Source organism: Siphateles boraxobius, unplaced genomic scaffold (assembly GCF_051911475.1).
Source record: "Siphateles boraxobius isolate OS27281-9 unplaced genomic scaffold, OSU_SipBor_1 61, whole genome shotgun sequence".
NCBI lineage: Eukaryota > Metazoa > Chordata > Actinopteri > Cypriniformes > Leuciscidae > Siphateles > Siphateles boraxobius.
The window spans coordinates 14,011,765-14,083,853 of NW_027509188.1; the positions used below are offsets into that span (position 1 = coordinate 14,011,765).

At 39.9% G+C, this 72,089-nt stretch overlaps 1 protein-coding gene and 3 long non-coding RNA genes across 5 annotated transcripts; all 4 read left to right on the forward strand.

Moving 5' to 3' along the window:
• The first annotated feature begins 20,378 nt into the window (after positions 1-20,378).
• Positions 20,379-29,555, forward strand: LOC143718536 (serine/threonine-protein kinase pim-3-like). Its single transcript, XM_077209559.1, has 9 exons — positions 20,379-20,577; positions 21,218-21,312; positions 21,502-21,543; positions 21,769-22,120; positions 22,225-22,371; positions 22,656-22,772; positions 22,853-22,942; positions 29,188-29,286; positions 29,366-29,555. The coding sequence occupies exons 1-9, from the start codon at positions 20,478-20,480 to the stop codon at positions 29,536-29,538; spliced, it is 1,215 nt and encodes a 404-aa protein (XP_077065674.1). The 5' UTR covers positions 20,379-20,477; the 3' UTR covers positions 29,539-29,555.
• Positions 29,556-31,866: 2,311 nt separating this feature from the next.
• Positions 31,867-34,407, forward strand: LOC143718537 (uncharacterized). Its single transcript, XR_013196437.1, has 3 exons — positions 31,867-31,945; positions 32,221-32,335; positions 34,092-34,407. It is a non-coding gene; the product is annotated as an uncharacterized LOC143718537 (long non-coding RNA).
• A 22,660-nt stretch (positions 34,408-57,067) lies between these two features.
• Positions 57,068-58,699, forward strand: LOC143718667 (uncharacterized). 2 transcript variants are annotated; one of them, XR_013196479.1, is made up of 3 exons: positions 57,068-57,131; positions 57,218-57,344; positions 57,962-58,699. It is a non-coding gene; the product is annotated as an uncharacterized LOC143718667 (long non-coding RNA). The 2 variants fall into 2 exon arrangements; XR_013196480.1 differs by having other exon boundaries at positions 57,074-57,131; positions 57,198-57,344.
• An 18-nt stretch (positions 58,700-58,717) lies between these two features.
• LOC143718668 (uncharacterized) lies at positions 58,718-60,001 on the forward strand. Its single transcript, XR_013196481.1, has 3 exons — positions 58,718-58,975; positions 59,115-59,232; positions 59,366-60,001. It is a non-coding gene; the product is annotated as an uncharacterized LOC143718668 (long non-coding RNA).
• Positions 60,002-72,089: the final 12,088 nt, after the last annotated feature.

A 72,089-nucleotide genomic window follows, 5' to 3' on the forward strand; every position in this document is an offset into this window, starting at 1 on the left:
ATCCAGTGTCACTGCCTCAGCAGAGTCAGCCTCAGCATCAATTAACTCTTGCTTACTCTGTTCACCATACACTCTAAAGGCTTTGATAAAATTTGATCCACTATCAGTTGTCGTTCTGACAATTTTTTCTGAGATGCCATATTCCGAGTGGATGTCAACCAAGGTCCCTGCGAGCAAATCAAATGTATGTGAACCTTTCAAGCGTCTGAAGGCAATGGAAGCAGACCTTCTTTCCAGAGTAGGTTCATCAATCCAGTGTGCTGTTACACCAATGTGCGTTGTCGTGCTGTCCAACAGTCAGTAGTGGTACCTATATAGTTGACTTTTGCCATCTCAGCAATGATGTTTTTCTTTATCTTTGCAGCTGCTTCCTCAATTCTCAGCTTCACAGTTGGTCTGGACATAACTGTACAGCTAGGTTGCATTGTACAGATTAGATTTTTGAATGTAGGAAGTTCAACTATGGTAAAGGGCTGAAGGCTTTCACAGACAAAATCAACTACAAGCCTGTCAACTGTGGACTGAGTAACCTGCCTGCAGGACACAGAGAAGTCTTTAATCTTCATCTGTTTCACAGCTGAATCACACCTCTGTTATTCTGAGTTCTTTCTTTTCAAGATGCATTCATTGTACTGCTTTAATTTCATTGGATGTTTTCTCTGTAAAAAGAATACAGAATTGAGTAACTCACAATTTTCACCACTGATCATTTTTGCGTGCAATTAAAAAAATAAACTTGATTTAAACATAAATCTAATGTTTTATGAAAGTGAGAAAATCGCCATTTGAGAACATGTTACATTAAAATAATATCTACTTCAATAAGTCAACAGAAAGGAGGGTAATGCGTTTAAATGCAATTAAACGAAATTGATGTAAGGGACAAAAATCTAGCAGTGATGATGATGATGGGTTAATGCCTAATGCACTTTGAAGCCCGGTAAACAAACTAAATTAAGTTTTTCTAGTAGATGGCATCGCAAGCTCGTGCAGTGCTAACAGAATACATACCATTTGTGCGTGTATTAGAAAATGTAACATTCTGCAGTTTATTTTTAGTAATTGTTTAGGCAAGTTCATGATTTCTGTCATCATACAGTAACCAGCAACAATTATAAAGCGTGCGTGCCTTTACTCTAGGCTGGTTGCTATCATGGTTGCTATGATCGCGTCATCAAAAACACCATGCATTGTCAGGTAAAATTTATTCGATCTGTGTCTATCACAGTGCTATTTTTGGCAGAATAATTTTGGTTGTCAAACATTCACACTCATAATAAACCCATACATGAACAAACATGCGCATTATATGATGATTTTTATAAAAAAAAATATACTTAACAGATATTCGAAACTTACCTCAATGTGTTTTTTCAAATTGGATGTAGAACTCTTGAATGCCGAGATTTCAACTGGCTTAGGCAAGCAAAGTTGGCATGACATAATCATACAATTGCCCTTCTTCGTCTTCACTTCAAACAGCTCTTTCAGGTATGGCCAAGGATGCTGAAGTGCTGAATTTGAGCTGTCGCAGGCTGACGCATCCACCACCACTCTTCCTCCCTCCGGCTCTTCCTCCATGATTAAAATAAATTGGCGCCAGGTGTCTTGAAGTCTGTTGATGCTGGTTTGATGCAAAGTTTTCCGCGCGAAATTTGATTTGACGGGAATCACGCATGGAGTCACATGACTTATTATAAAAATAAATAAATATTAATATAAATGTAGCGACGGCAGGTTCAGGGAAAATAGCGCAGTAAAAGTACCGATACAGCACTTAAAATGTACTCAAGTAAAAGTAAAAGTACACTGTTTTTAAACTACTTAAAAAAGTACAATTCCTAAAAAAAAACTACTCAATTACAGTAACGAGAGTATTTGTAATTCGTTACTTTACACCACTGCAGCTTATCCACTGTTGTCAAAGAATCCTCGTACACAGTCAGTGGCCACAGCAACCTTGGCAGTAGACCAAACTGAAAGCACCAGAGTTTTAGTTTGCCTGGTAGAGCACAGCTGTTTATGCTCTTCAACCCTTCCACTGCTTGTCGTCTAACTTCTCCCACTCGAACTGTGTCCTTTAGATCCCCTTCATACCATCTCCCTAGACTCTTCACTGGCTTCTGAGAAACTGTTGGTATTGCCTCACCATTAATGAAGAATGTTTTATCTACTACCTTGCCTTTAATTATTGAGATGCTCCTTGATTTAGAGGGCTTAAATTGCATTTGTGCCCATTCAATATTATCTGTTAACTTCCCCAATAACCGATTAGTGCAGGCTACCGTTGTAGTCATGGTTGTCATGTCATCCATGTATGCTCTGATTGGTGGTATTCGCATCCCAGAAGCCAAGTGCTCTCCTCCTCCTACCCATTTTGATGCCCTAATGATTACTTCCATTGCCATAGTAAAAGCCAGTGGAGAAATGGTGCATCCTGCCATTATTCCAACCTCTAAGCATTGCCATGTATTGCTGAATTCTGGAGTTGAGAAACTAAATTGCAAATCTCCAAAATAGGCTTTCACTAAATTTGTTATCGACATCGGTGGTTAGTAACTTTTTGACTCCGACTTCGTCTACTCCGTGCGTTTCTCTGCCCAGGAGGACGCGATCATCTCTGCCTTCACTCACTCCGGCACCGAGGCAACACCATGGACCCTGAGTGATCCCACAGCGGAAGACACGAGCCAGGACCAGACCAAGGACCTCCCCGCCCCTCCCGGTCTTCGAGATCTCCACCAGGAACCGCTTCTCCCCTCTTCGCGAGTCGGAACGTGACGCCGCCGTGATCATCGGCACTTCCATGGTCCGTCATGTCCGTGCTACCTCAGGGAAGCGTAAGGTGCGCACTCACTGCTTTCCTGGTGCTCGTGTTCTTGATGTCGCTGCACAGATTCCCGAGATCCTGAACGGTGACGAGCGCGTCGGAGCTGTCGTGCTACACGCGGGGACGAACGACATCAGGCTGCGGCAGACGGAGGTTCTGAAGAAGGACTACAGAAGCCTGATCGAGACGGTTCGCAGCACAACGCCTGAAGCAACGATCATCGTGTCTGGACCGCTTCCCACGTACCGACTAGGACAAGAAAGGTTCAGTAGATTATTATTATTTATTCATTAACTCTAAATGAATGGTTAATGTCATGGTGTAATGAACAGAAACTGCTCTTTGTAAATAATTGGAATCTGTTCTGGGAGCGACCTAGGCTCTACCGTGCTGATGGCCTGCACCCCAGCAGAATCGGAGCGGCTGTTCTGTCCGACAACATCTCCAAGACGTTACACACCATATGACTAGAAAATCAAAGTCCAAATCACAGTCTTTGCTGTCCCAACTTAATTGATATAAGTAGTGTAGAACATTATATAGAAACTGTGTCTATTCCTCGTTTAGTGAGGCCAAACAATAAATCTAGTGTAGGATCTGGCAAAAATCTTATTGTAATTAAACCAGAAAATCTAAATATCAGTGAACAAAAACAATTTCTAAAGCTAGGTCTTCTAAACATTAGATCGCTCACACCTAAGGCGGTTATTGTAAATGAAATGGTCACAGATAATAGTTTCGATGTACTTTGCCTTACTGAAACCTGGCTTAAACCAAATGAGTATTTCGGTCTAAATGAGTCTACTCCACCAGGATACTTTTATAAGCATGAACCCCGTCTGATCGGTCGTGGCGGCGGTGTTGCAACAATCTATAGAGATATTCTTAACCTGTTAACCTTCAAGGCCACTTTTGAAAAATCCCCAGAAATGGCATACCCAAACTTAAACAGATACAGTTCATGAACCCTTTGCACTAAAAGCACAAGTATGATCTCATTTGAAAGCTGACACCTAGTAGTTTATTGTAAATGTAGAATTAATTATTGTCATAATGAAAAAAAAATGTTTAAATAGCTTCAAAGTTTTGTAAAGTTATTAGAAATTTACTTTTATGAAACATCTTCATAAAAATAAAATTGAAGTTGGCCCTGGAGGAATCTAGAAATGCACTGCAGCTAAAGCCATATGTGTGACCATTTTATATTTAAAATCTGAAAATGATAAGTCTAAAACTCTGTATTTAGTTAAATGTTTTTCAAGATCATGTCAAATTACTTTATTTTGATTAGACTCTAAAATGCAAACTGATGTTTAGTCATCTTCTGAGTCATCTAATCAGTCTATTGTCTATATTGTTTTGTGGTGCAAACGAGCCCCATTCAGAGTCAGTCTCTCCCTGCACACATTTACACCTCTCCAGACTGGTTATGGCTCTAAATATGCATTTATTTTGTCTGCATTATAGCTACTAACGACTGGCTATTCACAGGCTATTCATAGGGTTTCAAACCCTAATTTCTTTTATCAAAGTTCTCACTAAATATTTGAAACTGGTATCAAATGCACTGAAACATTTCAGTAAGCATTCCTATTTAGAAAAAAATCATAAAACAATAACTGCTGGTGGCAGGTGCACCTGGGCTAGCTAGCATGTTAGCTTAGCACACCATCAATACACGACCATTTATGAGATTAAAACCATGTTTGTGCTCCAAACTTACTTTATAACGCAAGTCGAGTGTTTTAAATAATCTTCTGTGATCTAATTTGGCTTCAGATAAAAAAAAATCAGACAGAAAATTTATTATTTATAGTCGTCTGCACGATGATGAAATCTATATCGATTAGCATTGCATTATAAATATAATCTATTATTATGAAATACCTGGCATGGCTTGAAGAACACAGGTAACTCAAATATCATTGCAATCATGTTTATTGTCTTTAAAACATCTTTATCTGCATGTTACAGCGATCTCTGTCAGCTACTTTCTGTATCAGTGACGTCCTGGAATGTCACATGACTATGGGTCTTCTTCGTGATCCATATATGGACTGTTATTGTGCATATAGCGCCCTCAGGCTATTGGTATGAATTGAAAACACAGCACATCTCAGTAAGAAGCGATCATAATGATTACATCGACGCATTTGGGTATAAATTCAACAAATATTATTCCTGTCTATAGAAATATGATGTGAATCTATGAGAATATATCAATATTTCTCCAAGTCTGCACATTTTTGAGCTAAAGCCCTGAGGGACGATGTTTTGTGAATCGCCGTCATGACGACAGCACGGAGTGTTTTTTATGAATGGACCAGCTGACGCTCATAATTCATATTAAAGGTATCGACTCATTTTTCCATTTCATAACTCCTGACACAAATTAAGACATAACTGTCACTATAAGTTTCTCAGAATACAATAGTGGTCAAATACTGAATCTTGAGTATTATATCTTTTTAATGATGTATAGTTTGTCAAGGTATAACATTAAATCTGATAGTAAATTTGAACTAAATAAAAAAAAAAACGCTTCAGTGCGCCGACGCTCTGGAAACGGTTAACAGGTTAATGTTACTCAGAAAACAGGTCACAGGTTTAATTCGTTTGAAGTACTTGTGCTAAATGTTACGCTCTTAGATGTAAGAAACAAATCCATATTATCTCTAGCCTTGGCTACTGTATATAGACCTCCAGGGCCCTATGCTGATTTCCTAAAAGAGTTTGCAGACTTTCTCTCAGATCTATTGGTCAATGTCGATAAAGCAATAATTGTTGGAGACTTTAACATACATGTAGATAACACAAATGATGCGTTAGGGGCTGCGTTTACAGATTTATTAAACTCCTTTGGGGTCACGCAAAACGTCAGTGGTCCCACTCATCGTCTAAATCATACACTAGATTTAATTAAATCATATGGAACCAATCCAACTGATATAAATATTATACCGCAAAGTGACGATCTCACTGATCATTACATGGTATCTTGTATAATACGTACTGCTGAAATTTGTCATGTTGCGCCACGTTATCGACCAGGCAGAACAATCCTTCCAACCACTATAGATAGATTCTCAAATAGCTTACCTGATCTATCTCAGCTGCTCAGTGAACCCAAACAAACAGATGAACTAGAGGAAATGACTAGCAGTTTGAGCACCATGTTCTCTAGTACAGGGGTTCCCAAACTTGTCCATTCCAGGACCCACGTAGACAAGAATAATCTATCTCAAGACCCACCTAAATAATTTTAAAGCATGAATGTGGGGTGGGAGGCGTTAGTTCTCTTTAGAGCAGTTTTTCTTGTCATAGTATGACATATAAGTTTAATTGCAATAAACTTATGGTACATACATTAGAAAAAGTTTGAGAATTAAAATAGTAGCCTTATGGCTGTTGAAATAATGTGAAGAATACTGAGTAGTTTTTGTCTGCTGCCTCAACTGATTTACCCAAACATGGCAAAACAAATTTAAATAAATGAAAAAGATTAAGTTAGCTTAATCTTAACCAAAGGTTTGATATGACAAAAAAATCAGAATATAAAATATATATATATATATATATATATATATATATATATATATATATATATTATATACTAATAATTTTATTTGACAGTAGGCTATGCCCAGGACCTAGAATTTCAATACTAATAGCCTATTTATGCTGCGAGTGTTGTTAAACTCATTGCGTTGTTCAGCGCAGAAAACGCTTTCGTGCTCGTGTGTATAAATTTTAATTACCTTTTAAATATGTATTTTCCTTATGCGTTGGTAGGTATCAAAATGCATGCGAGGGAACACAAAACAACGCACTCTTACGACGACCATATCTCTGAAAGACAACAGCGCTGTGTTGAACAGACGACAGAGATTAATGCGTTTCCCAAAAGCATCGTATGCCTGAGTAGATCGCAGAACCATTGCCACCAATGGTCTCTACAAACAACTTAGCTCACGATGCTTCTGGGAAACGCAGCCCAGACCTGAATCAACCTTTCGTGACATTTGAATTCTCCGGTGTAATGCGATCTCATGCAGAATGCAGTGCAGTGATTGGAGTAAACGAGTTTCTTCTCGTTAATAATGCGCACCAAACATTTTTTGAACGCTTAATGAACCGAAGCCGCTCTGAGACGGTGAAAATTGTTATCACAACAAGTCGCAAGCGCGCGCTTCATGAAACACAATACTGACATTTATCTAACTTTAAATCGCTCTAAGCAATATAGCGATTTCTATTTAACGTTGGTTCAACGTGCAACCTGTTTGTATGTGTCACTCATGAAACGTAAATTCAGCTGCAGCTGCAAAAGTGATTGCGCGACCCACCTCTTCCCAATCTGCGACCCACAAATGGGTCGCGACCCACAGTTTGAAAACCTCTGCTCTAGTACACTAGATATTGTTGCACCAATTAGATTAAAAAAGGTTAGAGAGAAAACTAAAGCACCATGGTACAACAGTGCTACGCATGCAATCAAGAGAGAAACTCGTAACTTAGAGCGTAAATGGAAACAAACTAATTTAGAGGTCTTTAGAATCGCGTGGAAAGACAGTATGTCACGTTATAAAAAGGCTCTAAAAGCAGCCAGGGCTGAGCATCTCCGCAAACTAATAGAAAATAACCAAAATAATCCAAGGTTTTTATTCAACACCATGGCTAGACTAACAAATAAACAAACATCACCAGAGCAAAATATTCCGTTACAGTATAGTAGTAATGATTTTACGAATTACTTCAATGAGAAATAGAAAGCATCCGAAATACAATTGTAAATATACAATCCTCTATGATGTCTTATGATTCAGCCTCAATTATGGCCCCTCTAGAACAACTACACCGCTTTACAACTATAGGACAGGAAGAGCTAAATAAACTTATCATTGCATCGAAACCAACAACATGTTTATTAGATCCAATACCCACTAAACTACTGAAAGAAGTGTTACCTGTAGTGGAAGAGCCTCTTCTTAATATTATTAACTCGTCTTTATTTTTAGGTCATGTTCCAAAAATATTCAAGCTGGCAGTAATACAACCTCTCATTAAGAAACCGCAATTAGATCCAAATAACTTAGCAAATTACAGACCCATCTCAAATCTTCCATTTATGTCTAAAATACTAGAAAAAGTTGTGTCCGCTCAATTGTGCTCTTTCTTGCAAGAAAATAATTTCTATGAAAAATTCCAGTCAGGATTCAGACCGCATCATAGCACAGAAACTGCGCTAGTTAAAATTACAAATGATTTACTTTTATCTTCTGACCAAGGCTGTATCTCAATACTAGTTCTACTCGATCTTAGCGCTGCGTTCGACACTATCGATCATAAAATCGACTACAAAACTACACTGGTGTTCAGGGACAGGCATTAAGCTGGTTTAGATCGTACTTATCAGACCGTTACCATTTTGTCTGTTTAAATGGGGAAAAATCAAAGATAACGTCAGTAGACTATGGAGTGCCACAAGGATCGGTGTTAGACCCTCTGCTATTCTCAATATATATGCTCCCACTTGGTAATATTATAAGAAAACATGGAATTAATTTCCACTGTTATGCTGATGACACTCAATTATATATCTCATCACGACCAGATGAAAACACTAACTCCTCTAAATTGACAGAGTGTCTAAATGATATAAAATGCTGGATGACGTGTAATTTCCTGCTATTAAATTCAGATAAAACGGAGGTATTACTTATTGGTCCAAAAAACTACCCACAAAATCCCTTACAATACAACTTTAATTTAGAAGGATGTCCTGTTACTTTATCCACTACAGTAAAAGACCTGGGTGTTATACTAGACCGCAACTTGACTTTCGAAAATCATATTTCATATGTTACAAGAACAGCCTTTTTCCACCTTAGAAACATTGCTAAGCTACGTAACATGCTATCTGTTTCTGATGCAGAAAAGTTAGTTCATGCATTCATGACCTCGAGACTAGATTACTGTAATGCTTTATTAGCTGGTTGTCCTGCATCCTCAATAAACAAGCTACAGTTAGTGCAAAATGCAGCTGCTAGAGTTCTTACTAGATCAAGAAAATATGATCATATAACACCAATTTTATCATCTCTACACTGGTTACCTATCAAGTTACGTATCAATTACAAAGTATTCCTACTGACCTATAAAGCCCTAAATGGTTTAGCTCCTGTGTATTTAACAGACCTTCTATCGCCCTACAATCCATCGCGCTCTTTAAGATCACTAAATTCGAGGCTTCTGGTCATTCCTAGGATATCTAAGTCCACTAAAGGAGGGAGGGCGTTCGGAGGATGCAGCCTTCACATTGGGACACAGCTACAGTGTTCTGTTGTGACTCGTCACGCGCGCTTCAATCCGTTGTGGAGACTCTCCATTCGTTCCGGTGAAATCACAAAACATAATGCAGAAAAAAACGTGACCCTGCTTGATATACAACCACTAATGTTCTGCCACTGAACCATTAAACTACATGTGGACATTAGTCGGATCTATGTATTTATTCATTTTCAGAACATTTCAGTTCATTGAAAGGAGGGTTTCATTTGTCTGTCCAAAATAATAATTTGTCCACTGCATACATCACAGGCAAGTTAAGAAACAATTGTATTGTTTGCTTTGTTCATTCATTATTTTATTGCATTAACAGTTAAGCTGACCGAATTCCAACTAAATAAATAAATAAGTGGGACCGTACTTTCAATTAAACGAAATGTTCTCATTCATTTATAATTTATTCATTGATTATATTGTTTAATTTATGAATTGATGTCTTCAGTTTTCTGTACTCGTGACTTGGAAACACCTTACATGGTTAAATAATTGGGAAAAATTCTAAATGTATTGGCTGTGTGTGTGTAAAAAGTGTGTGTAACACTAAATAAATGCTGATTAATAAACAAATGCAGTGCGTTCTTGGCCATAAAAACAATACAATTTACTTTAACCATTTGAATTTAGAGGGTTTATTTGTTTTGTAACATAGAATAAAAATAAAAAAAAGAGTAAAAGCCCAAATTCAATCTGTTCAATTCTGTGTGAATGAGTTTCAATGGACGGACAGACATCTCTCAGATTTCGTTTAAAATATCTTTATTTGTGTCCCGAAGATGATTGAAAGTCTTACAGGTTTGGAACGACATGAGGGTGAGTAAATTATAACATTATTTTTTTCTCTACATTTTTGGGTGAACTATTCCTTTAATTATGCGTGCTCGAGCGCTAGCAGAGCAGCAGCTGTGACGTCACGGGCAGCGCGAGTTCATGTGACGTCACAGACCGAGTTCAACAGCCGTTTTCAGACTCAAGATTCACTAACGGACAAAGTGTTACAAACGCAGTTTAGCGCTTTAAACAACAGGCACACAGTGTCTACACCGCTCGTTGAGATTCAGAATCTGACAGAATACGGTGTCATTCAATATATATTACACAATATAAATTGAGTTACTTTGACGGAATCTTCTGATCATAACAGTAGTTCAGTCACTAACGGACGAAGTTTGCAAACGCAGTTCACGGCTATAAACAACAGGCAGAGACAGTGTCAATCCGACATCATGTTGTATACAAACTTCCCACTGGATCTGGAGATCGTGTCCGAGGTGTTCGGTGGGAGACAGCTGAACACAACTGTGGCTTGTGTGGACAACACAACAGGTACTGAGTTATACACATCAGAACTGACACACACATAGACAGAAATGGCAGGACTTGTGTGTGGCACAGCATTAGTGCTGCCACCCGTCCCGGTTTGTCCAGGATTGTCCTGGGAAATGTGACTCTCCTGGGACACTGAATGTCCCGGTTTCCGAAAGTCTACGTGAATATGTCCCGGTTTTCGAAAGTCTACGTGAATATGTCCCGGTTTTCGAAAGTCTCCGTGAATATGTATGTTCAAACAGCGCGCGCGCACGGCAGAGAGGGAGGGAGCGAGAGACCTTGACAACTCTCCCTTTTTATAACTCTATTTTTACTTAAATAATACAAGCAAAATTATACTTGCAAGGATATGTACACAGAGGACATGTTTAGCAGAGTGTGTTATTGTGCTGTAGCTGGCATGTTTAGGACTGCTGACTCCTGAAGTGTGTGATATTCTTCATACTCTGTGTGTTGGTCAGTTCACAGCAGTGACAGAAACTAATTTTTCCCAACACGTTTCAATTGATTGTTTACATTTTATGGGCAGTTTTACCTTTTATACATTTATTTTAAACCTAATTTTAAGCATGTGCCACCTTTTGTATGAATTCCACACATTTAATCAAATTAAATTAGAATAATAAGACACATTAGGGCTTCTACCAATAAAATTGTATCAACAAAATCTTTGCAATGGAGAGGAAACACAGAATCTGCATCTGAAGTGGCATTTAAATGCATTTACACAGACTGTTTGATGACAAATGAAGAACCTGCAGTTATGCATAAATAATGTTTTGATGTTTTAAACACAAAACGTTGAATATTGATGTTTGAAATGATGTAAAACATGAAAAGGTACTTTAAATGTAAGATTAAAACCGCCAGTATGAGGCAGCAAGTCACTGTTAATGAGTGATTCATTGAGATTTAAACTGATTCTTCAAAAAGCTGATTCATTCAGTGAGGAAACGCCTCGCTGTGTTTCTCAGAGACTAATACAGCGCTGTGGCTTCGGTTTCAGCTGCTTTAGTTGGCGAAATAGAGCTAAAACTGGCAATATGGTGTCTTAAATGTACTTCACTTAATATTAACTTCTTGTTTATTAAACTTGTATAAAATCAAAATCACATTTTGTTATCATGCTATATCCGGGGAAAACTGCACTCTTTGTGTGATATTATATTAGATGAACTAGCCTATATTAAATGATATAAACCGACTAAGTCACACAATACACGACTACATCACGTATTGTACACTCTATGGGTGTGTGAGGGATATACTTTGGTATTAAACAAGCTGGGTACATTTTTTGGTCAGAAACTGCCGGCAGGACTTACAGAAAACCGCATCACTGGATGCACTGTATCCCAACATGCCGAATCTCTCATACCTGCGATAGTAACGACACAACAATATTACTGTGAATGGAAATCGTTGCACATTATATGACCTTGAAAGGTTTAACAAAAAAAGAAATACTAGTCTCATGCATTCTTCATTTCAGGACAAAGCGATGGAGAAAGTATTGGTTTGAGTCTGGAACCAACAAAGGGATATAACTCTAATATAATGAGCTCAACGTGATCATATTCTCTGATGATTTCTCCTGTGTTTTCAGGCTCTTCTCGGATCATCCCTCTGGTTCTGGTTCCTCTGGGTCTGATCTCCACTGGATTCTTATTACGGTTTCTCTGGAAGGAGCTTCAATCTCATGGTAAAACTCCTTAAATACTTTACATGGAGAAACTCTCCATTTATACCGAGTTTAAAACCGATAGATTTCTTTGACCTGTTTCCCACTTTCTGGCACCACCTATAGGCTGCAATGAGACATGAGCAAAATAGATACTTGATGTGTATTTATTTATGCATTTATTTATTTATTATATCGGCAGCTTTGACATTCCATAGTGGAAAACGTGTTGATTTAAGTGAAGAATATGTCGTTTTACATACTTGCTGTTATATACGGTTCAAAAAGGACAAACTAGTTGTACATTCAGTCCTATTTAGGGATGCACGATCCGATACTCAGCATCGGTATCGGCTCCGATACTGACATTTTTGCCGGATCGGGTATCGGTCAGACGAGGCCGATCCAAATCCGATATTGTGCGTCTACTATTCTGTGTTATAGTTAACCCACAAAGGATACAAATATTTGCCCCACAAAAGGCACAAAAACATTATAAAGCACCATAAAGTTTTCGTGCACTATCTTATAAGTGTTCTGAAGCCATTATATAGTATAATGTGAGATATAAATTAATATTTAAGTCATTAAATTCAAGATCACGTAAACTTTTTCCCTCTGCTGCGGCTGTCAATCATTCTCCATTCAGCATCAAACAGCGCGTCACGTTCGGGTACGACAGTCAACATGATGAAACTCTCTCCAAGATGATTCAATGTTAATATTATTATACTTGATCTGTAGATAAAGGTCTATGGTTTCGCATAAAACAACTTTATATTGCTGGACTTTATTGCTGTAACTAAATCATGTTACTTTCTACCGGGTGTCTGTTAGATCACAACACTGGAGTCAGAGAACTATCATTGTTCTTCACGCGCACAGTAACTGATATTTAAAACTGTTAAAAGAAAAGGCTGAATAAAGTATTGCATAGATCGATACTGTGTAATACACTACGCATCAATATGTATTTCCTTTGTGCTTTGAACTTTTCAATGCGGACTCGACGTGCTGCGCGCTGTGACTCTGTGTTGCTTCAAGCGCATCATTCTGCGCTCGGGATGCGCATAAGCGCTTTGTGCCGCACTGTGTTGGAGCCTTTCATAATCATAATACTTTTGCGCAATGAAGGATTATTAATAGCCTTTCTTGTTCTGTTCTATCTATCGTATGTTGCTGCCTCATTAAACAGCTGTGCTATACATTTACAACATGTCTCAAATTACATAGCCTAGGCTACTATAAAAAATTATCTTTTTGATTTTTGTTATCTTGCTTTTCATGAATGTATTTGACAACAATATAAAGAGCAATGTGTAACGTTTTACAAGATTTAGTGTTACACTTATTGTCTCTTATTTGTTCCCCACTAAATGTTTTTTTTTCACTAAATGTTCAGATTTTATACAATTATTGTGCACTCGTGATATTTCTAGACTAGATTTTACTGCTGAACTATCCACTAATCTAGTTTATAATAGCATTTTTGTCATATATTATGATCATATATTTTTTGGATTTGTTTTTCTTTATAATGAAGTTGTCTGTATTAAGTAGATGGTGTTTAACACACAAAAGAGTGATTATCAGTTCAACACACAGTTATTGAAATTCTTCTTGATTTTAAAAAAAAAACTGTGCTGGTATCGGATTGGTATCGGTATCGGCCGATACTCAGAATTTTGGGATCGGATCGGAACGGTTTTGAAAAAGCGGTATCGTTGCATCCCTAGTCCTATTCAAACGCAACTGATGCGCACACTCAAGACTAGATCGTTTTTAAATGGTTAGCATAAATGTACAAAGTGAAACCTAGAAACCGGTTTGATTTTGTAGTGGCAAACATTTTTAAATCACTGAATAAGAGACAGACATGTGCCAATTGTCTTTAGAGATTATTTATTCCCTTGCAAGGAAAGGTCAGCGGCGATCATACAGTCACACAGAGGAGGAGGTAGGGATGCGCGGTATAAAAATACCGGTATATATTATATTTCAAACGGTACAATATCATCATTTTGTTCAATTCGGTATTTGATGCGCTGCTGTTTCGAAGTTCACCGCTAGGCGGCAGTGCGCTACCTAAACTGACGCGGGTCATGCGAAACCGGCAAACGGTGACAACAGAGGAACACGATGGATCAAACCGGATCAAACGAAGCTCATTCAAATTTTTACACGCCCGAAATTAATAAATAGAGAGAGCAGTATGAGTGAAATAAGGCATTACTTTGCCTACAAAAGTAATGAGAAAAGTAAAGAAACAGTTCTCATGCACCACTCTGCAAACGGGGAGGCAACACATCAAATCTGCCCAAGCATTTGACTCGTCAGTTGCTCATCCTGACTTGTTCAAAGAGTTCAGAGATCGACAGGTTAGTCCATCAGTCAACTGATTTAATTTAGACTTTTATTGAACACTGAACAGCGCACATACGTAAGAGCTTATCAATTATATATGATACGGTAAACACGAAAGCTCAAATCTGCTTGCATGGCAGGCTAGAACCAATTCAGTTTAGGTCTCATCATTGTTATACTTTCAAACAAAATTAATTGAATTTGAATGAATACAGAATAAAAATTTGAATAATATTTTAGTATTAGTGATAGTAAAATGAATGGCATATTAGTGCCGCTGCGGCGACCAAAGCAGAGAGCGAAAGAGAATATTACTAATGTTACAATTAAGCTGCATTTGTCAACATTTATTAGGTAACCTGACCTAACAGTATTATAGCATTTATTCACCTATATCAATCAGTAATTAAATGACCTAAAAAATTAAATATACTAATACATGTTTAGCATGTTAACATTACTTTATGCATTACTTTTTTAGCATGTTAACATTACCTTCTTTCGAGCCAGGAAAAACTAACCCTACATCATATACATAATTCACCAATTTTTCATATCAACATAAAAATAGTTTTGACTGCAAATGTCACGTCCATAATGCTTTGGGCTCAGTTTAGCTCCTCCTAAATGGCACAAGGCAGGCCCAGCTCAAAGGAGGAAGCTGGTAGTCAACGAGGTGCGAAAGCAGGAGGAGAGGATGAGATGTATAAAGGCCATTTCCCAGGCCAAGCAGGGAGAGTGGATGAGATGGGAGAGTGTGGAACAACGCAAAATGGGCTGGCAAGACCTTTGGTCAATGGAAGAGAGTAGGATCAGTTTCCTTATTAGGTCAACATATGATGTTCTCCCATCACCGCAGAACCTAAACCTCTGGGTAGGAGAGGATCCATCTTGTCCTTTGTGTTCATCACCTGCCACATTAAGGCACATTTTGACAGGATGTAAGGTGGCTCTTAGCCAGGGTCGGTTTACTTGGCGCCATGACCAAGTATTGCGATGTTTGGCTTTAGCATTGGAAGGCAAGCGTAGTATGACCAATAAGTTGCCGCCTGTTCTAGCAAAACATTACACGCAGAAGACAATATTCCTCCGCCCAGGCGAGCAACCACCAAGAGAAGGTGCTAACACCAATTCTCGCCCAGGACAACTGGAAGCTGCTAGGGACTGGAAGATGCTGGCTGATCTTGATCAACGGCTTATTTTTCCACCTGAGATTGCCACCACTAACCTACGGCCAGATATTGTTTTGTGGTCTGGATCAGCACGCATTGTTCAACTGATAGAGTTAACAGTGCCATGGGAGGATGCGGTAGATGAGGCATATGAGAGGAAGAAACTGCGGTATGCTCATCTGGCCACTGAACCAGAACAGCGAGGATGGAGAGTCCAGGTTTATCCAGTGGAAGTGGGTTGTCGAGGTTCAGAGACGTCGGATTCAGTGGCCAAGAGTTGCGTCGCACAGTAAAGAACTTATCTGAAGCAGCAGAAAGGAGCAGCAACTGGCTGTGGTTGAGACGGAAAGATTCTAGCTGGCTGTGTACTGGCCGCCATGCTACGGTTTCGTAGAATTCTTGAAAACTTGAAGGGTGTTGGTTTATTTGTATAGGTTGTATAGTATTTACAGTCATTACGTTCCTGTATATATTGCGTGAATGACGGGTGGTTGGGCAGATATTGTGTTTTGCGGTAGGTGGTATGCCATACGGAACCGTTGCCACTGAAACTGCATATTAACGCACCAGTGGGGCTCCACAGCATTAGTCAAACGGGTTGGATTGAGATTGTGAGATTGTGGTTAGGTCTCAGCAGCAAGAGGGAAGTAGAGGTCAGTAAGCTGGGCTGAGTTAAATGGGGGACGGAGGGGGGGGGACTCTGGGACGCCAGAGTCACTGTCGAGCCCTCTTGAGGTGTCGTGGGCTAGTCGACGAAACACTGAGGACGGAAGGTGCCCACTTGAAGACCCTAGAGATGTTCCCTACTCCGCTCAATCCAGAGGGTTGTCGCGCTGGTCCACTAGGGAGACCACACTGTAGTTGCAGCCGTCGTGTGTGCTGACGCGCCAAGTACACTGCAGTCGTTAACGCCGGACAGAAGGGGAGTCACACCACCAGATGGAAAGGAGCGTAAATGGATGGAGAAGCATAGTTTACTGTAAAGCTACGTCTTAGTGTTGCTTATGTTGGCGAAAGCCGAGTACAAATCAGCATGAAGTTTTAACATCTACTCTCGTGTAATGGAAATCTGGATTTGTCCACCAACACCAATACTGTATGTTTGACTTTAGTTGGAAGTTTTACATACTAGCTAGTCATAAGGTTCACAGCGGCTTCGAGATGTTGCTCGACTCCACCTCTGCTATTGTGCAGGCCTTCGGCATGGAGGATCGAGGAACACAGCAAGCCGCTTGCCAGCTTTATTTAAAGGCAAGAAGCTGCAGCAGAAAAGAGAAAAAATAAAATAAAAAATATACAGAAAATATTTTCAATTAGAATAACAGAATTTATGTTTTTGGGTTAACTTACTCATATTGCTCCAACAGTGTCACTTACAAACCTTCTTAAAATAAATTAAACTTAAAGTAAAGGTAAATGTGATAAATAAAAAAATAACAGACGCATGGTGATATCTGTGAAAAATATTTTGAGCAAATGGATATGAAGTTATTTAATGAGCTTCCTCAGTTCAGCTGTGTTCCCTTTCTTCAGGAGTGCTGAGCTCGTGGAGCTTCTCTTCTGTTGTAGAGGGTTATGTTGTTGCTGCTGAAATCACAGATCAGATTCTTTCATCAATATTTGTTTACCATTGAGGCTGAGCTAGTTTCACAATTTTAGTGCTCCATGTACTAAGTTACGTCACCGATTAACAGCACATATGTTAAAAACATCTCATCTACACATAAGATGTGATTAAAAGTAGGGGTGCACCGATCCGATTAACCTCCTGAGGTCGTATGACGCGCGGGCGCGTCAACTCGATGTTGACTAAATGTTTCTATTAATATCTCCGCGATTGTGCAGCACACATAAATGGTTCTGATTTCGCCGTAACTCACATACGTGACTCACACAGAGAGCAAGAGGGAAGACAAGATGGTGGTTCACCTTGCGTGATTGGTGGGCTAGCTTGCCTGTCTGCATTTTGTGTGAAACCAACCAATAGATGCATTAAAAGCCCAAACCTTCATAAACAAAAGCTCAAGCTATATAGTTAGCCTACCTCTGCTGAAAACAGTTAAGATGCTAACGGATTTTTTCGAAGACAAAGCATTTATATAAAGTAAATATTCAACAGAAGTATGTCAATTACAAGCAAGAGAAGCGTCAAGGACATTTGTGTGTATCATTTGTGTGATTTAAGAGACTAAACTCACCTGAAAGCAGTGAAAACACCACGAGAGAGGGAGTTTTGCTGCTTGTCAGTTGCAGCCGCTCCGTTTCCATGGCAACTCTTGCGCCGCGCCAGTGTTTGAAGGCGTTTCGGACGTTCACGTGCATTAAAACACGTCAAGTCACGCACGCAGCATTTACACACATAAAAAAAAAAAAAATTAGAACATTACATGAATAAAAATCTCAATAATATTAAATCATGTATTTCATTTTGAAGTTCTATAACCACGTGATAGTGGGACAGTTGTGGCATCTTTATAATTACAGTAAAAACTATATAATCTATCCAAAACTAATCACGAAATCTAAACATTCATATTTATCTGTAACATATCGTGTTTATGATATATTAGCATATACATGTTAATTTGCAGTTTGTTGCTTATACAGACATTTTATTTCAACATATTTCAGTCTTTTTTTAATATCAGACACTATTCAATATCGCGATTAGAACAATAATAACTTAAGAATAAATGACTTACTACATCAGCTGGATCCGTTGCTCCTCGAAATGAAACTACCAGCACTTCTGGTACATTTTCCAGGGTTATTAGATAGTATTATTCCTCACAGAGCAGCAAGACGAGGTAAAGTACATGATTCTTATTATACTTGATGTGTATTATCCAGCTGATGTGGGCGTTTGCATGGCTTGCCTTAGATCATTTGCGTTTGAATAGCACGCGCTCTCCGTGGGCGTGGCACATTAACACTTAATCAGGTATAATGAGCTGAAAAGAAAAAGACTGACATCTCTCTCTTTTCATACAGATTACATAAACTGAGAATATTTGTTTTCATACTTGAGAGTTCAAGCTTCATTATGAAAAAATCTCTCGTGCCTGTATGACAAGTATTCGCGGAGTTACAGTTCATTTTCGGACGCGTTTCAGAATGGACTTCACTGACAGAGAGAAGGCAAAACTCGCATCATGTTTATTTTTCTTTATTTGACAAAAAGCACAATACTTTGTTTTTATTGTGAGTATAAACAAAAAAATAGACACTTAACACGATCGAATGATGTATAACACTTATATGTAAGATCAAAATCAACAGAGTATTTTGAGTCTCTTTTGCACTGATAAGAAAAAAAGCGAGACTATCGCGCCGGCACAATAGCTGACCCCAGGGGGTTAAACCATTAAATTGGAATTGTAAAATTTGTATCAAGCAATAATAAAAGCAGTAGCCTATACCAATTATTGCACCATGCTGTGTCACTAAACTTAAAAAAGTATGTTTAGTTAGGCTACCAAATGTTTTGACAATCACAATAGCTTATACTTATTGTTTGTGAGTCTCTAGTTATTACCACTCTGATTCATGTCCGTTTCAGCCTGATGTTTCTGATGTTAGTTTGAACATTTCCTTAGGCGACATGCAGAAAGAAAACATCATGCATGCATCGTTACCCGAGGGAATGGATATCAGCAGTGCTCAACCATCGACCAGCGCTGCTGTGTTATCTCAGGAGCGTCCTCAAACTCCCGGACAGGAGCCGACTCCAGCCACAGATGCGCTTGAGACTGAGCCAATGGTGGATTACGCTCAACCATCGACCAGCGCTGCTGTGTTATCGCAGGAGCGTCCTCAAACTAGCGGACACGAGCCAACTCCAGCCACAGATGCGCTCGAGACCGAGCCAACGGTGGATTACGCTCAACCATCGACCAGCGCTGCTGTGTTATCGCAGGAGCGTCCTCAAACTAGCGGACAGGAGCCGACTCCAGCCACAGATACGCTTGAGACTGAGCCAATGGTGGATTACGCTCAACCATCGACCAGCGCTGCTGTGTTATCACAGGAGCGTCCTCAAACTAGCGGACACGAGCCAACTCCAGCCACAGATGCGCTCGAGACCGAGCCAACGGTGGATTACGCTCAACCATCGACCAGCGCTGCTGTGTTATCGCAGGAGCGTCCTCAAACTAGCGGACACGAGCCAACTCCAGCCACAGATGCGCTCGAGACTGAGCCAATGGTGGATTACGCTCAACCATCGACCAGCGCTGCTGTGTTATCTCAGGAGCGTCCTCAAACTCCCGGACAGGAGCCGACTCCAGCCACAGATGCGCTTGAGACTGAGCCAATGGTGGATTACGCTCAACCATCGACCAGCGCTGCTGTGTTATCGCAGGAGCGTCCTCAAACTAGCGGACACGAGCCAACTCCAGCCACAGATGCGCTCGAGACCGAGCCAACGGTGGATTACGCTCAACCATCGACCAGCGCTGCTGTGTTATCGCAGGAGCGTCCTCAAACTAGCGGACAGGAGCCGACTCCAGCCACAGATACGCTTGAGACTGAGCCAATGGTGGATTACGCTCAACCATCGACCAGCGCTGCTGTGTTATCACAGGAGCGTCCTCAAACTAGCGGACACGAGCCGACTCCAGCCAAAGATGCGCTCGAGACCGAGCCAACGGTGGATTACGCTCAACCATCGACCAGCGCTGCTGTGTTATCGCAGGAGCGTCCTCAAACTAGCGGACAGGAGCCGACTCCAGCCACAGATACGCTTGAGACTGAGCCAATGGTGGATTACGCTCAACCATCGACCAGCGCTGCTGTGTTATCTGAGAGAAACTCCAGCAGCAGCCCAACAGATGGACCTGTGAAGATTAACCCAACAGGTAACTGTCTGAGGACATTAATACAAACCAAAACTCACATGTAGTGGTCGACCGATATATCGGCCGATATTTGGCATTTTTAAAACATCGGCCGATAAGGTTTTCTGATTGGCCGATGTGTTGGAAGCGGGACTTTTATTTTGACGGGCGGCGCTGAGAACACAAGCGCCTGAGAAGAAAACGGCAGCGCCTGATCACACACTCACATTTTCCGTCTTCATTAGTTTACGATCTCTGTCAGTCATATCTTATACTTTTCACTGTGTGCTGTATGTAAAATTAGCATTACCTTGCCTTTATTTGAAGAAATATGACTACCAGTGCGCACGAAATTACCAGATTACTGAGTGTCCTGTTACAGTGTTTACTTCCTTTTTATTCACATATTCATATATTTTTAAACAATGACTTTATTTGTGAAAAATACTGTAATAGGCTTGCAGATTAAAGAAGTTGCCATCTCAAGTATAAGGAATATGAACTTATGTGAATAATTAGCATTAAGGTTTTGCATTTGTGTCAATTTCAGCCTGTTTACTGATTTTATTAGTGATCTTCACACCGGTTGGTTCCTCGCCTGTTCTGCACAGGTGTGTTTAGTCATAAGCAGTTCAGTCTCATGCTGTTGTGTGTTTTTCAGGATCCTTTGACTCTTTTTATGAACTGGGAAAGAAACTGGCATCAAAATCCCATGGCATCGTCCATGAAGGAATTCGAAAATCAGATGACAAACAAGTATGTTGCTATTTCTGGATACACCAAACTTTCTGCCTCTTGTTTCCTTCTGTCTTTCGAGTCCTGACATAAACATCAGTGTTTACAGTTTTGATCAAAGCATGTTTTAAAAAAGATTGTAGATTGTCATCTAAACAACTAAAATGTATCAGTTCACTTACGCTTGCACATATTTCCTTTATTTTTTAGGTGATCATCAAATTTGTTAAGAAGCGCCGGTTTGATTTCCACGTAAGTTGACAGGATTTTATTCTTCATGAAAATTACTATTAAGAATTATTTATTAAATTCTTATTCTGTAATTGATAATTCTGCATGTAGACAGCATAAGATAAAACTGAAATAGACAATCAAAGCCTTGAAGCATCAGTTGTAGTGTACATGTACAGTTGGTGGTTTTCTTCTTGAATGTAGTGAGGAGGTTTGAGGTTAGCTTTTGTCAACCTCTTCTTTTAGATTGGCCAATCCGAACCTTTGTGCCGAGAGGCAGCTATAATGCGGATAATGAAACACAGCGACCATGTCGTGAAGTTATACGACTGGTTTGACATGGAAGATCACAACATCTTAGTTATGGAGCGTCCAGGTACCAGCATCACCTTGTGTGATTTCATCAGAGAAAACGGAGGTCGTCTGACTGAAGCGGTGGCAAAAGACATCATGCAGAAACTCATAGCTGCGTTTCGGCTCTTCAGTGAACGGGGTGTTTATTATAAAGACATAAGCCTGAAAAAAGTACTCATCGACCCTGACACCATGCAGATCAAGATAACAGGCTTTTACAGAGCACTGACCATCAGCGAAACACGTGAGTTTGCTTTTTGAGCACAAATCACTGATTTATTATGCACAGGATATGGAAATAAGGGTGTTTTAAAGTTTTTTTAACACTGAAAAACGTATTGCTTACAGAAACAGCCAAATTGAAGTCAGTAGCAGAGAGGAGAATTCAGGCTTTAATGGCAACAAATGAAGGCTTATACAGAGTGCTGAAGGGGATGGTCGAAGCAAAATCTCTGAAACTCTGGTTTGGTTGGAAAAATACACGCTTGTCCAAAGGTGAGACCAAAAACAAGAACGAAATGGAAATAGCATTGCTTGAAAATATGTCAAGCTCTTACACAAGTGACAGTAAAGTTACCTTGATGACAAATAAGCAAAGTGTAAAACACAGCGGACTGACAGTGAAGTTTAGCAATGAATAATGTTCATGGGCATCCATAGAATGCCATAGTAACAGCAACAAATGCAGTGTATTTGATGGTAACATTACCTTACTTACATAAACGACATATCTCAAAATCAAACAGGACTAATCAGTTCTCTTCTGAAAACGTTTCCAGAATGCCAGGATCTACTTCGGAAACTTCGTGACAGAGAGTCAGAGATCACCTTACAGAACATGTTAGATCATGACTGGTTTAAGAAAACGCCAGGCACAGATGCACTCGAGTCAGACGGTGAGTCTCTAGTTATTACCACTCTGACTCATGTCCGCTTCGGCCTGATGTTTCTGATGTTGCTATTAATTTTTCCTTAGGCAACATGCAGTTTGAGGCAATGGATAGCAGCAGTGCTCAACCATCGAGCAGAAGCCCAACAGATGTGCCTTCGCAGAACAACCCGACAGGTAACTGAGGACATCAATACAAATCAAAACTCACATGTACAGTAGGTAGTCAACCAGAATGCCTATTAGCTCCCGCGGCAAAGTCCCCGCAGCAAAACTAAACCGGTCGCATTTCAAAGTCATTCACGAAATGACCGCCAGGTGGCGCTGAGGGACATTCTGCAAAACAGTAAGGATGAAATACTACAACTATGGTCATTTCCAAATAAGCCTACAACAAACATGAAAAATAAAAAAGAGCTATTGACATTCCCTGTACAATAATGAAACAAAAGTTACAAAAGTTGAAACTGTGTCACAACAGAAGCATATTCAGCGCGAATAGCAGCGCAATAGCAAACAAACAAACAAAAGATACACCAAAAGAGCATTATAGGCATATCTCGCAGTCAGTGAACATAAATGAGCTGCAATGATGCTGATTATTTTTACCATTCTATTGAGGAATGAGAATGAAAAGCGCTTTTCTCTCGTGTGAGCGCACACACACTGACTGAAGTGAACAACTGCACTTCTGTCTAGTGAATTCGTGGTCGTGTGGCAGAACTTAGGTTTCATTGATGTAGATGACACCGGTTCAGATCCCGAACAAACATGGACTTCTGTAATTGTTTTATTATTATTAATGGAGAGAGATTTGTCCTGTTCTAAAACTCTGTTACAGCATTTAGGTTTTTTTGTGCTTATTTTTAAAATAAAATGACCATGCATTTCCATTTTATACCAAGGAACAAATAGTATCCAACAGAATGACTGGATTTGTTTAATAATTCCAATCATAATTTCAAAAGCAGTTCTGTTAGAAACAGAAAAAAACTTCATGGGGTTCCTATACAAAAGAGTTTTTAAAAATATGTTTGTACGAGGTGTGATTGGCCAGGGAGACGGGGATTTCCATTTGGTCTAAATATCCCTGCTTTTGCTGAATCATTTTATTCCCTCAATGATTCCCTCAATCAATGCTATACTTCACCAATAGAGCATATAAAATATATAAAACGATCATTAGTTATTAACTTTAGGGGCCGCTCAGACGAAATCGTTTTAACAGGAAACTCTTAGTTCTCTACGCAAACTTTAAACGTGAGCCTGTGATAGACGCTGATGGCGTTCACATGCACATTAAGAATTAAGTCTTATGTGCGTTTGAATGTATGTGCGCAGGTTTGTAATTCCCTACAAACCAAAACAAACTACTTGTCTGGCCTGTATAAAAATTTTGATACTGAATTTCAGAACTTAGAGGTAGATACCCGAACCGAATTCCCACAAGGCTTTATCTGTAGAGTGGTATAGGGATCCTCCATAGGGAGAGGCTAGTCGGCACTTCAGCACTGCATTGTCATCGGGTCCAGGCGAAAGTCCTTCGTCAGATCTGGAAACGGCCTGGATCCAGCAGGCTGCGGGAAAACCTCGGGATAAACAAAGACACTGAAATTAGCGTAGATGCCATTCTTCTTATGATGTAACGAGTACATCAGGATATGAGGGAAGTGTTCCCAGTTCCGGCTGACCTAATCTATGCAGCCTAATATTGAATTATAGAAGGCTATAGAGTGTTATGTGAATGCTAGGTCAAAGAGATGTGTTTTTAGTCTAGCTTTGAACTGACAGACTGTGTCTGCTTCCCGGACAATGTTAGGAAGATTGTTCCAAAGTTTTGGTGCTAAATAGGAAAAGGATCTACCGCCAGCAGTCGATTTAGTCTGTCCTTAATGCATGCACCGCTTTTAAAAATGTCACAGCACGTTTTGGGATTGTTTTGAATGAAATATTGAAGTTTATAATTAAGTATTTTGGCACACAACTCCAAGTGGCGCAACAGCATTGTTCTAAAATCGGGTTTTATTCTGGCATGTTGAATGTTCGACAGACGCGGCGGCGCTTTCATTTGATTTATTTTTCTCATAAAACAACTTAATATAGACTAGACCACGTAGGCCATGTTTTGGTCTTACAGATACGAGTAAATCATTCAAAACTGTAAACTTTTATTCATGTACACTCACAATACGCTAACAACAAAACCTTTTCTGTGGTGGAGATACCCACTGTGGTTCGAGATTTATTTGAAAAAATAAAAATAACTCTGCCTAATTCACTAATCGCTCCCTGGTTCTCAGGATCCAAAGATTCAGCCCGACTGATCTCTGTGGAATTTGATATATAATAATAATAATAATAAATAATAAAATATTTAGTTCAACTTTTTTATGACAGAAATATTACTATATGTAGCCTAAATGATTTAATTAATTCCGTCATTATCAACACTTTAATACTTCTAATGTCTGCGGCTTCTGTTGGTCTCAGCGCCTGTCGGGGTTTGGGGGGGCAGGTATCGGGGGGGCAGGACAGTAGTGTTAAGCCTATGGGTGTTAATGTCCTGTCTCTCAGACGGAGAGTGTCGGATAGCCGGCTGTGATACAGGAAAAATTCCTTTCAGATAAATCTCTCGATGTGTCCAAATAGGTTTTTCATAAAAAAATGGAATGGTTCAATGCAGTTGAATTGCACCCCCGCCCCCGTCCCGAATCTCATCTGGTCACCCTAGCTTAACGTCTTATCCTGACGCAAAGACTCATTGATGGGACATTTTTCTATTGCAATGTTTATGTTGAAATGTTTTTATTATTTATTAAAGAAAAGTATGCTAATAATCAGGGCTGAACGATTAATTGCATTTGCGATAATATCGCGATATGATGAAATGCGATTTTGTAACCACAAAAGCTGCGATTACACTGGTCACGTGACAAGCGAGAGAAAAGCAGTCTGCAGATCAAGCATCAGCTTGGCACGCAACGCATATAGGTCTGGCATACAGGAAAGAACAGTTTATTTTTTATGTATGTGATATTGTGTTATTTATTCTCTCTCCAACAATTCTGGATCGATTCAGAGAATTTCAGAATCGAGTTTTTAAACAGATGCGTGATGACGCTGCGCGTGCTTTAGAAACAACCGTATTCTGCTTGCCTCTAATTTCTCTCTCTCTCACAAACACACACACACACACACACACACACGACACCGCTCGAACCTTCCGAAAAAGAAGCTTTCATAAAGTTCGGGGTTTAAGCAAATTACAAGGACAGTCGTGGGCTTCATTGCACAGGTTTTGCCGCTGTGATGTTACTCTTGCAGTGCGCGGTCTTGGACGCAGGAATTTTCCTTACAAATGCTCCACAAAGGCATTATTTATGTCTTTTGGAATGCAGTTGGCTTATATATTAAATATGAAAATCACTGAGAAAGCTGCTTTCATTTTAGAATACTTACGTGCGCCTTGTGAAGAGTGCTCGTGCATGCGGCTGTGAGCGACTCATTGGTTAAATGTACTTGCATCTCAAAATGCTTTTGACGCGAAATTAATGTAAACACGGTCAGTTATATCTTAACCCAACAGGACAAACCACAGTTACAATTTCAAAAGAGATATGTGCATTAGAGTGAATGAAGCTTATCGTATCGGTGGAAAATCCCTCCAGCTCTTGAATGGAAAACGTTCAGACTGCCTACTTTTAAATGCTGAAAGCACTCTTTGTTTATTGCTTGTAATGTTTTTTTTTTTTTTTTTTTTTTTTCCTCTTTATTTACTAGCTTTTATATTTTGAAGCTATATTAGGTTATAGCCCATTTAAAATTCTTAACATGTAATTGGTTTAATTAAATGTGTTTATATATATACAGGTCCTTCTCAAAAAATTAGCATATTGTGATAAAGTTAATTATTTTCCATAATGTAATGATAAAAATTAAACTTTCATATATTTTAGATTCATTGCACACCAACTGAAATATTTCAGGTCTTTTATTGTTTTAATACTGATGATTTTGGCATACAGCTCATGAAAACCCAAAATTCCTGTCTCAAAAAATTAGCATATCATGAAAAGGGTCTCTAAACAAGCTATTAACCTAATCATCTGAATCAACTAATTAATTATAAACACCTGGAAAAGATTCCTGAGGCTTTTAAAAACTCCCAGCCTGTTTCATTACTCAAAACCGCAATCATGGGTAAGACTGCCGACCTGACTGCTGTCCAGAAGGCCATCATTGACACCCTCAAGCAAGAGGGCAAGACACAGAAAGAAATTTCTGAACAAATAGGCTGTTCCCAGAGTGCTGTATCAAGGCACCTCAGTGGGAAGTCTGTGGGAAGGAAAAAGTGTGGCAAAAAACGCTGCACAACGAGAAGAGGTGACCGGACCCTGAGGAAGATTGTGGAGAAGGACCGATTCCAGACCTTGGGGACCTGCGGAAGCAGTGGACTGAGTCTGGAGTAGAAACATCCAGAGCCACCGTGCACAGGCGTGTGCAGGAAATGGGGTACAGGTGCCGCATTCCCCAGGTCAAGACACTTTTGAACCAGAAACAGCGGCAGAAGCGCCTGACCTGGGCTACAGAGAAGCAGCACTGGACTGTTGCTCAGTTTTGCATGTCATTCGGAAATCAAGGTGCCAGAGTCTGGAGGAAGACTGGGGAGAAGGAAATGCCAAAATGCCTGAAGTCCAGTGTCAAGTACCCACAGTCAGTGATGGTCTGCGGTGCCATGTCAGCTGCTGGTGTTGGTCCACTGTGTTTTATCAAGGGCAGGGTCAATGCAGCTAGCTATCAGGAGATTTTGGAGCACTTCATGCTTCCATCTGCTGAAAAGCTCTATGGAGATGAAGATTTCATTTTTCAGCACGACCTGGCACCTGCTCACAGTGCCAAAACCACTGGTAAATGGTTTACTGACCATGGTATTACTGTGCTCAATTGGCCTGCCAACTCTCCTGACCTGAACCCCATAGAGAATCTGTGGGATATTGTGAAGAGAAAGTTGAGAGACGCAAGACCCAACACTCTGGATGAGCTTAAGGCCGCTATCGAAGCATCCTGGGCCTCCATAACACCTCAGCAGTGCCACAGGCTGATTGCCTCCATGCCACGCCGTATTGAAGCAGTCATTTCTGCAAAAGGATTACCGACCAAGTATTGACTATTGTGTGCATAACTGAACATAATTATTTGAAGGTTGACTTTTTTTTTTGTATTAAAAACACTTATTTTATTGGTCGGATGAAATATGCTAATTTTTTGAGATAGGAATTTTGGGTTTTCATGAGCTGTATGCCAAAATCATCAGTATTAAAACAATAAAACACCTGAAATATTTCCGTTGGTGTGCAATGAATCTAAAATATATGAAAGTTTAATTTTTATCATTACATTATGGAAAATTATGAACTTTATCACAATATGCTAATTTTTTGAGAAGGACCTGTATATTAAAGTATGTATTTACACATGTAATTAAATGCATATTTTAAGTGTTATTAAGATTAATTAATAAGAAAAAAAAATTGATCGGATCATGAGCTGCCTAAAGATTCCCATCCCTATTGTACAATGATTTATTGCTCGTCTTTGTCGACTAATACAGAAGGTAAAGAACTTAAAGTAATCGCATTTTAAATCGCAATCGCAATATTGGTTAAAAAAATCGCAATTAGATTATTTTCCATAATCGTTCAGCCCTACTAATAATAACATCCTACTGTAAAACTTATTTAATTCTTAATTAATCCTAAAACACAAATGCTGACGACTAACATCGGTTAGGAAGTCCTGACAATGTTTTAATTTTACAATCATTTATTTTAATTTATTTCACTGTTATGTCACTTATTAAATCTACTAACAAATTAAAATAACACGAAGTAAAAGACAAGTAGGCTATTATAGTATACTCAAGTGTTTAACTTGAATTTATCTGCGCCCTCAGCCCTCAACGAGATTACGCCATAGAGAATACACTGACACTTTTCAAAGTCTGTGATTACAGCGCCACTTAGTGGTTAAGGGCAGCAAATACACACCCCACATCCACAACCCCGCCATTCCCCCGCGGAAGCAAATATATATATTTTCCTAATACATGAAATCATTCCAAAAAAAGTTTGATTCTCTCTGTTTATCGCCTGTTATTGCATCAGTGCATTTTAGGACTATACCTATAAAAAGCCTTTTGCACTACATGGTGTTCCACTGTGTTGTTGCAGTTCATTTTTACTTGCTCACCCCTTTCCCATCGTTCCCTCTCTCTCTCATACACACATGCGCACGCACGCACACACACACACACACACACACACACATGGGAATCCAGGATTAAATCAGGCATGTTGCATGAAAATGTTGTAAACATATACATTTATATATATTTATTTTGTTTTTTATATATATATTTGCAGTGCGAGAGGGAAAGATGGAGGATAAAGATCTTCTGTCTGATCTGCAGGACATCAGTGACAGTGAGAGGAAGACCATCACACCAGAGTCATCATCACTGGGTACATCTCTCTCTCTCTCTCTCTCTCTCTCTCTGAGTTGTGTTAGATGTGTGTTGATTGTGTGTGTGTGTTTCGTCAGGCTCTGGCACTGAGGAAGAAGAAGGTGAGGAGAATGAAGAGGAAGAGTCCAGCAGCCAGAGTGAGGGCGAGTCAGGATCAGAGTCTGAGGGGCCAGAACACAGCGGAGGTTCACACACACACACACACACACCGCAGGGGAATGGTGGCAGCAAAAGTATTATTCTGGTTTAGTACCAACTGTGTGCAGAAATAACAGTGGGACACATGGGGGTGTGCGATATCACAATATTTGATCGTGGAAGAGTCTCCACGATCTGCTTCTGAAGAAATGTCGTAGTATCGCGTTACTGCGCTCATTCTATCAGTGCCAGTTTTGTTACATTCACATCACATGTTAAGGCAGAGGTAGAGTTACACTCACGGGACACTGCCATTCACTAAAGTTCATTATTTGCATGTGATTGAAAGCCTTGCCGGCTAAACATTTCATTCACATACACCGACGCTCACAGGCACTAAAAGCCTGTCAAACAGCGCCTTGAGTGTCCACAAACACCCGGACAGGAGCCGAGGCCAGCCGAGCCACAGACCGTGAGTCTCCCGTCATCATGCAGTGCTATAGTCTAGAGTAAACTGAGATTTCTGCACCCCTAGTTCTAGAGACAGTCCAATATAGCGACCACCCCCTGCTGCTACGGCTACGTTCATGAGAACATATATGCTACTTTTGCTTACAGTAGAGGCATCACGTACCACTGGATTCATGTCCATCTCAAGCTGTTGTTCTGGTTTAGTTTGTAATCTCCACTCATACTGGCTCCTGTTCTGCACTGGTGTGTTCAGTCTCATGCTGTATGTTAACACGTTGATGCTGTGTGTTTTTCAGTGAACTTAAGAATTCCTCATGAACCGAGATGCTTTCAGTGTCTTTATGAAGTGGGAAAGAAAGTGGGATATGATGATCGTGTCCTTGAAGGAATTAGAAGATCGGACGGCCAGAAAGTATGTTGCTCTTTCTCCAAAAACAAACGTTTTGTCTCTTGTTTCCTTCTGTGAACTTAGAGTCTTGCCATAAACATCAGTGTTGACAGTTTTGATCAAAAAGTGTTTAAAAAATGTAGACTGTAGATGATCATGTGCAAAAAATTGTCTTTATTTTTTAGGTTGCCATCAAATTTGTTGAGAGATGCAGATTTTGGGAAAGATTGGTAAGTTGACAAGACTTTATTCTTCATGAAATCCTCTAGAAAGAATTGGTTTGTTAAATTCGGTAATATAGATAGTATGAGATATCACTGAATTACACAGCCAAAGCCTAGAAGCATCGGTTGTAGAGTTCATGTAAAGTTTTTTTTTATTAGCTGGGTTTCCATCCAAACGTGAAGCAAATCTTTTTCGAATGAGCATCATTAAATGTGAGCAAATGTTTGACTATTCCTTTTAACTCTAAAGAAAATAGTGTCAAAGTCAGTTCAATAATCAAATGTAACAATTTATTATGTCAGGTAAATGTATCATGCCAATCACATAATCAATCCAAAGATAATCGATACACAACATCAAATGCTCTGGAATAAAGAGAAGAGATGCAAACCCAGGATTTTAAAAGATACATGAGGCTGAGAGTCTCGGACACACTCTCAGCCTCACGGGCTGATCTGAAGTACAGAAAGGCCCAGAATCCCTTGCTGCGGTCCATTAAATAGCCAGAACCTCTTTTTGTTTTACTTATTTGGAAATCAGACATTTGTTCCCGTCACACTGAGACATTGATTCGAATGATACTGTGATGTGCTTACAATGGTTTTATTTTGAATAGTTCAATACAAATCAAATTAATTTGGCAAATGCGTTTCCATCTCCCATTATTCGCATTAATCCTTTTTCGCACAAGTCAAAAACCAACTCAAGCGAGTGTGTGTGAACTTGAGTGTGTGTGAACCTTTTTACGACTTAAGGATTTTTTCCTCATTTGCCATTTCCATCACGTTTCTGATGCGAGACTTTAAAATGTGCATAAAAACAGGGTGATGGAAACATGGCTAATGCTTTCATCTTTCATTTCCCTCACTCTTTAATTAGGAGATTTGAATGTAGCCAATGTTTTGTCAATCTCTTTTCTTTAGCCTGAGTTTGTCAAGGAAGGCACTACATTGCGGGAAATGCAAAAGCGTCCAACTTGTGACCATTTCATACGGCTAAATGAGCGTTTCTTCTTGAAAGACCAAACCGTCCTGGTAATGGAGCATGTTCCTGCCTATGTGCCCTTGAGGGAGTTCATCAGAGGAAACGGAGGGTGCCTGACCGACGAGACAGCGAACCGCATCATGAGCCAAATCTATGTTGCAGTGCATTACTGCAATGATAAGGATGTTATTTACCCATTACTCAAGAGATTCATACTGATCAACCCAAAAACCCTGCATATAAAATATGCACACGTTGCCGAAAAAGAAATCAATAGTGAGTTGGCTTTTTGAGCACAGATCACTGATGACTGGTGATGTTTTACTAAACACTGGAAATGTATTGCTTGCAGGAATTTTTCAGGAACTTGACGAAGGAACGGATGAGGTTTTGGGAATGGAATGCATGGCTCTATTGGTTATGGTACTACACAACGAAGACACATCCTCGGGTAAGATCGATAACAAGAACAAAGGGGAACTAACATTGCTTGGAAAACACACAAAGCTCTGAAACATAAAGTGACAGTAAAATGATAAGTGTCAAACCTTGATGACGAATGAGCAAAGTGTAAAACACGGGGGACTGATAATGAATGTTAGCAGTGATTAGATGTTCATGTCATAGTAACAGCAACAAATGCTTTGTATGTCATGGTAACATTCACCTTACGTGTACACGCCTATTACAGAAAGGCCAAACGTGATTAATCCGCTCTCTTCACAGACATTTCCCCAGAACATATGCCTGATGCAAAATACTACTTGACAACAGAGAACATGGCAGATCATCCCTGGTTTGTAGATTTGGACAGAGAACGAAGAAGAAAGAAGACAAAAAGGTAAGAAAAAGAAATGTTTTGTTTTGTCTCTTTTAGATTTTTTTGTTTAGATTTTAGTTTTTTGTTCAATTCAGGTCTTTAAATCAAAAAGACATTATTTGAGATAGAACAGACTCGGACCTAGTCACCCTGAACAATATAATCTAAATAAACTTGAAATCGCTATGGCTTTATGAAAGTGCTCAGACTTGTGGGTGACTGACAACTGCGAGTCTGGAGAAACAAGCATTTATTTATTCATTCTCAGTGTTGAGAAATGTAGCATGAAGAATGTGTAATGTTCTTGTGCTAAAAATAACTAAAGTACCTAATTATGTTACATATTCATTCAGTATGAAAACTATACATTATAATGTAGCCCATTCAGTGCGGTGCAAGTTAACTTTTTGATTTGGGTCAAATTCAAAAAACGTTATAAGTATAAGCTAGAATAATGAATATAGAATAATGAAGATAGGTGTGTGTTTGTGTATGTCTTGCATTCTCAAAACTGTGAGAATATATGAGCCTACCCAAACCCCGTGTCCCGTCCCACTGATGCTACTCAGAAAGAATGTCAAGGTTGGCCGGTCTGCAGAGTAATAAATAACTAGATTTGTTTAATAGATGAAATTACTGTCACACAACAGCCAGTTCTTCAGTCGAGCAGTTTTAAGGACTATTAATATTTTAAACAATATTTAATTGTGTTCATAGGCACCGATACCGTGGGTGCTCCGGGGCTCGAGCACCCACGGAAAATACCGAGCACACACGTGTGTGCCAGAATGCCAGTAGGCTACATTCATTTAACATTAAACATTGCAGTTGGTGCTATGTGAAGCGTCTGTCACACTGTGATTGGTTATGTCGCTGTCAGTCGCCTGCTCCATATCCACCAATCACAGCGTTTCTCGGATGAAAACGCCTCTGATCGCGGTTACGTGTCAGTTAAACTTTTGATCTCCAATCCTGTCTGTATTTGTGAGAAGTGGCGCTGTCCTGAGCTATGGCCCTGAGTTGAACTTTACGGCTTTATTATCAAGTAAATAGGTGTGTGCGTTCGTGTCGGCGGCTGTCCATTTCCTAAAAGGGGTGGCACACCGGACGAGAAGCGCTGCGCCGCGCAGTGCCATGTCTTTTAAAATTCGAACACATTATTCTCTATGAGTGTAACTTACACACACCGGCGGCGCCCAGCTACGGCTTTAGGACCTTGTTCAAACTCCTGCGTGCCACAGAGCGCGATTTACATAGTTTTATATTAAATTTACATGTATTTGTCTCAAATCGTCGTTAATGTATATACTGACTACAACCTGTGCTGCAATATACATTTAGTTTTACATTAATTTACAGAAATCAGCTGCTTGAATGAAAATTGCTGACGTTATCGGATTTTCAGGTGATATTCTAAATTCATTCAGTTGGACGCTCCGAGGTAAAGTGTTCAGACTGCAGACTTTGCAACGGTTGTATTTAATTGTACAGTAGCCTACAATCATTACATAGTACAGACATTATCTTAATTCCATAATGTCCTTAAACATAACATTGTCAGTTTATGGCCAGCAATATTGTAAAGTGCGCGTCCGGTGTGCGATAGGCTACCTCGAGTTGTCATAGATGCGGCGCTGCGCTTCTCGTTCGGTTCTGTAATGCAAACATTTTTTGACTTTTTTTTTTTCTTTCTTTTTTTTTAAAGGGCGTGCGGCCATGAGCACCCACGGAGGAAAACATTAATCGTCGCCTATGATTGTGTTACTGTGGCGAGCAGGACGAGGCTGAGATGAGCACCAGTCTGGAGTGTGTCACGGAGGAGCTACGGGAGCATTAAAGCAGGAGCGACGACAGTGAAGAACAGGAGAGGACCAGGCCTGGACATTCACATTACACTGAATCATTTAGCAGACGCTTCATGGTGGACACCCAACTGAATTGAGAGGTTGTGATGAAGTGCTGGGTTGTCGGAGGGAGCGGAGGAGTCTCCACCGGGGGCCGGAGCTGCTGCCGTCCGCTTGATGGGGAGGAGCAGTGAATGAGGAACCCGGAGAAGCTGTCGCTGTCCCGCAGGAGTGTGGAGCGTCACAGGCGGGGAGCGTGTGTTGTGAGAGCAGGTCAGTCCAGCAATCATCACACACAGTCTGTACACACAGTAGTGAGATACAGGTTACAAACACAGTCTATAGACACAGTAGTGAGATACAGTTTACAAACGCAGTCTATGGACACAGTAGTGAGATACAGGTTACAAACGCAGTCTATAGACACAGTAGTGAGATACAGTTTACAAACGCAGTCTATAGACACAGTAGTGAGATACAGGTTACAAACGCAGTCTGTAGACACAGTAGTGAGATACAGTTTACAAACGCAGTCTATGGACACAGTAGTGAGATACAGGTTACAAACGCAGTCTATAGACACAGTAGTGAGATACAGGTTACAAACGCAGTCTATAGACACAGTAGTGAGATACAGGTTTCAAACGCAGTCTATAGACACAGTAGTGAGATACAGGTTACAAACGCAGTCTATAGACACAGTAGTGAGATACAGTTTACAAACGCAGTCTATAGACACAGTAGTGAGATACAGTTTACAAACGCAGTCTATAGACACAGTAGTGAGATACAGGTTACAAACGCAGTCTATAGACACAGTAGTGAGATACAGGTTACAAACGCAGTCTATAGACACAGTAGTGAGATACAGGTTACAAACGCAGTCTATAGACACAGTAGTGAGATACAGGTTACAAACGCAGTCTATAGACACAGTAGTGAGATACAGTTTACAAACGCAGTCTATAGACACAGTAGTGAGATACAGTTTACAAACGCAGTCTATAGACACAGTAGTGAGATACAGTTTACAAACGCAGTCTAAACACAGTAGTGAGATACAGGTTACAAACGCAGTCTATAGACAGAAGTGAGATACAGGTTACAAACGCAGTCTATAGACACAGTAGTGAGATACAGTTTACAAACGCAGTCTAGACACAGTAGTGAGATACAGGTTACAAACACAGTCTATAGACAGAAGTGAGATACAAGTTACAAACGCAGTCTATAGACAGAAGTGAGATACAGGTTACAAACGCAGTCTATAGACACAGTAATGAGATACAGGTTACAAACGCAGTCTATAGACACAGTAGTGAGATACAGTTTACAAACGCAGTCTATAGACAGAAGTGAGATACAGGTTACAAACGCAGTCTATAGACACAGTAATGAGATACAGGTTACAAACGCAGTCTATAGACACAGTAGTGAGATACAGTTTACAAATGTAGTCTATAGACAGAAGTGAGATACAGGTTACAAACGCAGTCTATAGACACAGTAGTGAGATACAGTTAATAAACGCAGTCTATAGACACAGTAGTGAGATACAGTTTACAAACGCAGTCTATAGACACAGTAGTGAGATACAGTTTACAAACGCAGTCTATAGACACAGTAGTGAGATACAGGTTACAAACGCAGTCTATAGACACAGTAGTGAGATACAGTTTACAAACGCAGTCTATAGACAGAAGTGAGATACAGGTTACAAACGCATTCTATAGACACAGTAGTGAGATACAGGTTACAAACACAGTCTATAGACACAGTAGTGAGATACAGGTTACAAACAGTCTATAGACATAGTAGTGAGATACAGGTTACAAACACAGTCTATAGACACAGTAGTGAGATACAGTTTACAAACGCAGTCTATAGACACAGTAGTGAGATACAGGTTACAAACGCAGTCTATAGACACAGTAGTGAGATACAGGTTACAAACACAGTCTATAGACACAGTAGTGAGATACAGGTTACAAACACAGTCTATAGACACAGTAGTGAGATACAGGTTACAAACACAGTCTATAGACATAGTAGTGAGATACAGGGTACAAACACAGTCTATAGACACAGTAGTGAGATACAGTTTACAAACGCAGTCTATAGACACAGTAGTGAGATACAGTTTACAAACGCAGTCTATGGACACAGTAGTGAGATACAGGTTACAAACACAGTCTATAGACACAGTAGTGAGATACAGTTTACAAACGCAGTCTATAGACACAGTAGTGAGATACAGGTTACAAACACAGTCTATAGACACAGTAGTGAGATACAGGTTACAAACGCAGTCTATAGACACAGTAGTGAGATACAGGTTACAAACGCAGTATATAGACAGTAGTGAGATACAGGTTACAAACACAGTCTATAGACACAGTAGTGAGATACAGTTTACAAACGCAGTCTATAGACACAGTAGTGAGATACAGTTTACAAACGCAGTCTATAGACACAGTAGTGAGATACAGGTTACAAACACAGTCTATAGACACAGTAGTGAGATACAGGTTACAAACGCAGTCTCGAGATTCACACAATAGGCAACATGGAGCCAATGTTGGATTAAGCTCAGCCCAGCAGTAACCCAACCGATGCTGTCTGAGGACATTAATACAAGCCAAAACTCACATGTGTGCAGAAATAACAGTGGGATACGATTACTGGGGGACTTCTCACTCAACTCAAGCTTGCTAACAGTATGAATGAGAACGTAAGAATTCAGATTTGTCATTTTAACTGAAATTAGGACTGGTGTTGCTTAAGACATTGTCCGTCAGTGTTTCTGTAAAAAAAAGAAGAAAAAACAAAGAATAACATTGATAGGATAATAATACTACTACGAATTCTGCTACTAATAAGAATATAAACCGCACTAAGGATTGATGAGCTGCCGGGTTCGTGAATATTAATCACTGCATTCGCTCAAACTGATTTGCTGAAATCAAAACGATGAGATTGCCGTTTGCGCATTAGTTTCTTGCTCAAAAAGACTGAATAGTTGAAATGAACTACATTATTTTTACAGGACAGTACAAATAATATCGTTCACATGTAGCACGTCAATGGACTACTTGCACAACTACTTCCGCGTTCTAGTTAGTGCATATCGGGAGTTCAGCGCACCTCCACACATGCAGATTATTATCAGTTTAATTGCTGCCATTGATTAAAACAGTGAATAATGATCTCTGTATTCATTATCTTGAGCCTGCTGAAATGTTCCTACAAATATATTTTCTTTCCAACTGTGCATTCTGAATTCTGGTGTTTAATCCAGTCTTTTAAAATGGGGTGCCCGAGGTGCCTGTAACCATGTTAAATTGGCTAGGCTATTTAATCAATAACGCACACAGCGTAGAGGAGAATGACACTCAACTACTTGGAATATTATAGCATTTTGGGCATAAACATGTAAATAGTGAAAAGATTGACATTGAAAAATGACACAGAATGGTTAAAATATTTAATCCCAATAAACAAATATTGGTGGTTTGCACTGATGTTATTCCTCTGTTCTCACACACTTCAGCGTCGCGGTCGCTAGTTTAGACGAACACTGACATCTCATTGATCACAGTACATTGAAAGTAAACATAACCAGAAATAAGTGAGGCGTACTATATCATTCAAATATTATAAAGTTGTTGTTGTAATTTGTGTCCAGGTGCAGGTCCACCATCTGATCTGGATCCGGCCGGGATCCGGCTGACTTCAGTAACAGGGAAGGGACTGCTTGACACTTCAGGACTGCTGTGTCGACATGTCCAGGCGCAAGATCTTCATCAGATCTGGATACGGCCTGGATCCGGCGGACTGCGGCAAACCTCGGATAATCAGAGAGAGTAGTATTAGCGTAGACGCCATCCTTCTTACGATGTAACGAGTAGATCAGGATTTATGGGGAGTGTTCCCGGTTCCGGCTGACCTAAACTATACAGCCTAACATTGAATTATACACACGCACACTCACTCATTCAATCTCTCTCACACACACACAACACACACACACACACACACACACACACACACACACACACACACACACACACACACACACACACACACACACACACACTCAATCTCACAGACACACACACACTCACTCAATCTCTCTCACTCACACATACACACACTATCTCACTCTCTCTCACACACACACACACACTCAATCTATCTCACACACACTCCCTCACTCTCTCTCTCACACACACACACACTCAATCTCTCTCAAACACACACACGTACACACTCACTCACTCAGGCCGATCTCGATTGCTCCTGTCTACCTCGCTGCTCTGCTGAGTTGGTTTGCGTCTGTAGCTTCTAGGGATGGGAATCGAGAACCGGTTCTTCTTCAGAACCAGTGCCCAGTGAACCAATTCCTTGGAACCGTTAGTATGCCTGCTTAACGATTACGCTTATCGGTTCCGCGTTTCAAATGTGTCATGACGTGACGCGCTGCCTAGTTTTGGTTCAGAACGCAGCAAACATGGCATCGAGGCAGAAGCGCTCTAAAGTTTGGTTATATTTTACGCGAAAAGACAACAATATGAGGCGCCGTCTAGGGCTTAAATCAAATTTCATTCACGCACACATATATGAAACACTTGTATACACGTATACTAGTCAAACATACATGTACACTGCTGAATGCTCAAACAAATACATATGAAATGCACAACGACACACCTAAAGTCGCTCACGCACATACATGCAAACTCTACACACACGAGATGCGAGATACGAGATACCAGTACTCACTCATATGAGACGCGTGCCCGCACACACAAACTCTCCACGCACATACTCATATGAGACGCGAGCACACACACACACACACACACAAACTCTCCACGCACATACTCATATGAGACGCGAGCACACACACACACACACACTCAAACTCGCGCACATACTCAATGAGAGTATGACGGCGCCTCATAACAATACGGTCACTTGCAACACTTGTAAAATTTCCATTTCGTCAAAGGGGTGGGGGGGGGGTTTCACGAACAGGCGAACACGCGCACGCACACATCACTTTTGAAGTAAAATTGAAAATTGAGGAGGCAGTGCATGTAATGCGTCGAGATATTGAATTGAACTGAATCGATGACATGATAATCGTAATCGAACCGAGCAGTGAGACCAGTGTAGGTTCACACCCCTAATACTCTGTGCTGTGTCAGCGAGTTAATAATAATTAACAAACAAATAAGTTATAAGTTCAATAAGTTAATACAAACAAACAAATTTGTACTTATTCCCCCACCCAATGAGATCGATAAGAGAATCGATAAGGAATCGAATCGTTAACCAATATCGATAATGGAATCAGAATCGTTAAATTCTTATCAATCTCCATCCCTAGTAGCTTCGTATATCTTTCCGTTTTGAATCATTATTTACTAATCATTCTCTGTTGTTTATATTGCTACTCAACTTACTCAACATCACATATTAACCCGACATCGCTAGCTTCAATCTAAATCGTTACTAGTACAACACGCTAGTAATTCGCTAGCCTGTTGGCGTGCCATCCTTGCGCTCTTTATTTGTTTATTTATTTATTTATTTATTTATTTCGCTCATGCCTTTTACAAATCCATCAAAGCTGTGGTAAGTAGAATCAGTCAACAAACACGGTAAGTCATGTCTTCTTCTCCTCTTATTGTCACTTGCACTTCATGTAACATGTATAGTATAGCCTTCTCCGTCTGCATAGGATTTACATGTGATAAATGCAGGGAGATAGTCAGGCTGACGGAGAAGATTTCAGAACTAGATACACGCATCCAAACTTAATTGAGGATTGTAAGAGTGCAAGGGCTTTAGATACTGCTTTGGATGCGATTAGCTTAGAGAACACTGTACATTATTCGGTTCCAGCTGAAGTAGAGCCTGTGCAGCAGGGCAATTGGGTGACTGTGAGCCGCTGTAGTTGCGGGACAAAACACCGCTCTTCCGTTCCGATTACAACATTAAACAGATTCTCTCCTCTCAGTGAAACACCCACTGAGAATCCTGTTGAAAGTGCCCTAGTTATTTGCGATTCTATTACACGGAACGTGAAAATAGGGACACCAGCCACCATAGTCACATGTTTGTTGGGAGCCAGAGCGCTTGACATCAAAGCAAATTTAAAAGTGCTGACTAATGCTAATCGTAAATTCTCTAAGATTATTATTCACGTCGGCACTGATGATGTTCGACTTCGTCAGTCGGAGATCACTAAAATTAATGTTAAAGAGGTGTTTGAACTCGCAAGTACGATGTCAGGCTCTGTAATTTGCTCTGGCCCCCTTCCTGTTCGCAGGAGTGATGAGATGGTTAGCAGATTGTCATCACTCAATGGCTGGCTGTCTAAGTGGTGTCCGCAAAATAATTTAGAATTCATAGACAATTGGAAAAGTTTTTGGGGCAGACCTGACCTGTTGAAAAGAGATGGTATTCATCCCTCCTGGGATGGTGCTGCTCTTCTCTATAGTAATTTGGCTCATAGTCTTAGAGATAAAACATGACAATCTGGGGATCAGGTCAGGAAGCAGACAAACTGGCTAAACCGACCGTCTGCCAGCGGCCTCGCGTCACCAAGGTCAGATAAATCCCATCACATAGAGCCTCTTTCACCAAGATATCATCATATAGAGACTGTGTCTGTTCCCCGAATTAGGAAATACAAAAAACTTTCAAACCCATCTAAGGTTAAAAATTTAATTGATGTTCAACAAATAAAAAACAGATTTAATACAAATGAACAAATGATAAAGCTTGGGTTGCTTAATATCCGATCCCTTACTTCAAAAACACTTATTGTTAATGATATGATTACAGACTATAACCTAGATGTGCTGTGTTTGACAGAAACCAAACAATAACATTACTTTAAATGAGTCCACCCCCCAAGATTACGGTTATAAACATGAACCTCGTCTGAAAGGCAAAGGGGGAGGTGTTGCTGTAATTTATAGTAATACTTTCAAAATTAGTCTAGTTTCAAATATAATTCTTTAGAAGTGTTGGTGCTTCATGTAAAAATATATAGTGTAAATGATAAATCCCGTTTGAGATTTGTGCTGGCTACTGTATACAGGCCACCAGGGCACCATACAGACTTTATCAAATAATTTGCTGACTTTCTATCAGAGTTAGTACTGGCTGGAGATAAAGTCCTAATTGTTGGTGATTTTAATATACATGTAGATAATGAAAAAGATGCATTGAGATTGGCATTTAAAGACATTCTTAGCTCTATTGGAGTCAGACAACACGTGTCGGGACCTACTCATTGTCGTAATCATACTCTAGATTTAATATTATCACATGGAATAGATGTTGATGCTGTTGAAATTCTGCAGCAGAGCGACGAAATCTTAGATCATTATCTAGTCTCATGTAAACTTCATTTAGCCAAGGCTGCAAAGCCGACTCAGTGTTACAAATATGTTAGACCTATCACTTCTGCCACTAAAGATTGCTAAATCAATAATATTCCTAATCAGTTTCATCATCTCAGCATCCCAGATAGCTTAGAAGAACTCGATATTGCGACAGAAACTTTTAACTCTCTCCTTTCCAGCACTTTAGACACAGTTGCTCCGTTGCGCTTAAAGAAGATTAAAGAAAATAGTCCAACGCCGTGGTACAACGAGCACTGCCGGGCCCTTAAGAGAACAGCCAGAAAAATGGAGCGAAACTGGAAGAAAACTAAACTAGAGGTATTTCGGATTTCATTGAAGGAGAGCTCGATTGCTTACAGAGAGGCTTTAAAAGCTGCTAGATCTGCTTATTTTTCAACCCTATTAGAAGAAAATAAACAAAACCCTAGGTATTTATTCGAAACAGTGACTAAATAAAGAAAATAAAGCTTCAAGCCCAGAAATTTTCAAGCGGCACAGCAGTAATGACTTTATGAACTTCTTTACTTACAAGATTGATAATATCAGGGAAAAAATTATAATTATGCAACCGTCTACTACAGTATCGCATCAGACAAAAATTCGATTCATTCATTGCTATAGGAGAGGAAGAATTTTCTAAACTCGTTAAATCATCTAAATCGACAACATGTATGCTAGACCCTATACCGACTAAACTATTGAAAGAGATGCTTCCAGAGGTCATAGATCCTCTTCTTAATATCATTAATTCATTTTTGTCATTATGATACATACCAAAAACTTTTAAGCTGGCTATGATTAATCCGCTTGTTAAAGAAACGCAACTTGATCCTACAGATTTAGTCAATTACAGGCCGACCTCGAATCAACCTTTTCTGTCAAAGGTACAAGAAAAGGCAGTTTTTTCACAACTATGTTCCTTTTTAGTGCTTAGTGCTGCATTTGACACTATCAACCACATTCTTTTAAATAGACTCGAACATTATGTTGGCATTAGTGGAATTGCACTAGCATGGTTTAAATCATACTTATCTGACCGTTATCAGTTTGTAGCAGTAAATGAAGAGATGTCTTATCGGTCACAAGTTCAGTATGGCGTACCACAAGGCTCAGTACTAGGACCGCTGCTGTTCACTCTAATGCCATGCTTCCTAATAATATCTCCTAATGGTAGCATGTACAGTTTTCACTGTTATGCCGACGATACTCAGCTCTATATTTCTTTAAGCCCTGACAAAACTTACCAATTCACCAAATTAACGGAATGCATAGCTGATATAAAAAATTGGATGACTAGTAATTTCCTACTACTAAATTCTGGAAAAACAGAGATTCTAATTATTGGACAAAAAACTTCCTCACGTAATAACATAGAATACTGTCTAACACTTGATGGCTGCTCTGTCAAGTCCTCGTCGTCGGTTAGGAACCTGGGTGTGCTCTTAACGCATTATAGTCCTTCACGTCTATTGCGATCTCAAAATTCTGGCCAGTTGATCTCAAAATTCTGGCCAGTTGATAATACCTAGAATATCAAAATCGACTGCTGGCGGTAGATTCTTTTCCTATTTAGCACCAAAACTTTGGAACAGTCTTCCTAACATTTTCTGGGAAGCAGACACAGTCTGTCAGTTCAAATCTAGACTAAAAACACATCTCTTTGGCTTAACATACACATAACACACTATAGACTTCTATAATTCAATGTTAGGCTGCATAGTTTAGGTCAGCCGGAACCGGGAACACCCCCCATATTTCCTGATGTACTCGTTTCATCATAAGGATGGCGTCTACGCTAATACTAGTCTCTCTGTTTATCTGAGGTTTGCCGCAGTCCGCCGGATCCAGGCCGTATCCAGATCTGATGAAGGACCTTCGCCTGGAGACGACGACAACGCAGTCCTGAAGTGTCAACCAGTCCCTTCCCTGTTACTGAAGTCAGCCGGTTCCCGGCCGTATCCAGATCAGATGGTGGACCTGCACCTGGCCCCATCCATGACGCATCCTTCATCAGCCCTGTGAAGGCCTCATCGACACGACAGCCATCGGCACTGATCCTCAACAATCTCGTCTCTATACCGGCGGGATGACTCCGACTTCCAACCAGATGAACTGCATAATATAATGTTCTGTTCCAATCTGACCTCTGACCTGTAATGCTGCCTGGATCATAAACAGACACTGTTCACTCGTTGGCCAGAGGAGAACTGGCCCCCCGACTGAGCCTGGGTTCTCCCAAGGTTTTTTCTCCATTCTGTCACTGATGGAGTTTTGGTTCCTTGCCACTGTCGCCTTGGCTTTTGGCTTGCTTAGTTGGGGACATTTAATATTCGCCAATATTATTGATCCGCCTCACTTAAGGTGGACGATGATGTAGTTTTCTTCTAGAAATAAACTTTGTTGTATTATTTTCACGTTATTATTGTGAAGCTGCATTGATACAATCTGTATTGTAATTAAAGCTGCAAGCAGCCTTACGGGGCCAAGCCCTTATGGTTGTTTGGCTTGTTTGGATACATGATTTATTAAGTTGGCTTGTGAGTTACTGAACTTACTGAAATACTATTTAAACTTCTTTTTCTTCTTAACATAAAATGGCTGACTCAAACTCCTCCTTGAGCTTTAACTCTACATACTCCAAACTCGGATTAGACACTCAGACTGTTCTGACTCGAGTTGCCATATCTTTTCTAACTAATTTGACTTTCAGATTTCTTAAATTAATATTAAAAACCTTGAAAATCCCATAGACTTTCATTGCAGAATGTTCAAATTGAGCCAAGGCTACGGTGGCCCAGTAGTGCACAAAAACTCAAATCGAAACTGACTGAAGCCCTAGACTCAATTAAACTACCATTCAATAATAATAATAATACATTTTATTTGTAATGCGCCTTTCTCAGTCTCAAAGCGCTACAACATGAACAGAACAAAATAATCAAACAGGAAAATAAAAAAATATATATATAAAAGGATCAACATACATAAAAATAATACAATTATAAATTAAAAGCTTTACCAAAAAGATGTGTTTTAAGAAGTTTCTTAAAACAACCCACAGAGACAGCATCCCTAATAGATGTGGGTAGTGTGTTCCATAACTTTGGTGCGTTATAGAAAAAGGCCCCCCCCCCCCATGGTTTTTAATTTACAACGAGGCTGACACAGAGAAATAGAGCCAGCAGAGTGGAGAGAGCGTACGGGAATGGATGGAGTAACCAAGTCACAGATGTAATCTGGAGCCAACCCATGTACTGCTTTATAGGTTAAAATAAGAATTTTAAAATCAATACGTGACTGAACTGGAAGCCAATGCAGTTGCTGGAGCACGGGTGTAATGTGATGGCGTGAGGATGTACGAGTCAAAACACGTGCGGCAGAGTTCTGAATATATTGCAACCTCCTAATAGAATTTGCTGGTAGACCCGCAAAAAGAAAGTTACAATAATCAAGCCTTGATGTGATGAAGGCATGGATAAGCTTCTCAGCATCAGGCCTAGAGAGAAATGGTCTAATACGTGCAATGTTCCTCAGGTGGAAAAAAGCAACCTTCGTTATGTTTTTAAAATGTGAATTAAAAGTTAGCTGGGCATCAAAAATCAACCCTAAGTTACGCACCTGACCAGAAGGGGACAATTGCGTATTGTGTACTGAAAGTTTAAACTCCTTACATTTACTGACATTAATTGGAGTGCCAATTAATAAGATTTCAGTTTTGGAGCAGTTTAGTTTTAGAAAGTTGAGTTTCATCCACGCTTTAATTTCCAACAGACAGTCAGAAAGTTTAGAAGAGGCAGAATTAAGATCGGGCTGAGAGCTGATATAAATCTGCGTGTCATCTGCATAACAGTGATAGCTCAGGCCATACTTCTGAATGATCTGCCCAAGAGGCAACATATAAACACTAAATAAAACAGGACCCAAAACTGACCCCTGAGGGACACCCTGACTCAGGGGCACAGTCTGAGATCTCTTAGAACCCAGGCAGACAAATTGTGAACGATCTGAGAGGTAGGATTTAAACCAGTTTAACACAGTTCCAGACAGACCTATCCACGTATGCAATCTGTCCAATAATATGCTGTGGGATTTGGTATCGAATGCAGCATTAAGGTCTAACAAAACCAGAATGCCACAAGCCCCAGAGTCGGCTATAACGAGGAGGTCGTTCAGGACCCTGACTAGAGCAGTCTCTGTACTGTGTCCTGATCTAAACCCGGATTGAAAAGTTTCTAATAGGCTATTCGTACAGAGATGAGTATGGAGTTGGCCAACAACCACACGCTCAAGCACTTTTACCAGGAAAGGTAAATTGGAGATGGGTCGATAATTTGACATATCGGTGATATCACTCCCAGGCTTTTTAAGAACTGGCGTAACTGCAGCCATTTTTAGAGCAGAAGAGACATTCCCTGTATTGAGTGAAGCATTTACAATAGCAGTGATGTGGGGCACAATGACAGGCAGACAGTTTTTCAGAATAGTTGTAGGTAGGGGATCAAGTATGCAAGTTGTAGAATTCATTGACAAAACAAGTTTAGAAATAAAATCAAAATCAACAGAACGAAAACTTGAAAAAGCATGACCAGAAAGATTAGGAGAATGCACCTCAACAAACTCAGAAGCATCCTCACAGGCAATGGCGTTATAAATATTCTCAATCTTAGATGAAAAGTAGTTGAGAAATGCACTACACTGCTCGTTGGTAGAACAGTTAAAGCCACTGGGAGATTTAATTAGATTGTTGACTGTTCTAAAGAGAACTCTGGGATTTGAGATGTTACTACTAATGATAGTAGAATAATATGCCACTTTTGCAGCTTTGAGAGCATTATAATACTCAATCTGATGCTGATCAAACATTGATCTATGAACTGTTAGGCCAGATTTTTTATATTTTCGTTCCAACTGCCTGCCTATCACCTTCAATTTGCGCAACTCAGATGTATATTAAAAGAAACACGTTTTTTCAAAGGGGCAAACTCCTCCAGAATAGATGTGAAAGCAGCATTATACTGATCAATAGAGGCCGCAACTGGTAAATCACCCATAGTATGACTAAGCAGATCAAAATCCATCTCACTGATTTTCCTAAAACAAATAACACGTTCTTTCACTGTCTGCAAAGAAGAAAGAGTTAAATTGAACGTGAGGAGCTTGTGATCACTTATACATACCTCAGTACACTCAAGTTGTTCAATAAGTAGGCCTACTCCTGAAGTGCAAATCAGATCTAATATATGACCGTGTTTGTGTGTCGAAAAGTTAACATGCTGTGTGAAGTTAAAACATTCTAGTGTATCCATGAAACCCATAGCATTATTGCAAGCCATATTGTCAACATGAATATTAAAATCACCAGTTAAAAGTAACTGGACAGAGTGCACTGGCAAGTCTCAAACACTCAGTAAATTCAGAAAAAAAGTCAGAGTTAAGCTTGGGAGTACGATAGATGTTTAACACAATAACTGATGAGAGACCAGTCAGCTTAAAGGCCAAGCATTCAAATGATGAAAAGCATGGCAATGAAACCTCAGTAACTGCAACATCAGATCTGTAGATGACAGCAAGACCGCCACCTCTACCGGTGTAGCGCGGCCGGTCAAGATAAGTGTAGCCAGGCAGAGCACACATATTTAGATTGAAATAGTCATTTGGCTGATGCCACGTTTCACACAGCCAGAAAAAGTCCAGTTTTTTGTCCAAAACAATGTCACAGAGTATAGCCGCTTTATTATTTATAGAGGGAGTGTTCAGATGTGCAAACCTGATTGTGTCAAGGCGGACACCACAGCTGGATGGAGTAGACTTCTGGAGGTGGGAGAAGTTAGCAGGGCAGACATGACGGATAGGTAAATAGCGGCGATCCAACGACTTTGCGACCAAACTGAGTTAATACCGTCTCCGCTTGAATGCAAATTCGGGCGGGAGCCACGATGAACGTATTTAGGCCGACGGAGAATTTGTAGCGATCGCAGTTTTTCCCAAACACCAGTCGCAGGGGGCGCAAGATGACCAAGCTGTAAAAGTTCCATGGCAGAGTATTTCAGCATAGTGCAGTCCGGGAGGTCGAAATAAATCTTGCCGTAAACTCCAAAAAATGCCAGTATAAAAACAAATAAAAACCAGCAAGGCCGCATATTAGCAGCAGGTAACATCAGCCGATAAAATCAATCAACAGCACCATAAAATAAACAACTTAACGCGCTGAAGGAGAAGCGGCAGCCAGAATTGCGCCAGCGTCCTCACACTTCCAGGGACCAATCTATCTATAACTAATCTATATTTCTTACAAATATTTCTTTCTTTCCTTCTAACTATTCTTTCTTTTTTCTTTCTAACTAATCTTCTTTTTTAACTATAAACTATTTAAAACTTTAAACTACTTCAAAATACTTTAACCTTCTTCAAACTTTCTGGTCCAAACTTTCACAAGCCAACTTAAACGTTATCTCGACAAACTTTTCAATCTAGTTTTTTACTAGGAATCTTTTGAACATTGCACAATTCACATGTTTTAACGCTTGCTACACATTGGATTTGATTAAACAATCTTCAAAGTTATAGCCTTTTGCTTTGCTCAGCATTTGCTTTATACTCATACACTGTGGTTTGCTTAATTTTACAGAGACTTAAGTTGTTGAAGGTAGAACTGCAGCAATTGGCTCCAAATTACACAATCATCTAAAGTTGTATAACATGGGGCTCGAACCCAAGTTCTGTTTTTGCTAAGATGCAGAAGGTCCATAGTTCAAGTGCATAAACCAAGAAATATAATGACAAAGCAATCAAATTTTTAACTATGATTTCAAAAGTTATAAGCGTTTTGGCAAAAAAAACGTATATCTCTGGAACACTGGGTGGCGCTCTGTTCAAACTTCTCATGTACCTTCAGGACATGGTGTTGATGATCCATACTAAATTTTGGTATCTGTAAAGATCGGTATCTGCGGATTCGAAATGACACAAGGAATGCATTGATACCACATTTATGATTTTCTGACAAACTGTTCAAAAGTTATTGGCCAAAATAGCCATTTTTACCAGATCTCATGACCTGTAGGTGGCGCTGTTCCCAACATTGGCATGGACACTCAGATCATGGTTCTGATGAAGTTGACCAATTTTCTTTTCGATTGATCAAAGTTTGGCCGAGATACAGCCTCTTAGCCAAGTTAAGATGGACCTCGTTCAGTTTGCGACACCATAACTTTTTTTTTCCAGTATATCAAAAAAATCGGGAACAGTACTTTTATGCGGCTCAGTCCAAAGATCATTTGAGCACATGTTTGGAGAAAATTGGACAAAATTTGAAGGAGGAGTAGCAAAAAAATTGAATACTATACTTTTCAAAATGGCCTCTACTGTCATGGGCGGGGTCTTAATGTAAGGCATTGGTTGTGATCAGCATGATGACTGGAATCAGGTGGACTAAGTTTCATGTCTCTAGATCAAAGGGTTCAAAAGTTATAACCATTTCAATGTTGCATTTTTGAACTGGTGGTGGCGCTGTAGAGTTGGTTCTAGAGACTCAAAATTTGGCTCAATTACTTTTCATGACCATCCCTATAACCATGCCAAATTTCATAATTTTCCTACTTACGGTTCATAGGGCTGCCATAGACTCCCATTTGCGGAATAATAATAATAATAATAATTAAAGCTGCAAGCAGCCTTACGGGGCCAAGCCTTCAATGGTTCCATGGGTTCAAAAAGTACTTAAAAATACTTTGCTTTCAAAACTTTTAAAGAAACTTTAATAACCAAAGTATTCTTACTTATTAACTTCTTACCTCACTGACGAAATGAGTTCATCCAGCTGCTAAGGTTCAGTAGTTAAAAAGAGAATGAACTCTAAATAAAGACTTTGCATATAAATGAAATACACGTTATATTTAATAGGAAGAAAGAATAGTACAATGCTTTTCAGCATGATAAAGGAATTGAAATGACACAACTTTATAAAGTTGTAAGACAAAGGACTTGAACCCACACTCTCTGGGTCATATGCCTGTCACTCATCTCATTGAGCCCCTGGGAAGACATGTGTTTCCATAGATGTAGAAGTTCCATAGTTCAAATGAGAATCAACTCAAAATGAAGATTTAGGCTGCGTTCCAAACCGCATACTCAATGAGTAGGTACTTAATTTCAATGAGTACTTACTTAACGAGCGCTAAAAGAGTAGGTACTTTATAGTAACCAAACCTTGTTGAGTATGAATGCGATCCGGACATCATCCGCCATGTTGACGTTATCATGTGACCTATGACGTTATCACAAGCGCAACAACTTAAAAGATGAACGACACATTTAATTCATCTATCTGTAAATATCTTGATATTGATGAAACTTGCTCATTTTGTGGTATTGTTGAAGAAACAGCTGCCAATTTATTTTGTGAATACATTTAGGGTTGATTTAAGTTGTTATATTTTAAACCCTACTAATGTGACCCACAGTTTTATCCTTATAACGATTTTTTTTAAGAAACCCCAAAATCGACATCTCTTGAATATGTTGTTAATTTCTTTATTTTATACCCAAAAAGTTTCTCCTTTAACTTTTCCTCTTTTCATGATGAATTTACCTCTCGTTTCATCCCTCAGACTTATAACAACAAAACAATTTTTAATGTATTATGAAGAACTATTTAAAGATATTTAGCCTTGTTATTGTTCTTTTTTCCTGTGTATATATCATATTATGATGTACACAAACCAATAATCCTTATGTTTTCTGTTTTGTCATTATGATTGTTCATTGTTAGAAACAACTATGGTATCTTTCTATGATCTTTATGTAATAAGTTTAAATGATATGAGCGACAGGTGTACTAACACTTCATAACATCAGTAACTCGGCAGCACAACCTAGAACAGTTTTCCTCTGTGTTTGTAATGTCTGCACAAGGAGACGGGCCGCTGCTCGAAGATCTCCTGTGGAGAAAACTGTTGATTTGATACTCGAAAAATGTAAGTATCGCTCCTTAAAAATTAATATATTACCTCAGAATGAATTGCATTGTTAGCCTACCCCAAAACTTAAACAAAATAATATTAAATGCTAACCAATACTTAATTATATTACTTTTTTATATACTAAAAATGATATAATTTAATAAAACAAGCAAAATGTAATTTTTGTCATATGAGTTATGCATGAATACACGCGAACATCTCAATTGTCAGTCAAGCAATGAATTAATGCATACATTAAATATATATATTTTATATACTGACAACAATAAGAAACATGAATAAATGAGTAAAAGAACAAATAAAAGTAACCATCACACAATAAACAAATGCATATACAAGTCAACAACACATGAAACAAATCTTTATTCAAACTACAAGCATGTATTTACAGGCGCTGAACCCCACATACTGCCATCTCAACACAGCGGTTCCCATTCTGCGGCTTTATTCTGATGAATTCACCAGAGGTGACCGTGCCTTCGTGCCGGTTCTGCGCTGCGCTTCACAATCTGAGGCGATAAGGGCAGATGGAGAGATGGAGCGTCTCATCCATGGCACCGTTTCCAGGATTCAGCTCTGGGCTCCTCATCCTCAGTGCTCACACCAGTCTGAATAAAAACACGATTAGTTACTTTATAGATTTGTTTATTTACCTTATTTACAGAACATGTGTCTAATGTCAACAGTGTTGACAACAGTGAATTAACGTTATCCTATAATAATGCCACACATACATCACTCAGATGTCTTTTTCATGTTGTGATGAGCTCATCTGCAATATGTCAATACTTACAATATTTTCCTTTCAGATGTAAATAGACATTTTAAATAAGCGTGTTTAAGATGTTATGTAAATCCACTTTAGAGACGTTACGTGTGCTTAGAGCTCCCCTGTTAGCTAGCTATACAAAACATGTTTTTACAGCAAAATCACAACTATACTATACTGTCTAACTACTTTACACCATCAACAGTTAAAACATCTACTCTAAAGTAGTTTAACACATAAGGAACCGTGTTTACTCACATTTGAAAACCCCCGGCGTCGCAATCTCCGTGATGTTTGATAAAGACGTATGCTCTCGCGTGGCCTTCTGGGATAGAAGAGTATGCATCGGACAGCACTCAAAAATCGGGCCGGAAGCAGTAAGCCATCCGGGAGCTTCTCTCCTACTCTTTTATGAATACTGATGTTTCGAACGTACTGCTTCCTTCACGTACTGTTTTCGCCTACTATATAGTAGGAAAGTAGGCATATTCGAACGCACTTAAGTCCGAATCTCGCGATAATTAGTACGTCACCCAGGTAATTCTCGCCTACTCTTTTGGATTCATACATACTTTTTTGCTCGCCTACTCTTTTTCCCATACTATATAGTAGGGAAGTATGCGGTTTGGAACGCAGCCTTAGTATTTAAATGGACAGCATGTTATGTTTAATGAGTTTAGTTTATATTATTGTGATTCACTGTTAGGTGGTTGTCCTGCACCTTTAATAAATAAAGTTAGTCCAAGATGCAGTGTATAGATTAATAAAATATTATATTACAACATATTTTCATTTTTACAATTATTACTTAAGTTCTGTATTGATTACGAAGTTTTGTCATAATCTAAAGGTTCTAAATGGTTTAGATTTAGTCTATTTAACTGATTTTGTACTGATGTTCCTCATCTCTATTTATTAAGATTAACAGGTTCTTGTAGGAATCTTACAATTCTGGACTTTTGGTACTACTTAGGATATTGAACTGCACTAAAGGAGAGAATGTTTTGTTTTTGCATGTGGGTCCTAAAGTCTGGAACAGGTTTCCTGATAATGTTCACTATTCTGACAAACATTCCTAGTTTAACTGTAGATTAAACACATCTCTTTAAACAAGAATTCACGCAATGCATTTTATAATTTTGTCATTTTGTTATATTAGATCTAATACATATTTTTATGTTCTATTTTCAGTTTCTAAATTGTCATGGGCATATTAGATATTATGTCATCTCCAATTTGGATCCAGCTTCGTATGAGGATTTCAGATGATGCTAACTTCTGTGAAGAGATGATGCCAACTCTGTTTTAAAGTTGACATGAAATCAAAATTGACCCTATTAACTTTGTTAGCACATATAACTTGTCCTGTGGTGAACAATTAATCCGTGGAAGTTAATGCTCAGAAAAAATACAAGTACTCCACAGCGACTCCTTGGGTCACTGTTTCACAAATGGAAATTTTGCATAGTGTGCCTTTAATGTAATACAACACTATTAACTAAAGCTTAAAACAATTATTGAACCTGGTCTTTAAACTGTAGAAGTTTGTCAGTTTATAAATCCATTAACACCATATACCTAGCCTCTCTTTGTTCTGCTAATGGTCACAATTGTGACCTGATGAATAATCAAGTTTTTTGTATGGACTTTGATATATTTTTTTGACGTAATTGATAAAGATTGTTTAATATCCTTATAAATTCATACATGTTATCTCAGGGAAAAGAAATTGGAATTACATGGGTTGACTGCCATATGCAACTGTAACCTATATTTTTGCTATAAGTACATTACTTTGACAGTCACCTTTGATAATGTCTTGTACAATTATGTTTTTTTAATGCTGCCTAGAAACAATATTGTGAGAGGTGATAAAAATGTGAATTAAAAATAAGTTATTTTTAGTTTAAATACCTTTGAGCACATTGGATAAAGTAAGCAAATTAGAGTGGGCCTTTTAAGAAGTGATTTTAAAGCACTATTGTTGCATATTTAAATCTATATAGATAAGAATACTAACCGTTTCTTTAGTTATTCACAATGACACTTATGGTTACACTACTTGCTTTTCCCAGTATGGTTTGTGAAACTAAACTTAGTGCCTAGTTAAGAATGGCTAGAAGAATGCACGCAACTTTCCAAATGTAAGATAAGCCCATGCAATAAAGGTCACATATTCCAAGAATTGACACATTTGCTTTAATAAAATTGAAGAAAAAAACGACATGAAACAACATTTAACAAAGCTTTGCCATAAAAATAAATAAATCAGTAGCATTTCAGAACATAATGGACAAAATTAACCTAATTTCAATAGCTTTAGAAAACATGACTTAAATCAATATTTGCCATTCATTAAAAAAAAAAAAAAAAAAAAACACTACCACCATTTCAATGGAATTACAATCCTGAAAACTACTTTAAACTTCAAACTACTTCAACCTTCTTCAAACTTTCAGGTCCAAACTTTCACAAGCCAACTTAAACGTTATCTCGGCCAACTTTTTAATCTATTATTTTTCTAGGAATCTTTTGAACATTGCACAATTCACATGTTTTAACGATTGCTACACATTGGATTTGATTAAACAATCTTCAAAGTTATAGCCTCTTGCTTTACTCAGCATTTGCTTTATACTCATACACTGTGGTTTGCTTAATTTTACAGAGACTTAAGTTGTTGAAGGTATAACTGCAGCAATTGGCTCCAAATTACACAATCATCTAAAGTTGTATAACATGGGGCTCGAACCCACTATCTCTGTGTCAGAAGCCTGTCACTCATCTCATTGCGCCACTGTGAAGTTGTGTTTTTACTAAGATGCAGAAGGTCCATAGTTCAAGTGCATAAACCAACAAATATAATGACATAAAGCAATCAAATTTTTAACTATGATTTCAAAAGTTTTAAGCGTTTGGCAAAAAAAACGTATATTTCTGGAAAACTAGGTGGCGCTCTGTTCAAACTTCTCATGTACCTTCAGGACATGGTGTTGATGATCCATACTAAATTTTGGTATCTGTAATAATCGGTATCTGCGGATTCAACATGACACAAGGAATGCATTGATACCACATTTATGATTTTCTGACAAACTGTTCAAAAGTTATTGGCCAAAATAGCCATTTTTACCAGATCTCATGACCTGTAGGTGGCGCTGTTCCCAACTTTGGCATGGACACTCAGATCATGGTTTCGATGAAGCGTACCAATTTCCGTTTCGATTGATTAAACTTTGGCTGAGATACAGCCTCTGAATCAATTTTGGGTCAACCTCGTTAAGTTTGCAACATCATGACTTTTTTTTAACCAGTATGGGATGAAATTCTGTTCAGTCATGTCTGTGCAGCTCAGTCCAAAGATCATTTGAGCAAGTGTTTGGACAAAATTTGACAAAATTTGAAGGAGGAGTAGCAAAAAAACTGATTACTGTACTTTTCAAAATGGCCACTACTGTAATGGGCGGAGTCTTAATGTACGATATTGATTGCTATCATCATAATGAGTGGATTCAGGTGTATTAAGTTTAATTTTTCAAGATCTAAGGGTTCAAAAGTTATAACCATTTTAATGTTGAATTTTTGAACTGGTGGTGACGCTATAGAGTTGGTTCTAGAGACTCAAAATTTGGTCAAATTGGTATTCATGACCATCACTAAAAGTTTGTCAAATTTCATAATTTTCCTACTTGTGGTTCATAGGGCTGCCACTGACAACCATTCTGGGTGAAGAAGAACAATTAATTTTACATAAAAGCACTGCATGTTGTATGTGATAGCTTCAGATGAGACCATTCTTAGACACAACCCACGACGCGGGCGTGGCCCCTCCCACACTCTCAAACACCAATCAGCATGTTTTGATGCGTCATGAGTCATTTTTCTGCTATCAACCTTGTTGTTTTTAATTTTAAAATTTATTTAATTTTTATAACTCTATACATGCACTCACAAACACTACCAGGAACACTCCAATGTCATCAATAAAGTCCAGAGAACGAGGCACGGGCTGGTAAGGGGAAAATATAATCCAAGACCCAAACCTGAGGTCTGAGTCTGGTTGTGCACTGTCCATCGCACAACTGGCCGCTTCAAAGATAAACACAGAAATGGACCAAAATAATATCCAAAGTGATGTATAAAATTATAAAAAGAGGGCTTAAAGGCCATGGGTTGTGCCAATGTGGGCTGTTTTGCAAGAAAAACGAATGGTAGGTGTTAGAAAAGACGTAGAAGGGGACATATACGAGATACCAACGTCTGTGTGGACGAAGGGAGAGGTTAGGTTAGGGGAAAATAATCCAAGATCCGAGGCCCGAAGGCCCCAGAAATGGTTAGGCACTGGCCCACCTTCTGCTGACCACTAAAGGTGGCCCGGCGTCCAGGAAGGTATTGTAAAAAGGCAGTGTTTAATGTGAAGGTTTGTAATCACTACATGTCTAACCATAGTATAACTGTGACTTGTTGTCTCTATTTTTCTATTTCTCTTACAGGGCCCTGTTGGCGGACTGACCAGAACCGGATTCCAAGAAAGCGTGGTAAGTATTGTAAAATTTGTAAATCAAATGATGGTTATTGTTGTTTATTAAATTTTATTTTTATTATCTAACAGGAAAAGGGTAGCCATTGAGGTCTGGGTCCTGCCAGGCTGCTCACGGATGGTGTACCCTGCAGAGGGCTCATCAGAACAGGATCACAGGTAAGTGGGGTAGGTTTTAGTGGGTTTGATGATGTGTAAATCAAATGATGGTTATTGTGGTTTATTGGATTTTATTTTTATTTTTAGACAGGGCCAGGGTAGCCATTAGGGGCTCTATCCTGACGGACTGCTCACGGATGATGTACCCTGCAGAGGGCTCATCAGAACAGGATCACAGGTAAGTGGGGTAGGTTTTAGTGGGTTGGATGATGTGTAAATCAAATGATGGTTATTGTTGTTTATTGGACTTTATTTTTATTTTTAGACAGGGCCAGGGTAGCCATTAGGGGCTCTATCCTGACGGACTGCTCACCGATGGTGTACCCTGCAGAGGGCTAATCAGACCAGGATCACAGGTAAGTGGGGTAGGTTTTAGTGGGTTGGCTAATGTAGGTTAATCCTTAGCAGGTGTAAATTATGAGGGGTTACTAATGGTAGGTGTTAGTTGTGATGTGTGTGTGGCCGTTACAAAATGTCCTGCTTTGCACAATTGCACTAAAGTTAAAACAGAGAGAGAGAGAGAGAGGGGGAATATAAAGATGGAGGGAGAGACAATTTTAGGCCTCATTCAAGCCTCTTGGGTACACTGTGTCCAGGCGTTTAATCCAGATGCTCTCGGCTCTGAGCCTTTCTTTCAGGGACCAAGCCGGATTCGACTGGAGACACGTGACCCTAAATGCAGGTAGACCGTGGGTCAGAAAATGCTCAACCAAATGTCGTCGTTTATCGATTTTATGCATAATATTGTGCGCATGCTGATAGGCTCTGACCCTGAGCTCGTTTTTTGTCTGACCCACATATTGTCTCCGACATTTTAAACAAAAGGCAAGGTAAATACAGTTTTTTGTCTCATGCGTCAGAGGTCTGGGTATTTTAAAGATTTTTTTATTAAACCTGCTCATTACCCATTGTTTCTGTATGAAGTATTTACATCGACCCACCCTGCCCAGTGGAGCTGTTGTGCGTAGTTTGCTGTGTACCAGTCTGTCTTTTAAATTCAGGTTACGCTTGTACGCTGCGATGGGCCTATGGTGTTGCAGAACTTCAAGAAATTCTCCTTAACGGACCGGTTGAGAGAGACGCATTGTTTGGAGAAAAGTGCCGTAAGTGGGATAATTTTAGACCTTGTACGTGTTTCCACCTCGGACTGTTTTTTTGTTCTGTCAAAGGTTTTAGTAATTTTCCTCAGGAACCATCTGCTATACCCACGGTTTCTGAGGGCCTTGAAGAGGATGTTCATGGCCAGAAGAAAGGACGAAGGCTGCGAGCAGATCCTCTTAAATCTAAGGAGCTGTGATTTAATAATTCCCGTAAAGGTGTGTCTCGGGTGGAAACTGTCTCTATGCAATAATGAGTGTGTATCAGTGTCTTTAAAATAGACCCTAAAATCCAGCTGTCCCGTCTCAACAAATTTAGGTCCTTTATATGAGACAACATCTAGGAAGTTGACCTCTGACCTGTCCATAGTGTATTTGACCTTGATTGACTCCTGATGTGAGTTCAGGTGTGCAATGAAGGCGAGAAATTCATCCTCAGAATGGGTCCAGACACCCCATATGTCATCCAAGTAGCTGAAGTAAGCCAATGGTTTCAAGGCAGAGGAGGATAGAGCCGTTTGCTCCCAATCTGCCATGAAAATATTAGCATACGACGGGGCAAACCTTTTCCCCATGGCCGTACCTTTGATCTGTAAGTAAAATTTGGACTCAAACTCAAAATCATTTTTAGTCAAATTTATCTCCAAAAGTTTTAAAAGATGTTCATCCGGTCTGTGAGGATCCAGGTATTTAAGCATGAATTTCTTCACTGCTTTAAGGCCAATTGGTGTGTCAATATTGGTGTAAAGGCTGTCAATGTCAATGGTGAATAGCGACGAATTTTGTGGTATTTCTAGTTTGCCAATTTTATCGATGAAATCGTACGTGTCTTTCAGGTAGCTTGGATGTCTGGTGGATAGAGGGTTGAGGAAGTGTTCAATGAATTCTCCTGTGCGATATGTTTCACTGTTGCAGTCCGACACGATGGGTCTCCCCGGTGGGACCTCAAAAGGGACACTCCACTTCACAGGTTCTTTGTGGATTTTCGGCAACAGGTATAGTCTTCTGGGTCGTGGCGGTCCCTCACCCATAAGGTATTCCCTTTGTTTTGCACATATGATTTTCTTTGAACACATGTCACTCAAAATTTCCTCTATCTCACTAACAGTGTCGACGTAGATGGGCCCATCAAGTGGACGATAATGCTCAGTGATGGAGAGCTGCCTCAGACCTTCCTTAACATATTGCGTCCTGTCCATGAGGACTGTAGCGTTGCCTTTGTCGGCTGGTTTGATAACTATGGACTGATTTTGGCCTAACTCTTTTAGTGCTTTCTTTTCGCCCATGGTCAAATTGTGTTTATTCCCTAACCCCCAGTGTAGTTTTTTAAAAGCAAAATTGTCTGCTCTGATGATTTTCCCTATCTCTTTTGGTAGGCTGGACAGCGTGGGTTCCCAACCTGAAGGGTGAGTAAACGGAACTTTGGTGTTGTGGCTCTTTTTGCCCTCAAAAAATACTTCGAGCTTGAGTCTGCGGTGGTACGCCTGCAAATCCGCTAACAACTCCTTCTTATTGCAACTAGATGGGGTGGGTATATAAGAGAGGCCTTTCTGAAGGACTGAGGTTTGGTCCTCGGTAAGGGTTTGTTGACGATGAGTTTATGTGTGCCCCATATTTGGTTTTTCAAATTCAAAAGTTTAAATGGGATGCCCAATGTGTGAGAAGAGCCCTCGCTGTGGCCAGTCTCCAATGGATTCCGTCCTTCTCGACGTGGAAATGCGTGGATGCCAAAAGAGGGATAAAGTTAATGTTATTTCTGATAAAGTTATTCATCTGTTCAACCATATCCTGCTCAGCCTGTGGCAATGCTCTTGAGAAATTGATCAAGGGGACCACTACTTCCGTCTGAGGTAAGATTTTGCTCGCCATTTTGTAGGCCTTTTGGATCTCTGTGATAGCAGATATTCTATATCTCTGTTTACGATTGTTGATACCGAAAGAAAGTATCAGTTTCTCTGGTACTCTCGTCAATGCGGCCTTTTCCAACAGACCAAACGCGTGTTGGAACTTAGCGCCTGGGTAGCTTTCCACTTGGAGGTCAGGGTCGTCATGTCTAGGGAGCCTCGAGACGTTCGAGTCTCCAATGATGACAACTCTCTTTCTTAGGGTAAGGCTCCAATCCACCATTTTCCTATTTGTGTTTATGTGTCAGAAAGGTTTGTAGGAGGAAGTAGAGGATGGGCTACTGATCATTTGGGGTTCTATTGTGTCTGTGTCTGTTATAGGTATCTGCAACACAGGAGATCGTGCGAGTCTCTGGTCGCTGTGTTCACCCTGTTCTACACCTGAGTCTGAGCCCGGTTGTTGGAGCGGAACCGCTAACGGGTCAAATCCCTGAAGGAACCGTGTAAGTGGTGAAGGCGGCTTAATCAGGGTTGGCGGATCATCCGGAAGCCCTGTACCGCTGTGTTGGGAATGATCCGAAAAGGTAATAGGGGTAGACATTGGTGGAAAGGGGAACATTATATCGTCCCGTTCAGCCATCTGAGGGCTATTTGGGGTAGGGTTAGATTCTGGTGGGTTCCCCGGCTCCTGGGGTGGCACAGCAGCCATGGTAACCCTATCTATCACCTGCGGTTCTTCCTGCTGGGCAAGGGGGACCAAAACAGAGGTTTCCGCCTCTGGAGTCCCAGGGCGGCTCTGGGGTAAAGGGGCCACTACAGAAATTTCCGGCCCAGTTATTTCTGGGCAGATCTGGGGTGGCGGGATAGATAAAGAGGGTTCCGCTCCTTGAATTAGGTGACGGCTCTTATGTGTTTTCTTTCTCTGTTCGCAGGGTTGGGGATCTCCAGCTTGTATGGGCCAGGGGGTCTCTGGTAGGCCCTGGGGAGGTTCTTCCTCCTCAAAGGACCAATCTCCTCTCTGTGAGGAAGTGGCCGCTCCTGATCGGAGGGAGTGTGTGTGTTGATTTCCAAAAAATGGTCTGGAGCGAAGGAAATCTGAAATTGATGGGCGAGGAGCAGGCATGACCACCTCATCCTGTGTCTCTGTAGCACCATACAAATATTCACACCGGGCGTGTTGTTGTTGTTGTATCAGATCGTTCCGATAGGGACGTGATTCTTTCCTCTTTCTGTTATGCCCTTTCCTACTTTTTGTGTTCTGAACAGGAGGCCTGTATGGGCCTGCGACTGTTGCAAAATGATCACTACGATGGGGTGGTCTGTGTGGCTCCTCAACCTCATAAAAGTGCTCATTTTGTGGATCAGGGAAAAGTTTGGAGGACCCAAGCCTGGGCACCTCCCTGAAAGTGGCATTGTCGGATTGTCTATTTTGGTGCCTCTTAATGCTTGTGTTGTTTTTGTTTTCAACAGGAGACCTGTGGGGGTCTACGACTGTTCTGAGATGGTCTCTATGATGGGAAAAACTGTATGGCTCTTCCACCTCATAGAAGTGCTCCTTTTGTATCCCAGAGAAACGTTTAGAGGGCCCAGGCCTGGGCACCTCTCTGAAAGTGGCATTATTGAATTCCCTGTTTTGGTACCTATTATTGATGGTGTTATTTTTATTATTTATTACAGGGCGGGACTGTGGAGCTGCGTTAGTGGGTCTCCTGTATGGGAAACTCTGCTCCCTAGCACGGGGGCGTGCTGAAGTGTTACTAGGTGTGAACTGAAACCGTCTGAAATCTGGAGTACCACTGGTGTGTCTTATTTTTAAATGTGGCGTGGTTCTTTGTCTTGCACTGCCACGAAATCGCTCCATTTTAATCAAACTGTGTGTATATTTTTTTTGGAGTTTTTTATGGTAATATTTTTTTTATTTTTTTGGAGGATTTTTTTGATTATTTTTGTATAAATGAGAAAAACTCTCAATGAACAAACAAAACAATGAAAAATAAAATCAAATGAAAAAAAAGGAAATGGCCAATATATATGTTCAAGTCTTTCGCGACGTTTCGGTATAATATAATACCTTCTTCAGGCTGACTTGAACTTTTTTAGAAAAATAACTAAGTAAATTATGAAATATAGGAAGTGAACCAATATATACCAAATATATATACACCATATATATGAATAAGCTATAATATGTATAGAATACAATATATCTGTATATATATATCTCCTAATATATATCTAAATCACAATAATTCAAACAAGGTAAGTGTAGGCTTGTGAAACGACAACGCCTCCCCCCGGACGACCTCTCCTGGTCATCCAGTTAGATAGGAAGGACGCAGAAATGCACTGGCCGGCGCATGTTTCTGATGAGGCTGATCCACCAATAACCACAATGTTTTTAGTCTAGTATTACTTCCCCTATTTTTGTGTTTTTAATATTAAATAGCTTCTCATTTTCAGAATCCAGCTCTTGGCCATACCCGACTCACTCAGATCCCATTTTGCTCATCGGAAATCCTGACCGAGCCCATCCCCCCAAAAAGAGTTAACTCATGATTGCCTGATGATGTGAAAACGACAAGCTGGATGAATCTGTATTCTTTTCCTTATACTCTTGTGTTTATAGATAGTAGTCATATGTGGTTTTCTAATACACCTGTACATCTATACATCAAAAATATCATACATCACCTCACACATCAATACAAAGATGTTTGTGAGTGTTTATGTAATGTTATGATGACCAATGTTTCCGCTCTGCCATCATGTGCACGATTTTTAATATATTTAATCATGTTCTCCATTTTTAGATCTCCATCAATCATGTTGTAGATTATGTATTAATCAATCATGTTGTTAGTTTTTTAGAAAAAATATAATTGTATATCAATCAATCATGTTTGTGACTTATATGTATATATATATATATTTTGTATCTATATTTATTTGTATGTTTATATATTAATTATGAAAATCATGTATCACATTTGTGACTCATGTTTCCCATGTATGTGTATATTGTGTCTATATTTATTTATTTATTATGGAGATCTATATTTATTTATTACTTATGGAACTCATGTATTTATATTTATGTATTTATATGGAAATCATGCATCTATATTTATTTATAAATTGTGGAAATCATGCATCTATATTTATGTATTTATTATGGATATCATGCAACTTGCAAAATAGGCTATGTTTTAGTTATATATAATATAAGATTTTTTTGTATCTAATATATCAATCTTCCTAAAAGTGAGCAAATGTAGCACAAATGAAATATAGAGAAAAGTTAGTTAATCCAGCAGTCATGCCCTTATCTGGAAACCTCATTTTGGGATGTATTGGTGCATAGATGGGAGAGTAACTTGTACACCACAGGTCAAGGTCAGCACAGCGTCCACCCAGAGCCCAGAGACGCAGGCACGGGCTGGTAAGGGGAAATAAGATCCAGAGTCCGAACCTAAGGTACAAACCCGGTTATGCACTGTGTAGGGTATGGACCAATCAGACACATACTATTTATTCATTATATACAAAGGTTTATGAAACTCCTCACACAGCCCAAATGAACAAACACAAGTGAAAGAAACAGTGTCATGTTACAGGGCATGATAAGGAGATTTTACGACCTCCGAGGAATGTGGCCACATACTCAAGAGAGACTATGAAACAGAAACCCTCTTTAAAACAGACTTTGCTGCGTTAATCATAGACTAACTGATCTATAAATGAACATGCATAAAACTGTGAAAGAAACAGTGTAAATGGTTTACTGTCTCGTGTACTATTAGGTATATATTATGGTATGTATGTGGTTGAACAACCACCCAACGGTCAATATAACCTCACCTGTATCATGCTTCCTAGCAAATTAATCCTCATTTAATGACACACACTTTGATGTACATCACCTTCTCTTAGAATGCAATGTGAATTTGTTATGTCTATTTGAGCTTGAATGAACAGTCTAAGCATGCTAGGGACAAAGACCATAAATCAACTAAGAGCCGCTTCCCCTCTCGGACATGTCACCTTACTCATAGGTCCATTCAAACCTTAGGGGTTGGTTCTTTCTCAGGGTATATCAGAGGCAGGCAACAGTGACCGCCCTCTCTTAGTTTTTTCATCCAGCCGCAACACTGTTCTGGTGAGACTGGGGAGCCCCCTCCCCCTCCACGGGGGCCCCAGGGCCCAGCAGGCCTCGATTCCAACCAGATCCGGCCTCATGGAAAAGAGAGAAGACTCTCTCAAAAAGAACCAAGGACAATCTCAGGAGTTTTGGAACAAAGACTCCAACCAACAAAGACTCCAACCAACAACGACTCCAATCACCCATCCTTTTGACTTTCTCACTTTTCCTGGGTGCTCGGCGTGGCCTCAACAGAGTCCCAGGCCTTGACCAAACCAATCATGCGTTCCTGGAGAAAGAGAACGCTCAACCAACTTCCACTTGACACTGCCGGAACCATCAACGACTTCAATTTTCAACAACTTCAAGAATTGTTCCCATTACAAATGCAAGTATTCAATTCAATGAAATGTGAAAATGAAATTCTGATGGTTCTTCTCATAGACCCTCTTCCGGTTTCCAATTTCATCCTATCACTAACCTATTTATGTATTCATGTGTGTATGTTGTTTAGTTTATTTATATTCATATAAATATCTATATTTAGTTAATAAAACTTGTACATAATATGTATTTGGTTCTGTTTGCAATACAAGTCACTTTACGATCACGGTTTTTGCTACTGGCTCAAAGTGCTGTACAGGCGAAGAAATAATTATTCTTCTGTGGCCATGGAAGATACCCTTTTCTTAGAATAAATTAATAATCAAAATAGTTCTTTGCACGAACTGATTAATTGATTGTAATATTAATTCAGCCACATCAAGTTAATCCAATTAACTGACCCAAATATTTATAATTAATAATAACAAGATATTATTGATTATTAATATTTCCAAAAAAGCTGAGTTCCTTACATATATGGTGGAGAATTTTAAGGCATCGTATTAAACATTGCATGCAAGCAGACAGTAATCAATCATATGTTGTCCCATAAGTTTTATTAACATCTCATACATGCACGTACAAGTTTCTGGGTAAATCAGCAAAACTATAGCTTGAATATGCCTTCCTACGAATGGCAGAAAGTTCACAAATGCTATAATGCATATTTAAATCGTACGATAAGAAACTCCTGATATTAGCGAAGAAAGCCTAATTTCAGATATAAATCGAGCATAAGCCTTCTCTGACGAAGAAATCTCAGATTAGCCGCACGCATAAATGGTACCAGAACAAATTAACCTGATATGGACGAAGAAATCTCCATTTTCAGCATTTTTGAATGTGATCTGAGCGATGTTCCTCAATCACCGATTAAGGCCTTATTATGCGTTACGTCATTGTATTCATATTAAACCGCTGAAGCGCTCATATGAAACAATCGCGTCGAATTAGTGGTATAAATTCTAGCTTAGCTAACTAGTAATTTGCCATTGTCTGTGAAAGAATGGTGCTGTTTTGATTTGTTAAAAAGAGTCACTCACACGCAACGTCGTGTCTAAGCGAGAGACTCAGTGCAAACTGTCAGCACAGCTCCTCCGCTGCTCCGGCCGATCTGTGTTGTTGGTTTGCATTGCGTCCGGAATGCGAGCAGGCGTTCCTATCTAGTTTTTCTGACAACAGCTCCAATCTCACAGACCCTCGTGTAAACAAGCGACGGTTGTAGCCAATAGCTCCCTCAATCCTAACTTACACGCATGACTTACAAGTAAAACCCTCTACCTCGAGTGATAGTTTTAGCACCGCCTAAAAACTTAAACACGTTAGAGCGTAAAGTGTAACCTTAAACCAAAGACTATAGATTTTGCGTGATTTGAACTTAGTGATTTGAACACGAGTAATGAGAGTCAAAGTTCTTCGAGGCTTTGAATCAAAGGAGTCAACTGAGTCACAAATGATTCTTTGTTTGAAGCGCCCTCGCTGGCGACCCCTGCTGGTCAAAACAGTGGAAGTGTAGCGGAAACTCAAATCAACGGAACACCTTTTACAAACCAATCGCAAAGGTTTTATCAAAAGGTGTAATCAGGTAATGGCAATCCGCGAGCTAGTCAAGTCAAGTCAAGTCAATTTATTTATAGAGCACAACATAAACACAACATTAGTTGATCCAAAGTGCTTTACAGACGGTCAAAAATTAAAATTAAAAATTAATAAAGAAAACTATTAATAATAATAAACGAATAAAAGAACATTTCTACGTACATTTACACAGTGTACCATACACAGCGTCACTCAAATGCAAGAGTATAAAAATGAGTCTTTAGGCTAGATTTAAAAGCATTGAGCGATGGAGAGGCCCTGATATTAAAGGGTAAGCTGTTCCAAAGTTTAGGTGCAGCAACCGCGAAAGCTCTGTCGCCTTTTGATTTGCAACGTGAACGAGGAACTGATAAAAGAAGCTGGTTACAGGATCTTAATGACCTAGAGGTTGTATGTGGCTGGATAAGTTCATAGAGATAATCCGGGGTTGATTTTTGGAGAGCCTTATATACAAAAAGAAGGACCTTAAAATCAACTCTAAACTTGACAGGGAGCCAGTGCAATGAAACAAGAACAGGAGTAATATGCTCCCGTTTTTTTGTTCCTGTCAGCAGTCTGGCTGCCGCATTTTGGACCATCTGAAGCCGAGATAGAGTGCTTTGTGGAAGACCGACATATAGAGAATTACAATAGTCCAGTCTAGAAGAGATTAGTGCATGGATGACAATTTCAAGATCTTTTTGAGAAAGAAAATGTTTTACCTTTGCAACAGATCTGAGGTGGAAGAAGCTACTCTTTACAACCGTGTTCACCTGTTTGTCGAATTGTAGTGAAGGGTCAAAATAGACCCCTAGATTTTTTACATAGGGTTGTAAGCTATCACTGAGGGAGCCTAACCTACTTGTCAGAGTAGTATTGAGTGCAGTGGGGCCTAGCAGAAGCACCTCAGTTTTGTCGGTGTTTAGTTGCAGGAAATTGTTCGCCATCCAAATTTTCCCTTCATCAAGACATGATAAAAGGAGTTGTATAGAGAAATCATTTTCAAGTTTGATTGGAAGGTAAAGTTGTAGGTCATCGGCGTAGCAGTGATAGTTTATGCCATGTTTCTGGAGAATGGAGCCCAGGGGAAGCATGTAGAGTGAAAACAACAAAGGGCCAAGAATAGAACCCTGGGGAACACCATAAGTGACGGGTGCAGTAGGTGAGGTAAACGACCCGATATTTACTGAAAACGTCCTACCCTTTAAATAAGAGTTGAACCATTGTAATGCCGTGCCTTGAACCCCTACTGTATATTGAAGTCGTTTCAAGAGGATGTCATGGTCAATCGTGTCAAAAGCTGCACTCAGATCTAGCAGTAACAGAATGACAGATGACCCTGAATCAGTAGACAACAATAGATCATTTGTAACTTTAAGCAAGGCTGACTCTGTACTGTGAAGTGCTCTAAAACCAGATTGTAACTTATCCAAAATGTTAAAGGCATCTAAGTAAGAAGTAAACTGTGAGAGCACTGCTTTCTCTAAAACCTTTGAAATGAATGGGAGTTTAGAAATTGGCCGGTAGTTACTAAGAACAGATGGATCAAGGTAAGATCTTTTTAGCACCTAATATTGTTTAATATGAGGTGTCTTTCAAGGCATAATATCTTAGTAAACCGTAGGGCTCGTTTTATGAAAGCTTGACTTGAAAGTCAATCAGACCCTTTATCAAATGCGTCATTAAATGTGTACGAATCTATAAAGTGATACGAGATCACATAGAGACCAGATACACAATGGTTCACGAACCGTTGAAATTTAAAACAATTTCAAAACAGCTATGACGCGTAACGAAGCCCAGTTTAATAAAATCACGTGACCATAGCAGTGATACACTCCGAATGATTTGAGACGAATGATTCACCCTGGTGTCAGAGCTTCACGAAGCACGTCTCATAAGAGGGTTAAACCACCCTCTTCTCTCTCTCTTTCTCTCTCTCGACCCCTTCCTCTTGGTTTCACTTTCAGATTGAAACCCAGATACTTTGGGTTTTTATTTGTGTTTCTTTTATTTTTACTTAAATCTACCCCTATTTTATTTTGTGTATTTACACCTGTTGAGCCTGAATAGTCCTATTCAGTTAAATTGAATTTAATTAAATTGGGAATTTAATTAAATCAATTTGCTTAGTCAAGTTCCCCTCTAGTTACCAGAGCTATGAGAACACACAATGTTTACATACATTTTTTTATTTTATTATTTTATTTCAATTTAGTTATTTACGTTTGTTTCAGCCTGAATTCTTATATTCAGCTAAAGAAAAAAAGAAGGGCTTAACTAAATTTGAAATTTAATTAAATTACTTGATACGCTTCCCTTTCCTTTTAGTTTTCTTAGAGCTATAAGGACGTTCTAACTTTACCTTTACCTTATTTTAGATCACTAGTCACTATCCTCATCTTCTCTCTCTCTATAGGATTACAATATCTAGCGACTGTTGTTTCCATAGCGAGTTACACAGGTCATTAATATCCTACTTCCTGTCTGTGTTTTACCCATCCTCACTCCTTAGCACCAAGCTAAGTACATGAAGTACGGCTAAACACAAACGCACAGTAGGCCCCAGACAGAACTGGAAACACTTCCCATTGTTTCTTCTTCTTCTTTTGGACCTTGAGATGTCTGATGTGTCCCTGGTAGCTTAGTCTAACAGCAGCATAACCCATAAGTGACTCCTGTTTACCTATGTCTCCTAGCTAAACCTAAATAGGTAAAACACTCCTTTCTTCCTCTTCTTTTCTGGTTTCATCCCATTGTTTTATTTTGGTTTTGCTCTATCTGTTACTCTCGTAGCACAACATGTGAGAAGAACCATCAGCATTTTTGAGTAATAGGTTATGACATGTAAGAGCCCAGTCATCAGTCGATGCTGCTTAAAGCACGTCAACTAAGATACTCAAAACTTTTTTTTTGTTGTTGTGTGTGCTCACCAACACTAAATTTTAGCTGCTCCACATAGCCATTCTCCCACACAGATAGCTCACCACCTCTGTAGAAACTTGCATTTGCCTTTGCCATTTCTCTCTCGTGTTCCCACAAGTGTTCCAGTAGGCCTCAGACACCCGGCCCTGCCACCAGGACCACCTGAAGACCCGGCAGAGCAGTGTCATGGACATCCTTCAGCCTGAAGCAGGCAACGACCTGCCACGGCAGAGGAAGGAACAGTTAGGCAACAATGAAAGCAGACGTCTGACACCCAGCCTGAGCCACCAAGAGCTGACCAGCATTATCTTCTCCTTGGCCATGCTCCCGCAGGCCTCAAACAGGAGGTAAATGAACTAACGCTGCCAGCCACAGGACTCCACAGAGAACGAACCCTGCTCAACGGGAGAAGGCACAGGACAGATGCAAGGACCCTGACAGAGCAGAGCAACTGAAAGAGATCATCAGTTTTCAGGCGGACGACAGCTCTGAGCACCTGCAAACCGACGGGTAAAGAACTGTTTCACTCAAAGAACTTAAAGAAATGGTTGAACTCAAAGAGAGCTAAAGCCATCAATGTGCAGCGGAAGTCCGAACACTGACTCAGCGATGCTGCAACATTATAGTCCAGCTCGATGTGGTCCAAATAGAACTGAAACAGTCCAACCAACTGCAAATGGACCCCACGAGAAAGATGTACCCTGCTGAACTTCGCATCAGCAGCGTAGGCTTCCCCAGCCCTGCACAAAAAGGGGGGGGGGGGGGAACAAACCCCTCTGCTTAACATGTCATCAGACAATTTCCTTAAAGCTTCTGCAGCCGTGGAAGGAAAAGGATTGATTCAGAAGAATCTTGAAACGACGCGTGTAGTGACACTCAAAGACCTCAACCGAACGGCCAGACATATCCCTGACTATGACTGACTATGCACTGCTTTTTGAAACATACAGACATTGTGCCACCCGCTGGTTGAAATATACACTGCTGCACATTAGTTTCCATGACAATGACTTGTTACAGGAAATACAAACTCCAAATAGGGCGTTCGTCACCCTAATGCAAGATAGTAAACAAACCACCTAAGTTGGGAAAACTAGCATGACCTAGAGCCCCTTCGTAACTGCTGTTATCCTAAAAAAGTGCTTATTTGATCATTCGGATCCAAACGGGACATGATATGCGATACACATTTTGATCACTAGCTGCTGGCTTGTCTAAATGCAGATAAAACGATAGCTGGAATTGACATCTCTACTTAAAATAATAATAATAAAAAAAAAAAAAAGGGGTCTTAACTGGTATCGGTAATTTCAGCATTAAAGCGTAAGTCTGTTTGACAAAGGAATCTCATCTCAGCGGCATGCAAACTGTACCGGTATTTATTAGTCTGCTTTGAAGGAATCCAAATTGCAGTATTGCTTAATCTGTTTCTGACGAAGGAATCTCAGTACAGTGTTATATACACGTAGACTTGGGTGATGCTCCCCTTTCTACAAAGTAAAGACCTTACAAATTATTGTTAGGTTGATGTAAATTCACCTAAATTTTGGCTGCATCTACAAGCAGAGAGCTACCTAGCGATCAAAACTGTTTACTCGCTGAAAAGTCAGTATTTATGCACGAGATGGACGTAACTATATAGGCTTAGACAAGCTTTGACTTACAGCAAATCTATTTCCTTACTCTGTAAACAAATAGAATAAGTTGCGTACAGTAAAGAGAAGAGTTCCATGAGTAAAATTTGCAAATGCCAAACCACATTTGCATTTTACTGAATGTAACATCAAGTTCTTGAAAGACTTAAAGTATAGGCGCCCCCTTTTAACCCGTTTAAACATGCATAACTCATTTAAAATGTGCGGACATTTTTCATGGACTGTTGAATTGTTCTGACATGCACTGGTTCCCATGACAACGACTTGTCACAGGAAGTGCTAACTCGTGACGTCATCTTGTAAACAAACCAGCCTAGGTGGCTAAGCTAACTTAACCTAGCGTCCATCCAGCTTAGGCTAAGCTAAGCTAACCTAGCATCCATCCAGCTTAGGCTAAGCTACATAATAACTTCTACAGTTAGCGGTTAGCATCATTTACTTGAAGCCTTAATTACAGCTTTTATGTATACAGCGCAAAGTATTCTAAAATACTTTCTTTAACCCCATTTAGGGTTTCTAATTTTTCTCTTTCCTTACTTTCAATTCTTCTCAGCTGAATTTCACCTTCACTAGTTTAGGCATAGTCCTTGCTGAGCGCTGTAGGCTAAATTTGCAGATGCCCTGTCAATTAAACCCAAGTTTAATTACATGTAAGCTGTGTAGCTAGAGAAGAATTCTTATAGTTATGAGAATTTTCATCAGCATGTTGACTAAACCTTTGGAGGGACACACACGGTGTGGTCTTAAACACGCAACAGCTGTGACCCACTATGGAGTGTTGGTCCAGGCAAATCTAAAGGTTAGTCACTAGTGCTATTGATTACTCTCAATTTCAGATCATTCCGGCTGTTTTGATCACTTACTTAAGTCCTTTTTATTTTTATTTTACTTCGATAATAATAGCAGTCAGCTATTCACTTGTCTATACTGTCATGTATATGATTTATTTCCATTTCTTCTCTTGTTCAAATGTGGTTCCATCTCCCATAGGGCCCAGAAAGGAACCAGAGACACCTTTATTTGTGATTTTGTTTATTTTCAACAAGTGCACTAATTTTTATGACCCTGCAACACAAGTAACTTCAACGATTACTAGGGCATAACTATAGTCCTGAGGATTGATAATAAGCATAATTTGAATAGGAAAGCTGTCCTTTTTCCTCCTATTCTTCACTTCGTCAAGCCGTAGTGAACCACCAGTTAAGTCCAGAGAAATATTTTAGTCATAAGAACCATCTTAAGTCATTTATTTCATCTCGGCTATGCCCTTTCCAGGAAATACTCTCGGAACCACACAGGTCTTAGCCTCCTAACATTCACAGCTAAGATGATAAGGATACAATACACACTTCACTAGCTAGCTACACATGAAATACCTAGCTTTATGCTACATATCTAGCGAACCCATTAAACCGTGGCTCTGAACTTTCTAGGGTCATGCATTAGTCTCTCACCACAGGTGTGCCAAAATGTTGCAGATCCTCTGCTTAACCTGACCTTAACCGCTTAGGAGAACGAAAAGACTGACAAGCCATCGCGAGGAACACTGTTCCACCCATGGCTGCTGACATCCGACGGCACCGGAGCCAACGGAACTGCACCATGAGAGAAGAGGACAAACGACCCATGACCCAAGCCAGAGTTACAGCCACACCGGGGTGATCAAGATTCTCATCTCCTTACCCCACCTTATGGGTATAAAACAGAAGGTAAACAACCTCACATAATAGATCACAGCGTCCCACAAGGAGCGGACCTGTGCCCAAAGCCTTACAGACCAGCTAGACACTGAGGTTCGAACCAGATTCAATGCAGCTGGACTGAGCATGCCCAGGACCAGCACAGAACTGTCACCATGGCAACAACCCAGGTACCAGCCAAGCTCCTTGGAGAAGCCATGGAGGACAGCACCCTCAACCTGCAAACACCACAGGAAGACCATGGCTGTCAACGACAGCATCCTCTTCCATACCCTTCACACAGGTGTCAATCTGAGGCTCCGCAAGGACAGCTGGACGCACCTGCCTCAGAGTTACTGGAGCCGCTGACACACGCAAAATAGCTCCCTGCACAGGACTCACCCGAGGAGTCCTGTAAGGTACAAGCTTCCGACTCCTTGCCCACCCCAGCTTAGGCAAGCTTGCGTCAGCACCACCATAAGGACAGAACAACACTTCAATCCTTCAGACCTCTCGTGACTGAGAGGCTAACAACCACCTTCTGACCTCCGGCCACCAGCACCATGTCAGCTTGAAAACCTCTCTATGCTACATAGAGGCCTAACCACTTCCTGCAACCACAAGGAAACACCTGCCCCAAAACTAATGAACTTCAGAATGTCCCAACACCTGCTGCCTCAACACCTGCTGCAGAGACCTGGACTTGGCTACTGTCCACATCACCAGCCGTGGAACGACCACCGCTCCAGAAGACACGAGCA

Bases quoted from the DNA above. Each gene is read 5' to 3' on its own strand.
- LOC143718536 (XM_077209559.1), top strand. From the start codon at position 20,478: ATGGTGGATTACGCTCAACCATCGACCAGCGCTGCTGTGTTATCTGAG. The intron at 20,578-21,217 runs GTAACTGTCTGA...TGTGTTTTTCAG, and splicing joins TGTGAAGATTAACCCAACAG to GATCCTTTGACTCTTTTTAT. The intron at 22,372-22,655 runs GTGAGACCAAAA...AAACGTTTCCAG, and splicing joins AAATACACGCTTGTCCAAAG to AATGCCAGGATCTACTTCGG.